The sequence below is a fragment of the Podarcis melisellensis genome (genome assembly GCF_964234715.1).
Source record: "Podarcis melisellensis genome assembly, chromosome: 2".
Classification (NCBI taxonomy): domain Eukaryota; kingdom Metazoa; phylum Chordata; class Lepidosauria; order Squamata; family Lacertidae; genus Podarcis; species Podarcis melisellensis.
The window spans coordinates 14,898,709-14,970,797 of NC_138529.1; the positions used below are offsets into that span (position 1 = coordinate 14,898,709).

At 46.3% G+C, this 72,089-nt stretch overlaps 2 long non-coding RNA genes across 4 annotated transcripts; one reads left to right on the forward strand and one right to left on the reverse strand.

Annotated features, from left to right (window-relative positions):
* Positions 1 to 5,291: 5,291 nt before the first annotated feature.
* On the reverse strand, positions 5,292 to 38,039 carry LOC309363032. Its single transcript, XR_014165175.1, has 3 exons — positions 37,995 to 38,039; positions 36,927 to 36,965; positions 5,292 to 5,587 (listed from the first exon to the last, which is right to left on the reverse strand). It is a non-coding gene; the product is annotated as an uncharacterized lncRNA (long non-coding RNA).
* Positions 38,040 to 38,137: 98 nt separating this feature from the next.
* LOC309363013 lies at positions 38,138 to 47,338 on the forward strand. 3 transcript variants are annotated; one of them, XR_014165150.1, is made up of 4 exons: positions 38,138 to 38,176; positions 43,148 to 44,996; positions 45,653 to 45,783; positions 46,851 to 47,338. It is a non-coding gene; the product is annotated as an uncharacterized lncRNA (long non-coding RNA). The 3 variants fall into 3 exon arrangements; XR_014165151.1 differs by lacking the exon at positions 38,138 to 38,176 and having other exon boundaries at positions 42,887 to 44,996; XR_014165152.1 differs by lacking the exon at positions 38,138 to 38,176 and having other exon boundaries at positions 42,887 to 44,996; positions 46,854 to 47,338.
* The last annotated feature ends 24,751 nt before the right edge of the window (positions 47,339 to 72,089 follow it).

The following is a 72,089-nucleotide window of genomic DNA, read 5'->3' on the forward strand; positions in this document are numbered from 1 at the left end:
CCGCGATGAAGATTTCATTTATAAAAAATTATCCAGCCTTTCTTCCACAGTCAGGAGGGCCAAGTCAGGGTGGTGCTGCCACTGTTGAACTAAAACCATAGCCGCACCTAATTCGCCACATCCATTACAGTGGCACCTCGGGTTACAGATGCTTCAGGTTACATACGCTTCAGGTTACAGACTCCGCTAACCCAGAAATAGTACCTCGGGTTAAGAACTTTGCTTCAGGATGAGAACAGAAATCATGCTCTGGCGGCGTGGCAGCAGCAGGAGGCCCCATTAGCTAAAGTGGTACCTCAGGTTAAGAACAGTTTCAGGTTAAGAACGGACCTCCAGAACGAATTAAGTTCTTAACTTGAGGTACTACTGTACTTATTTGCAGGTGTTATTCACCGGTCTGGCACTCTAGAACAGAGGTTTTCAACCTTTTTGAGTCCACAGCTCCCTTGACTGACTACCATACCCTCCAACATTTCTCCGATGAAAATAGGGACGTCCCATTCCATAATGATAATTTTACTATTTGTACCCCACACATCTTACTGGGTTGCCCCAGGTTCTCTGAGCGACTTCCAACACATATAAAATCATTAAACATTTTTTTTAAACTTCCCTATAGAGGATTTCTTCAGAGGGCTGGGGGTTGGATAAGTCCATACCCTCCAACATTTCTCTGATGAAAATAGAAGCATCCTAAGGAAAAGCAGGATATTCCGGGATCAAATCAGAAACCGGGACAGCTTCTCTAAATCAGGGATGCCCCTGGAAAATAGGGACACTTGGAGGGTCTGAACTACATTCATTCTGTGGTTTCCCTGTGGGGAAACACTCTCTGGCCTCAGAAGACCAGTTATGTCACCCCTTGCCTGCAGAGCCGGCAGCCCCTCACCTCTTTTCGAACACCCCCCCTTGTGGAAGGTTCCCTCAGCCTCCTCTCCCCTCTCCTTGGGAGTCCACCAGGTAGCTGCCACAGTCAACCCCTGGTCTCTGAGCCACACACACCCCACACCAAAGAGAGCTGTCTCCTCATGTCGCCCCACAGGGACCTGGGAAGAGGATGCATACTGCTGAACATTTTGTGAATCTGTAGGTTTGTCCATTTACTGTATTTATTTTTCCTGATTTGAACTATAAAATGGTGAATTTCTTGAGTGAAAATTAGAGTACAGTGGTACCTCAGGTTAAGTACTTAATTCGTTCCAGAGGTCCGTTCTTAACCCGAAACTGTTCTTAACCTGAAGCACCACTTTAGCTAATGGGGCCTCCTGCTGCTGCCGCGCCGAGGGAGCACGATTTCTGTTCTCATCCTGAAGCAAAGTTCTTAACCCGAGGTACTATTTCTGGGTTAACGGAGTCTGTAACCTGAAGCGTATGTAACCTGAAGCGTATGTAACCTGAGGTACCATTGTACCCCTAGACATTTATTTTAGGGGGGGAAAGCACTGGCAATGCCCATCAACTTTGGGCCCCCCTGAACCCCTCAAATATTTTATTTAGGGGAGATGGAGACTCCTCAGCCCCTAGAGGTTGGCTCCTGTGTTCTCTGCCCCTGAGTCCTGACCTATGGGCAAGAAGGCAGGACGAAAAGATAATTCATGGAGTCCATTTATTCAGTGGCCCTAGAGTGGCCAAAAACAAAACAAAACAGGAGTACATCACCGGAAAGGAGTTAAGAGACGGCACCAATTTTCACAAAATTAGCATGTGCAAATGGATATGTAAAGAGGCAGATTTAGAAATGACTGCTGTGATTTAAATAGAAATTCAATACATCTCTCGCCGCTGTGGGGAAGACTGTGACCAGGTGTCCCTGCTCTCCCTTCTTCGGTTTATTTGTACTGAAAGCAGACTTGGACCAAATGTGGCCACTCTACGTGGTCTTCAGATTGGCAATGCTGACTGGAGCTGATGGGAGCTTGACAACGTCTGGAGGGGAACAGGTTCTGCATTCTTGCTTTATGGCACGGTGCTTGGTAAACAGCAGATGCAATGTAGCGAAGGATGGTAAGATGACAAGTGTGCCACTCATTTTCCCCACACCTCTTCCAAGCCAATGGGGCTTAAATCCTCAATGGACAGAGCATGTAGGTCCAAAGTATTTGCGTGTCGAGGTCCCCAAGCCACCAACCTAATAACTCACAACACACACATAATTTTTGTTTTAAGGTTTTTGGCATAATTTTGGTCACAACTTTATTGAAATGCATAAATATGAGTGGTTGTTTAGGCATTGGTTAAGACTATCTGTCCCCCCGCCAGGAGACAGAACTGACTTCCGGGCAGGACTTCTGGGAGGAAAAATGGGGGGGGGGGGCAAGGATGATGTGTTTTTGGATAATATGTCTTGTCTTAATTTTGAATAAAAAAAATTTAAAAAAGAGAAAATAGACAGTGTCCTCCTTTCTTTTGACAAATATGCTGAAGAATTCTAGAGCAAAATCCACTTACGATTGCTTTTGGTCTACTATGGCTTATCAAAGGAGACACAGACCCTCCAAGCGTCCCTACTTAAGCAGGAAGTGGGATGAATACTATAGTTCTTCATTCAGTCTTCAGATATCACCTTACCTCCAGGTCTCTCTCTCTCCCACACAGCCAGTGTGGTGGAGTGGTTAAGAGCGGTAATCTCGTAATCTGGGGAACCGGGTTCGGGTCTCCGCTCCTCCACATGCAGCTGCTGGGTGACCTTGGGCCAGTCACACTTCTCTGAAGTCTCTCAGCCCCACTCACCTCACAGAGTGTTTGTTGTGGGGAAGGAAGGGAAAGGAGAATGTGAGCTGCTTTGAGACTTCTTTGGGTAGTGATAAAGCGGGATATCAAATCCAAACTCTTCTTCTTCCCCCCTGCATGTCTGAAAGGTAGACCTGAGCTTCCTCAGCGGGGAGCTTTTGTCGAATATTTACTGCATGCAATTCATAACTTCTCTCACAAGAGCGTTTGTACATCAGAGGTGCCTGGCAGGCACAAATTTAGCAGGTGAAGCTAGTACAGAGATGAAACGATAGGCAGCATGGTTCATCGGCTGAATCTGTGCTTATTAGGCAGCAGTTATAGGCTCGGAGCCCTGCCAGGAAACAGTTGGCAACCCCAGCCAGAATGCTGCCACATGCTTGTATTCAATGAATTAATCTAGGCTTTCTGAAATCAGCGCATAAGACTGCTGTTGCTTTCTGGGCTGCGCGAGAGAGATCACCCATTAGACCAGGAGCGCGAAGGAAGAAAACCTGAATGCATGACATCATGGAAAGTGGCAACGGGTAACAGCTACCACTTCCAATATGTTCTGCCTTTCCAAAAAGCTCCATTCAATATGGTATCCCACCTCTCATATTTCCATATGCATTCATTTGCCCATCTGTCCCTGAAGAGACCTGTTTCCTAGCGTGAATATAGATATAATCACGAAACAGAAATTTCTTTTTTTTAAAATGCTTAGTTGAAACATTTTGGCTTCTGCCTTTCTCAGTAACACAAAGAAGGCAGAAGCCCAAACATTAAGCTACACGGTTTTACATCTCCCTCTGTTTTGTCATTCACTTATTTTTCATATATAATTACTTAGCATTTGACAGTGCTCTTATAAGCTCTAGGGTCTACTTGTTCTCTCTGTGTGTGTTTGTGTGTGTATATATAGAATGAGTTGCAAGGAAGACATATGGGGAAAACATCACAATTCTTCTTCAGTACATTGCGTCGATCTGCTCAGTCTGTTTTCAATGGGCTCTTAACCAGTGGGGGCGGGGTCACTGGGCTGAGTGTGGGAGAGACATACATCAACTGCCACTTAGGGAAGGTTCACATAACCATTATATGATGCCCCCCGTTATATATGTGGCTGAGAAATAATGATCTAGAGCTGCCACAAGGTGACATTTGGGGGGCATCTAATGGGGGGGAATCAGGAACTTGGCAGCAGGGTTCATCATACGTGGGAATTTAGGAAGCTGCCTTACACTGAATAAGGACATGGGTGGCGCTGTGGTCTAAACCACTGAGCTTCTTGGGCTTGCTGATCAGAAGGTTGGCGGTTCAAATCCCCATAACGGGGTGAGCTGCCGTTGATCTGTGCCAGCTTCTGCCAACCTAGCAGTTCGAAAGCACGCCAGTGCAAGTAGATAAATAGGTACCGCTGCAGCGGGAAGGTAAACGGCATTTCTGTGCGCTCTGGTTTCCATCATGGTATCCCATTATGCCAGAAGCGGTTTAGTCCTGGCCACATGACCCAGAAAGCTGTCTGTGAGCAAACGCCGGCTCCCTCAGCCTGAAAGCGAAATGAGCACCACAACCCCATAGTTGCCTTTGACTGGACTTAGCTGTCCAGGGGTACTTTACCTTTACCTACCTATAGTCTACACCAGAGCTTCCCAAACCTATTTGGCCTACTGTGCCCGTTTCAGAAAAAAATATGACTCAATTGCCCCCCTGGAGATCTGCTAGGCCCCAGACTTAAAAACCCGTGGGGTGGACCAGAGTGAAGCCTGCCATCTCAGTCTGATCTGTCCCAGGGGTGGGACCAGCACTGCAGCCACAGGATGGGTGAAGCTGGAAAGGGTTCACCCAAGGCCGGAACAAAACCCTCACCTCCAGCACGACTGCCCAATCTAGTGGAGGTGCCCAAGCTGGAGGTAAGCGTCATTACACAGCAGATGAAACATGTATGGACAGTTTTTGAAAACTCTCTTCTCTTCTTTGTTTATGCTCCCACCATCCCCTTATTTTTATTCAATGCCCCCCAATTGCATTCAAGGCTACTACCGCCCCCTGGATCATTCCAGAGCAGTATCGCCCACTTTGGGGGGGAACTGGTCTTCAGTGACTGCCCACAGTGGTATAGCGTGGCTTGCCAGCACTTCCTGCAGAAGACTACTGTATACCTATACCTCATCTCTTCTAGCATCTAGTACAGAGTGTCTATGGGACGCGGGTGGCGCTGTGGGTTAAACCACAGAGCCTAGGGCTTGCCGATCAGAAGGTTGCAGAACCTAGCAGTTCGAAAGCACATCAAAGTGCAGGTAGATAAATAGGTACCGCTACGGCGGGAAGGTAAACGGCGTTTCCGTGCGCTGCTCTGGTTCGCCAGAAGCGGCTTAGTCATGCTGGCCACATGACCCGGAAGCTGTACGCCAGCTCCCTCGGCCAATAAAGGGAGATGAGCGCCGCAATCCCAGAGTCGGCCACGACTGGACCTAACAGTCAGGGGTCTCTTTACCTTTACCTTACTGAGTGTCTAGAGGCTAGGTTTGGGGAAGGAGGCTCCTAATGGCTGCCGCGATATGGAGTCAGACATCCCACAAAACTCCAGACTTTTATGGACTAGACAAAAAAGGAAAAAAATATTGCGGCCAGATGGAGCTCACCAGTGGCCAAATGGCTATCTCTGAGTTCAGCCATTTCAATGAGCACAAATTTAACTCGTTGACTGAGCAGAAAACCTAGAGCCATAGGGCTGGGGTGTGTGAGGCTGTTGCTGAGGGAATCCTTCGTCTCCTCCATGCGGTGGCAGCTGTTCCTGGGCCTGTGTTCTCAGCCAGTCCTGCTGCCGCCTCTGCTTGGCACAGCCTTCAAAGCTGTTAAGGGAGGTCAGATCCTGTAGCAGATGAGTAAAATGGGAAAAGATTAGAGCAATGCATTTGCTGTCATTGGCAATCTCGCTGCCAGAGTAGAGAAGGAATATTTGATTCGCGGCCCTCCTGGGGGCCCCACAGCCCCGTGCCGGCTCCAGCGAGCTGAACAGCAAGAGGCTGAAATGTTACTTGCGAGATCAAAAAAACAAAGCGGGAGTAAAGCTGCAGAGCCTGCTTGTTTTCCGTCCCCAAAGGGCTGGGAGCCTCTCGCCTCCCTCTCTCGATAATGCTTTCCCAGAGCCCGTCTCACTTAGCACAAGAACTGAATCCACTGGGCCTCTGAATGATGCTTCAAACAGAGCGGTTAGCCTTCTGGCCAGTTCAGGTTCTTGACAGCAATTGCCATGGCAACAGGCCATCACCGGTCAATACGATATTGGGGGTGACACGTTGGTCTTGGTGTTGGGCAACGACACCTAGGTTAAAAAAAACAACGGATGTCAGAACTGCAAATTTGGTGGGCAGGCAGGTTTTTCAGTGGGACGATCAGCCAAAGTCTATCGATATGCCAACCCATGAAAATCTTCAGAAGATTTGGCACCCCTCTCCAATCGCTGAGTTCCCAAACCCTTTCCCCACCACATCTATAATGACTGCAAAGCCAGTAAAATCAGGGCAGAATTTTTTATTATTTGCGTGGTTTTATTCCATACATTTTTGTAGATAAATGAACATATTTTCCTAAAATTGGAAAGTAAGATGCTCCATGTTTCAGCACTGAACTGTGGCCCGAAATACAGTGGTACCTCAGGTTACATACGCTTCATGTTACATATGCTTCAGGTTACAGACTCCGCTAACCCAGAAATAGTACCTCGGGCTAAGAACTTTGCTTCAGGATGAGAACAGAAATCGTGCTCCTGCGGCATGGCGGCAGCAGGAGGCCCCATTAGCTAAACTGGTGCTTCAGGTTAAGAACAGTTTCAGGTTAAGAACAGACCTCCAGAACAAATTAAGTACTTAACCTGAGGTACCACTGTATTGTAATTCCTAGGTTCATTCTTTGATTAGGTAGAGGAGCAATATGAGCAGTTCCAGATGGAAAACATCACTCATTATCTGTTAGCCTGACCCTCAGATAAAGACCCCAGAGATCACTTTCTGAAACCCTTGTTCACACAAGCAAGCAAGCATAAATGGCTCGGTTTCTTCTGAATGACAATGATAGCGTTGTAACGCATGGAGGGGCCCTCTATACACTGGCTGCAAAAAAAAGGTGGGAAGAAGATCAGGAAAAAGAAGTTAAGTAACATCACTATAAATTTAAAGGTTTAATCTGAAACCAAGCTAGATTTAAGCTTGTTGGTGCCTCTGGTATTTTCTTTCACATAATGGGACTAAACCACTTCTGACGCAACAGAACCCCGTGACGGAAACACTGTTTACTTTCCCACCACAGCAGTACCTATTTATCTACTTCCACTGGTGTGCTTTCGAACTGCTAGGTTGGCAGGAGCTGGGACACAGCGGATTAAGGCTTTCTGGGAGATGATCTATAACGAAATGAAAAAGAAAAAAAATTCCTTCCAGTAGCACCTTAAAGACCAACTAAGTTAGTTCTTGGTATGAGCTTTCGTGTGCATGCACACTTCTTCAGATACACTGAAACAGATTTTTTTTTGTTTTGACTATGGCAGACCAACACGGCTACCTATCTGTAACTGAAATGAAAAAGGTATTTAAATATACCTTTCTGAAGAAACCAGAGGACTTTCTCCTGGGCATGGTCGGCCAATTGGTGCCAAAGAAGGACAGAACTTTCTTTATGTATGCTACAACAGCAGCAAGAATACTTATTGCAAAGCATTGGAAGACACAAGATTTACCCACCCGGGAAGAATGGCAGATGAAGGTGATGGACTATATGGATCTGGCGGAAATGACTGGCAGAATCCGAGACCAGGGAAAAGAGTTGGTGGAGGAAGATTGGAAGAAATTTAAAGACTATTTACAGAAGTATTGTAAGATTAATGAATGTTAGAATGATGTTGGAATGGATTTATGTGATTTTAGCAGAAATGTAACAAAGATTTAAGAAAAATAGACTGTTAATTGGTGAAAGGAGGGAAAGTAAACTTATATTAATATCAAGATAAATTTTCAGGACAAAAATTTGAAAAGAGGGAAAGGATTTGCTGAAATGGATAATTGACTTAGAATACAAAAAAGGGAGGTGTGAGGAGGTCAAGGAAATAAGCTAACGAAAGGAAAGTAATGGGAGGGTTTGCTGTAATTTTTTTTGTTTTTGTTTTTCTTGATTCTTCTTTTTGCTTAATGGATTTCAATTCTTTGTTTTTTCCTTTTGATGTTTCTTTTTCTTTTTTGTATTTTATCTTTTCTTGTTTAAAAGGATTTTTTCTTGATTTTTCTTTTTGTACTTCTAAAACTTTAATAAATATCTTATAAAAAAAAAGGAACTGGACACAGCAACGGGAGCTCACTCTGTTACGGGGATTTGAACCACCGACCTTCTGATTGGCAGGCCCAAGAGGCTCCATGGTTTAGACCACAGCACCACCCACTCCCTTGCATGCAGAAGGTTCCTAGTCCATCTCCAGGTAAGGCTAGGAATGTCATTGGACTGGAAACCTGGAGAGCCAATGGCAGTCAGATCAAGATGGACTAGTAAGATGACCCAGTATAAAGCAGATTCCTAAAGAAGCTTTGCTAAACCTGAGGAGCTCGAGAGCTCTTAAGTGTCAGCTAAGAGCTCAAAAATACGGGCAACAGAAACGTACAGAGGACCAAAGATTGGTGGAGGTCCAGTGGCACAGTGTCTGGTGACGTCACATGTGCAATGTGTGTCACGCAGCTGTGACACCACACACACGTGTCATTGGGAGGAGGCCTTGCCCAGCACTGCCCAGCATCAATGGCTGTGGCTCCTCCTCTCGCGTGCTCAGGAGGAGCCTGCCATTGATGTTGAGCTGCACTCGGGTTGGTGGTTCGGCCTCCTCTGCCCCCTCAATATTCAGAAAGCTGAGCCCCCTGCTAAGGAGTGTTGAGGGGGCTGATGACCCCTCCCCCTCCTAGAGTTGGTGCACCTGGAACATGGGTGTAGCCAGGATTTTTGTCAAGGGGGGCAGGCCTTTTGTTGGGGGGACAGAACCTCAGTTAGCTATGTTTTTTGTTGTTGTTGATGATGATTTTTGGGGGGGTTGCCCCTCCCTGCCCCCCTTCCTTGGCTACGCCCATGGCGTGGAAACATCCCAGGTCAGGAAAGTGGCCAAATTTGAATAGTATTGTCTACTTTGACAGGCTGCAATGATCCAGCACCTGTACAGTATATTCACATAGCCTGTTTCTTCTGACTGGAAATGCAGGATTATACCCGGGATCTTCTGCATGCAAAGCATTTGCTCTGTCGCTGAGTCACGACTCTTCCCCTAAAAATTGGTTTTTAGGAATCTTAAAATGAGAACTATCTGAAGTGCTTGTTAGCAAACTGGACTGGGTGTTTTTCGTCTCTCTTTTTTTTGCTTTGATCTAGTAAGCCTAGCTCAACCTTGGGGGCAATTTAGCTTAATTGGCAATAACATTGCTTAGGAAACAACAGTGAAAGCAGAAGGGAAGGTCATTAGCCTTAACAGCTAGTATCTCTCTGCCAAATTGGAAGAGCTGGCAAGCCTGCTTCTGAAGCCTACTGGAAACCAAACGAGCCAAATGTAGAATACTATACATATGCAAGGCCACCCTCTGGAAACCAAGCCTTATGAGGAACGGTTGAGGGAGTTGGATATGTTAGCCTGGAGAAAAGGAGCCTGGGGACTCAGCTACATTAGTAAAGAAAAAACGTTTTATATGCGTTATAACAGTGTGACACCAGATGGCGCTGCAGAGCAGAAAACTTTTCTAGGCGATTTTACATAGGGGTTTTTTCCCTCCATTTGTTCTAACAATCTAATTTCTGACTTATTTATAGTGTGTGTGTGGGGGGGGTTCCAGTGTGTAGATACACCCTAAGAGGAGATATGATACCTATCTTGAAATATCTAAAGGGCTGGAAGATGGAACAGGCTTCCTTTCTCCTGCTCAGGAGGGTAGGCCTCAAACCAATGGATTTGAGTTACAAGAAAGGAGATTCTGACTCAACATCAGGAAGAGCTTTCTGGCAGCAAGAGCTGTTCAACCATGGAACAGACTCCCATGAGAGGTGGTGGACTTAGAATCATAGAATCATAGAGTTGGAAGAGACCACAAAGGCCATCGAGTCCAACCCCCTGCCAAGCAGGAAACACCGTCAGAGCACTCCTGACATATGGTTGTCAAGCCTCTGCTTAAAGACCTCCAAGAAGGAGACTCCACCACACTCCTTGGCAGCAAATTCCACTGTCGAACAGCTCTTACTGTCAGGAAGTTCTTCCTAATGTTTAGCTGGAATCTTCTTTCTTGTAGTTTGGATCCATTGCTCCGTGTGCGCTTCTCTGGAGCAGCAGAAAGCCACCTTTCTCCCTCCTCTATGTGACATCCTTTTATATATTTGAACATGGCTATCATATCACCCCTTAACCTCCTCTTCTCCAGGCTAAACATGCCCAGCTCCCTTAGCCGTTCCTCATAAGGCATCGTTTCCAGGCCTTTGACCATTTTGGTTGCCCTCCTCTGGACACGTTCCAGTTTGTCAGTGTCCTTCTTGAACTGTGGTGCCCAGAACTGGACACAGTACTCCAGGTGAGGTCTGACCAGAGCAGAATACAGTGGCACTATTACTTCCCTTGATCTAGATGCTATACTCCTATTGAGGTCTGGGCAGACCTTCTTGACAAAAGTGGAAAGGGGGGATATCTGTCAAGCATGGGGATAGGTCTTCTAAAAAGGCAGGCCCAACGTTTTCAGATTCAGCCTTACCTAGAGATGGCAGGGATGTTTTGCCACTGAGCTAGTTTTCCCATTAAAGGTAAAGGGACTCCTGATCATTAGGTCCAGTCGTGGCTAACTCTGGTGTTGCAGTGCTCATCTCGCTTTATTGGCTGAGGGAGCCGGCGTACAGCTTCCGGGTCATGTGGCCAGCATGACTAAGCCGCTTCTGGCGAACCAGAGCAGCGCACAGAAACGCCATTTACCTTCCCGCCGGAGTGGTACCTATTTATCTACTTGCACTTTTGACGTGCTTTTGAACTGCTAGGTTGGCAGGAGCAGGGACTGAGCAACGGGAGCCCACCCTGCCGCGGGGATTCGAACCGCTGACCTTCTGATTGCCAAGTCTTAGGCTCTGTGGTTTAACCCACAGCACCACCCACATCCCTCTTAGCTTTGGCTTAACGCTAGAAACTGAGCACATTCTGTGCTTGCAGTTCAAGGGAGAAGCTCGTGATTGGCAACGGCACCTTCCATCTTCAGAGATTCTTGTTTTCTAGCCGCAGAATCCAACATGCCATTCCCCCGACTACTTGTCTGCATCATTTGTACATTATTCACACTGAACTTGGTTCTCAATCATGCGCGCTAAATCAATGGTATCCCATGTGCAATTCAGATTGTAACAGACACTGACACTATCTGTTTTTTGATCACGTGCTCTAGCCAACTGGAGAACAGATGAGCTGCTGTTGTATCAAACTTATTTTTAGTCTCTCTCTCTCTCTCTCTCTCTCTCTCTCTCTCTCTCTCTCTCTCTCTCTCTCCTTCTCTCTCTCTCTCTCCTTCTCTCTCTCTCTGTTTTTTTTTTAATGATTCACCACCTGGGTGGCTGAGGATTATGTTTTCCTTTACAGCATTAAATATTATCTGTCAGAGAAAACCCTCCTCCTACTCATTAGCCCATCATCCCCAGAATGCTTGATTTGCTCCACCTTACATCACCCATTTATATTTGCTAATTAGTTGTTCCTAGATGCTTCTTCTGACACCCTCCCACCTCCACATGGTAAATTGTGTGGTACGGCAATTCAGTGGGGGCCAGAAATAAATTAGAAATGGAAATTACTATAATCGGGGGCTGGCTTTCTTACGCTCATTGATAAGGCCATAGGCTTCACTGGAGCCAACTGGGTTAAAGGTAAAGGTAAAGGGACCCCTGACCATTACGTCCAGTCGTGACCGACTCTGGGGCTGCGGCGCTCATCTCGCTTTATTGGCTGAGGGAGCCGGCGTACGGCTTCCAGGTCATGTGGCCAGCATGACTAAGCCGCTTCTGGCGAACCAGAGAAGCGCACGGAAACGCTGTTTACCTTCCCACCGGAACGGTACCTATTTATCCACTTGCACTTTGACGTGCTTTCGAACTGCTAGGTTGGCAGGAGCAGGGACCAAGCAACGGGAGCTCACCCCGTCGTGGGGTTTCGAACCTCCGACCTTCCGATCGGCAAGTCCTAGGCTCTGTGGTTTAGCCCACAGCACCACCCGCGTCCCTTTTACCAACCAGGTTGCAGGCCAGATCTTCAGCGGCAAGCCCATTGACCAAATTTTACCTCTGGCTAGGAGGAGCCATAGATTAGTGATAGAGCACATTGCTTGTATCCAAAAGTTCATTCAACATCTCCAGTTAAACAGGTTGCAGCTGACAGGGCTGGGAAGGAACGACAAGACCTTGGTGAGTTGTTGGAATAAACCAGGGTTAGGAACCTTTGGGCTTCTAGATGTTACTGAACTACATCTCCAATCAACCCTGGCCAGCATGGTCAATAGCCATGGCTAATGGGAGTTGTAGCCCAACCACATCAGGTGGGCTAAAGGTTCCCTGTGCCTGGTCTAGGGTTTCGGGTTCAAAATCCCACCTGTTGTGAAGCTCACTGACTGACCCGGGGCCAGCTACTTTCTCTCTGTGTAACCTCTCAATTTCCCCCCTCACAATTGGATATATGAACTTGGGGCTCTGGCCCTTTGAGCCTCATAAGTGGGACGCGGGTGGCGCTGTGGTCTAAACTACTGAGCCTCTTAGACTTGCTGATCAGAAGGTCGGCAGTTCGAATCCCTGCGAAGGGGTGAGCTCCTGTTGCTCTATCCCAGCTTCTTCCAACCTAGCATTTTGACAGCACGCCAGTGCAAGTAGATAAATAGGCACCGCTGCAGTGGGAAGGTAAACGACATTTTCATGCGCTTAGGTTTCCATAGGGATGTGGGTGGCACTGTGGGTTAAACCACAGAGCCCAGGACTCACTGATCAGAAGGTCGGCGGTTCAAATCCCTGTGACAGGGTGAGCTCCCGTTGCTCGGTCCCTGCCAACCTAGCAGTTCAAAAGCACCTCAAAGTGCAAGTAGATAAATAGGTACCACTCCGGCGGGAAGGTAAATGGTGTTTCCATGTGCTGCTCTGGTTCACCAGAAGTGGCTCAGTCATCCTGACCACATGACCCAGAAGTTGTACGCCGACTCCCTCAGCCAACAAAGCAAGATGAGAACCGCAACACCAGAGTTGGCCACGACTGGACCTAATGGTCAGGGGTCCCTTTACCTTTACCTTTTTAGGTTTCCATCATGGTGTCCCGTTGCACCAGAAGCGGTTTAGTCCTGCCGGCACCCTCTGCCTGAAAGTGGTGATGAGCGCCGCGACCCCATAGTCACCTCTGACTGGACTTAACTGTTCAGGGGTCCTTTACCTTTCCACCTCCCCAGTGAAGTTGATTTGCACCTGGCTGCATTTTGGCCCCTAGAGGCTCCCGTAGAGCAAAAGTTGGGACCCTATTGCTTTGCTCTCAACTCCCATCACCCCCAGCCTGCAGGACCAATGGCCAGGCATTATGAGATCTGTAATCCAGGAGCATCTGAAGGGTCCCAGGGTCCCCATTCTCTGTCCTAAGGAAGATCCCGTTGACCCCAATGGAGCTATGACCCTGTGCCCATATGTGTTGTGTTAGGTTTAATCAGGTCACAGCAGCAGCAGCGGCCAGGTCCGGCCACAGGTAAATTGCAGAGTGTTTATTTATTCAGGGGATGCTGTGTCTCCTGCGCTCTTTGTCCGTTTGCATCCATTCCATTATCTTTTCCTTTGCCTCCTGACAAACAGCCTGCGTAAGGGATGAGGTAACTTCAGAGAGATCAAAGGCTCCTTCTCATCTGTGGGAAGTTTTAGCAATTGGGCTTATCAGAGGTACCCTGGGGGTTGGTTCCCAGTTGTCTTGCTGCGCTGATTTATATACCTGTACAGAGAGGGTGTTTAGATTCTGCTGCCATTATGTAGGCATGGCGAGTCTGAGCCTAGTGGGGGTGGGGAATGGAAGAGCTCATCAGAAGGCAAAAGGAAACTTGGGGTGTGGTTTCATTGCACAAAACAATCTTATCCTCAGAGGAAAATTGCAAACCAGACCTACATTCCGAGTAACCCCTTCTTTAACAGGGTAGATTCACGCAACTCTGTGTGCATTGGTCTGATTCAGGGCTAGCTTTTCTGGGTCTTTTGGCAACCTGGACAACATGTTGTTATGACGTCCTGTGACAGAGCCTTGGTTTGGGTGAGACGGTTATGCAGGGGCAGTATTGATTGTTGGCCAAGGTTTCTTCCAGTTGAGAATAGCAGACCTTCCAAGTGTCCCTAATTTCCAGGGGCACTCCCGGATTTGCAGGAGCTGTACCAGTTTCTGATTTGATCCGGGAATGTCCCACTTTTCCTTAGGACGTCCCTGTTTTCATCAGAGAAATGTTGGAGGGTTATCCAACCCCCGAGCCGTTTGAAGGCAGCCCTGTATAGGGAAGGTTTTTTTAATTATGTTTTATTATGCTTTTAGGGGACGTGGGTGGCGCTGTGGGTTAAACCACAGAGCCTAGGACTTGCCGATCAGAAGGTTGGCGGTTCGAATCCCCGCAACGGGGTGAGCTCCCGTTGCTCGGTCCCTGCTCCTGCCAACCTAGCAGTTCAAAAGCACCTCAAAGTGCAAGTAGATAAATAGGTACCTCTCTGGCGGGAAGGTAAATGGTGTTTCCGTGCGCTGCTCTGGTTCGCCAGAAGCGGCTTAGTCATGCTGGCCACATGACCCGGAAGCTGTACACCTGCTCCCTCGGCCAATAAAGCGAGATGAGCGCCGCAACCCGAGAGTTGGCCATGACTGGACCTAATGGTCAGGGGTCCCTTTACCTTTATTATGCTTTTATATATGTTGGAAGCTGCCCAGAGCGGTTGGGGCAGCCCTGTCGGATGGGCGAAGTATAAATAGTAAAATTATTATTATTGGGTACGGTGACCCTATCTTCATCGGAGAAATGTTGGCGGGTATGGAATAGAAATTTGGGTAAGAACTGCAAGCAGTTGAAAGTGAAGGTTAGGACCCTGTGTGAGAGCTGGGGAAGAGGGGATCTCACAGGGTGAGATGCTATGAGAAATGAGGAATTCTGGGAAGGCTCACTTTTTTCTGTATGGGATAAAAATTAAAATATAGCGGTGAGAGAGGATTTTTTATTTTTTTGTCTCCTCTCTTTTCTCTTAGTATCTCTCATTATTCTTTGTAGATTAATTTATCCTTTTTATTGTGCCATGAAACAATTCAGTAAACCTTTTTTTTAAAAAAAGGGAACTTGTTGTTATGACGTCCGATGATAAGGTATGCACAAGAGAGGATTAAGTGAGTGGGAAGAATTGATTGTTGCCCAAGGTTTCTTCCTATTGAGAAGAGCAGAACTGCATGTGTGGACTCGGATCGGGACCACAATGCAGGTGGGAGTGAAACAATGGATTAAAGCTCCATGCTGTGGTCCCTATCCGGTTTACACGCTCCGCCTGCAACACCTGTTTGGGAAAGAAAAAAGAACCGTGCAAGACCAAACAATGGCTCCATAAACACCATACATTGAAAGCCCACTCAAAGCACGTTTAACAACATCGTATAACCTCCTGCAACACAGCCAAGAATCCTAGGACCTGTAGTTTAGCTTAAAGTCCCAGCCGTCTTTTGTTGTGGTATAGTCGTTTAGTCATGTTTGACTCTAGGTGACCCCATGGACCAGAGCACGCCAGGCACTCCTGTCTTCCACTGCCTCCCGCAGTTTGGTCAGACTCATGTTCATAGCTTCGAGAACACTGTCCAACCATCTCTGTCATCCCCTTCTCCTTGTGTCCTCCATCTTTCCCAACATCAGGGTCTTTTCCAGGGAGTCTTCTCTTCTCATGAGGTGGCCAAAGTATTGGAGTCTCAGCGTCAGGATCTGTCCTTCCAGTGAGCACTCAGGGCTGATTTCCTTCAGAATGGAGAGGTTTGATCTTCTTGCAGTCCATGGGACTCTCAAGAGTCTCCTCTTGCACCATAATTCAAAAGCATCAATTCTTCGGCGATCAGCCTTCTTTATGGTCCAGCTCTCACTTCCATACATCACTACTGGGAAAACCATAGCTTTAACTGTACGGACCTTTGTTGGCAAGGTGATGTCTCTGCTTTTTAAGATGCTGTCTAGGTTTGTCATTGCTTTTCTCCCAAGAAGCAGGCGTCTTTTAATTTTGTGGCTGCTGTCACCATCTGCAGTGATCATGGAGCCCAAGAAAGTAAAATCTCTCACTGCCTCCATTTCTTTCCCTTCTATTTGCCAGGAGGTGATGGGACCAGCGGCCATGATCTTCATTTTTTTGATGTTGAGCTTCAAACCATATTTTGCGCTCTCCTCTTTCACCCTCATTAAAAGGTTCTTTAATTCCTCCTCACTTTCTGCCATCAGTGTTGTGTCATCTGCATATCCCAGCAGTCTTAACACACCACAATTCCCAGAATTCCTGCAGAGTGGGACACGCTTTAAATGTGCAGTGTGTGTGCAGCTTTGTGATAAATGCCACTTCTCATTTGGCCCTAAGCCTTCCGTGGCAGAGTGTCGCTGTCGCGCTTCGTAAATAATTTGGTTCGCCACGGCGGCAAAACATGAGTGACTGCAACCGTTATGCTTTGCTGCGACATCAGCAATGTTGGATTTGCACACCCGCTGCCAGATACAGGGAAAACCAGATATACACCAAACCTTGGTGGGCAGAGTAGGTCTCATTTGACTTTTCTGCCTCAGTTGCCAAAGTTCTTTGATAGGCCCTGGGAGGCAGTGGATGCTATGAGTCCGTACATTGGAGTCTCCAACATTATACTGCATTGTGCTCGCAGGAGATGGTGCCATGTGGACAACCGTACACAATCCAACTTCTTGCCATGGGTTTAAAACAACAACAACCCCAAAGCGCTGAAGAGGTCTGGAGGAACCAGGTCTCGTGCATGTAGGTCTCTTGAATGGTTGAATCTCCTCAGCTGGCATATCTTGCATTCAAATCCCCAGCCACATGCCCCTTCTGCGTGTCTGTGTGCCAGCCTGCAGCTTGGCACATGCCTGGCTCTACTTGCACACCCCCAACAGATTCCTAATGCCTGCAGCCATGCGCACTGTCCCGCCGCTGAAGCCTGCACCGCCGTTCCTGGCAAGCTGGGCTCCGAAAGAAGCCTTCCTTCTCTTGACACAAAGCCAGAAGGATTAGAAATTCACATTGCACATTGATTAGAAGCTGCATAAATTACTAATTATGACTTGGAGCTTTCGATGTTGCAAATGTTTCTGAAACAGATCGGGCTCAGCTGGGAAAGGTATGAGCCTGATACACAGTTATATCAGTGCTAATGAACAAGGACAGCCTGTGGTGTGTGCATGCGCGCGCACACACACACACCAGTGTGAAGTCTCTACGAAATGCAGCATGGATAGGTGCTGCTGCCAATTGACCACATTAGCTTAGGCTCTTCCATATCTCCCTAGTGCAACCGCTGATCTCTGAGTATGGATGTGCAGTGGTACCTCGGGTTAAGAACTTAATTCGTTCTGGAGGTCCGTTCTTAACCTGAAAATGTTCTTAACCTGAAGCACCACTTTAGCTAATGGGGCCTCCTGCTGCCGCCACGTCACCGCCGCACGATTTCTGTTCTCGTCCTGAAGCAAAGTTCCTAACCCAAGGTACTATTTCTGGGTTAGTGGAGTCTGTAACCTGAAGCGTCTGTAACCTGTATGTTTACGGCAGCTGAGTGTGATTATTGCAGATGTTTACATGTGGAATTTTCAGGGCCTCAGAAAGGAGGATATCACCACGAATTGACAAGGGTTACTGCAAAAGGCAAAGGTTTTAAATAAGGTTGCCAACTGGCAGAGAATAAAACTGCCTGGTTTGTTCCTGTGCCTTAGAAACATGGAATCATAGAATCAAAGATTTGGAAGGGGTCCACTGAGGCTCATCTGTTTCATCTATTTCTGCAATGCAAGAATCTCAGCTAAAGCATATATGACAGGCGCCCATTCAACCACTGCTTTAAAATCTCCAAGGAGTCCACCACCTCCCGAGGGAAGCTGTTCCACGGTCTCCATGCTATGGTCCCTATCCCTCAACTGTTTAATCTGCAGAAATCAGCAGGTGTTGCATGTACAGTGGTACCTCTGGTTGCGAACGGGATCCGTTCCGGAGGCCCGTTCACAACATGAAAAGAGTGCAACCTGAAGCGCCGTATCTGCACAGGTGTGCGGTGCGATTTGGTGCTTCTGCGCATGTGCGAAGCGCGATTTGGCACGTCTGCACATGCGCGAGCGGTGAAACCCGGAAGTAACCCTTTCTGGTACTTCTGGGTCGCAACGGGACGTAACCTGAAAGAATATAACATGAAGCTGCCGTAAACATACAGGTTACAGATGCTTCAGGTTGCAGACTCCACTAACCCAGAAATAGTACCTTGGGTTAGGAACTTTGCTTCAGGAGGTTAAGGGGTGATATGATAGCCATGTTCAAATATATAAAAGGATGTCACATAGAGGAGGGAGAAAGGTTGTTTTCTGCTGCTCCAGAGAAGCGGACACTGAGCAATGGATCCAAACTACAAGAAAGAAGATTCCACCTAAACATTAGGAAGAACTTCCTGACAGTAAGAGCTGTTTGACAGTGGAATTTGCTGCCAAGGAGTGTGGTGGAGTCTCCTTCTTTGGAGGTCTTTAAGCAGAGGCTTGACAACCATATGTCAGGAGTGCTCTGATGGTGTTTCCTCCTTGGCAGGGGGTTGGACTTGATGGCCCTTGTGGTCTCTTCCAACTCTATGATTCTATGATTCTAAGCAAACATAACATGAGGTATGACTGTACTAGAATGGAGTTTACCTCAGTGGCATCACAATGGGGGGGGCAGGTCGCCATGGGTGCCATGTCTTGGGGGGTGACAAGAAGGCACTCCGCTGGGGCTTCCGGCAGCGCAAGCAGCCATTGCGCCGCCGCAAGCGCATGTGGAGGATCCTCCGTTCGCGACTGCAACCGCAAGCTGAGGATCCCGGCGACGGCGGCAAACCACTATGTACAGCGCATGTGCGGCGTCGCACACATGTGCTGTATGTTGCAGTTTGCCACCAGTGCCACTCAAGCACCATACGGATGACGGTGGGATCCCTCCGTTGCCGCTACAGCCGCAAACAGAGGATCCTCCGTTTGTGGCTGCAGCTGCGAGCAGAGGGTCCCAGCACTGTCCGTATTGCACTGGAGCGCCAGCGGTGGCAAAACACTATGTACAGCACATGTGCGGCGTCACTACGTACGGCACATGCGCCCTACGTAGCAACGCCCCGCTCCGGGTGTCACAACGCCTTCGTTCGCCCCTGATTTACCTGCCAATATCTGCATAACAAGCTACCATGAAATGCGCAGAAGCAGGGACTAATTAAAAGCTGGTAATCCTAACGGTGGGTTGGGCAGTTCTAATATGAAATTGGCATGAGCAGGCACCCAGTGCACTTGGCTGCCCAATTACCCAGAGAGAAAAAGAGTAAGCAGAAAGCCATTGCAATTTCATTAATAACCAAAAATGCATATGCATTATATCTATGTGCATACACGCACTAATTCACATGCCAGTTTTGTTACGCTTTGTGCATTTATTCATGTGCAGTTACACATATACACACATCATGATAGCCGCCCCCCGAACCAAGAAATTGTCTTTGATTTCCCCCCTCATTGACTTGGATATATATATATATATATATATATATATATATATATATATATATCCCCAACACATTCTGCAGGCCTCATCTGCAGATTAAGCGGTTGGGAGTCCAGAGTGAGCGTAGTGCCTGCATACACACACATCAACTCTACCTCTTTGCCTTGCAAACCGAGAAAATTAATCTCCCGGCCTTCTCTGATATTTGGGCTGAATTACAAGCTGGGAATGGAGATAAAGTGCAAGCGAGAGGAAGCTACAGGTACGGCAGAAAGCCCAGCTGGCTGGCTACAGGCCTTTGTCCGCACAGATAAAAGCTTTCTGGCCTCATGCATAATTCACTAGGCAACATCTCCCTGGCTCAAAGTTTGGCCCTGCAATCTGCCTCCCTGGTTGTGCTTAAGCCACTCGGCCTCCTGAGAAACACGGCTGCAGGGGCAAGCAGGGCAAAGCATGCATGCAGGAAAGAATGTGCAGCCATGTGCAAATGTGAGCATGGGTTTGTGTTGTATGCAGTCACCATAATGTAGTGGCAAGGTAAAAGGTAAAGGACCCCTGGACGGTTAAGTCCAGTCAAAGGCAACTATGGACCATGAGCAACCTTCCTCCAAAGAAAACCCCCAACAACTAGGGACTCCTACAAGTTACTAAAAATGCTAAAAAGCAGGGGTCTCTACGACATTTGGGGTTAGCAAAACCCAGGAGACACCAGCCATACATTCCAATCCGGACGCCATGGTACAGTGTCCCGACTGGACAGCATTCTGCTCACACAGACTCTGATCCCCTCAGTGGAAACAACGAACATAGGTGTGGCGTTTGCCTCCTAGGTGGGTCATAAGGAAAGGGTTAAATGAGTGTGAAGTGATTGGCCAGTTGAAACTGATAGGAGGAGTTAGAGTGAGAGTGGGTGTTGTGTGGAAGTCAGTTGAGAGTTGGGAGTTGGAGAAGGAGGAAGGAGGAATAGTCTGTGGGTTGGTCGAGTTGTGAGTGAGAGGAATTGTTAGGTGGAGTCAGATAGATAGTTGGAATAATCAGTTTGAAGTTGTTAGGGACGCATAGGACAGTTAAGGAACTAAGATTAAGAAATTGACAAGAAAAATTAACTGAAACCATAAGCTTGTTCATGCCTATAAACTAAACTGGATTATTTCTTAATGTTAACAACTGACTGGACTCCATGTGTACCTGTAAGAAACGGGTTGGTGGCAGCGAAGAAAGCAATCACAGTGGTGGCACAGGGTCAATAGACCGTCAAACGTCCATGGAAACAGGAAGAAATGCCAACGAGGGAAGAATGGAGAATGAAACTGATGGAATATGCAGAAATGGACAAATTAACGGGAAAAATTCGAAACCAACGCAATCAGAGATTCACCGAGGACTGGAATAAATTTACAGAGTATATCAAAACTGTGTGTGATCAGGAAATAACACTTGTTGGATTTCAGGAAGTTCTGTGAAAAGAATAGATAGGAGTGTCGCTTAAAAGAGAAGACAAAATAAGGATTGTTAAAGTGCAACTTAAATTTAGGAAATGTGAGAAGTTGTGATAAATATGAAAATTGTCAGATAGGCTGATGGAAGTCTAAAAGATGAATAAGTTAAATTGGATGTTTAATTATAAATGGAATGGTAATTGGAAATTTGAATAAAAATTAATTTTTTTAAAAAAATAGGCCGTCAAACGTCCAGGGACCCTGTGTGATCACCACAATAGGTAACATTAAAATCACAGATCACGCCCCAGTAGAAGTCACTGTTAAAATAGGAGAAGGAACACAGACCACCCCATCATGGTCCTTCAGTACCATCCTAACTACAAGCAAACAAATTAGAGAGAGTCTCACAAAAACTCTCCAAAACTACTTCAAGGGAAATGATGTAGACAATATAACAACCCCCCTCCTATGGGACGCAATGAAAGTGGTCACCAGAGGAGCTTGCATAAAAGAGAAAGCATTCCTTAAAAAACAAACCTCCTCAAAAATTAGCAAAATAGAACAAGACATCACAGCCCTCTCATCATGCTACAAACAAACTGGATCTAAAAAGGCGACTATGGGGTTGCGGCGCTCATCTTGCTTTCAGACCGAGGGAGCCGCCATTTGTCCACAGACAGCTATTCTGGGTCATGTGGCCAGCATGACTAAGCTGCTTCTGGCGAACCAGAGCAGCACACGGAAAAGCCGTTTACCTTCCCACCAGAGCGGTGCCTATTTATCTACTTGCACTAGAGTGCTTTCGAACTGCTAGATTTGCAGGAGCTGGGACAGAGCACTCCATTGTAGGGATTCGAACCACCAACCTTCTGATCGGCAAGCCCAAGAGGCTCCGTGGTTTAGACCACAGCGCTACCCGCATACTTCAGCTGTCCATCTCTCCGTATGGTGGCCTGCCAAGGTAGTTTCTCATTTTACCTTTCAGAGATGGTCCTGAATGGGGTTTTGTGCCCCAGAAGGACCAGATGTTCAGCCTGGGAGTCATTTTGGACTCACAGCTGTCTAGGGAGGCGCAGGTCAATTCTCTGCCCAGAACAGCTGTCTACCAGCTCCATCTGGTATGCAGACTGAGACTCTACCTGCCCACAGATAACTCTGCTCTAGTTATCTCCCACTTGGACTACTGCAATGCTCTCTATGTGGGACAACCTTTGAAGGTGACCCAGAAACTGCAACTAATCCAGAATGTGGCAGCTAGACTGGTGACTGGGAGTGGCTGCCAAGACAACATAACACCGCTCCTGAAAGACCTACATTGGCTCCCAGTATGTTTCATACTGTTCAAAGTATGTTCAAAGGCGCTCACCTTCAAAGCCCTAAATGCCCTCGGCCCAGTATACCTGAAGGAGCGTCTCCACCCCCATCATTCAGCCCAGACACTGAGGTCCAGTGCTAAGGGCCTTCTGGCAACCTCACTGCGAGAATTGAAGTTACAGAGAACGAGGCAGAGGGCCTTCTCGAAAGTTGCACCTGTCCTATGGAATGCCCTCCCATCAGATGTCAAGGAAATAAACAACTATCTGACTTTTAGAAGACATCTGAAGGCAACCCTGTTTAGGGAATTTTTTTTATGTTTGGTGTTTTTAATATTCTGTTGGGAGCTGCCCAGAGTGGCCTGGGAAACCCAGCCAGATGGGTGGGGTATAAATAAAAAATTATTATTATTATTATTAAATTATTATTGTAGCACGCAGCAGCCTGGAAACTGTTTCTCCACAGTGCAATGCTACCGGAAGCATGTGCAAACTAAGCAATCACATGGGTGATGCCAACCGCATGGGTTTTTTGCGTGGATCCTATGTGTCATGTTTCTGGTCTTTTACAGATCATTACATGTTGCTTTGTTAGACTGCAAGCTCTGACCTGCGATAGCCACGCTGCCATTGTTTTTCTTTTTGCTGCTCATTATCCCAGGATGATGGAGAGGAGACTTAAGAACTCCTGGTTGGGTCAGGGGTTACTGAGTTGCTTTCAGCTCAGAGGACTCCGTCTAAATGTGGAAAAACAGTTCCGAGTCAAGGGGTTATTCTCTAGCTAAAGGATTGTTTAAACAAGTCTGCATGGGTGCGTGTGCACGCATACTTGGTGTGCATTATTTGGCCGTGTCTGTGCTTTACTTTGCAGCTCTGAGCATCTTTGCTTCATGCATCTTTGTATCTTTTTTGTTGGTCTGCAAATAAGGACGCATGTACTTAAAGACGCATTAAGATGAAAGAAGATCCCTGGTGAGGTCATTCGGTGACTGCAACAACCTGCTTTGGGGATGGGTGGTAGTAACATCAGAGCTAGCTGATCTCCCAAGTTATTTACAGGCCTTATGATGCAGGAATACAGTGCTTCTGCTCTTGCAGATGAAAACTGTGCTGCGTCCACATGTCAGAAATTCCAAAGAACAATTCTTCAATAAGGAGACAGGTTTAGACCAGAGTAAAGCTGTATCATAAAGAGAGAGCTGGACCATAAAGAAGGCTGATGGCCAAAGAATTGGTGCTTTTGAATTATGGTGCTGGAACTCTTGAGAGTCCCATTGACTGCAAGAAGATCAAACCTATCCATTCTGAAGGAAATCAGCCCTGAGTGCTCACTGGAAGGACAAATCCTGAAGCTGAGGCTCCAATACTTTGGCCACCTCATGAGAAGAGAAGACTCCCTGGAAAAGACCCTGATGCTGGGAAAGATGGAGGGCACAAGGAGAAGGGGACGACAGAGGACGAGATGGTTGGACAGTGTTCTTGAAGCTACCAGCATGAGTTTGACCAAACTGCGGGAGGCAGTGGAAGACAGGAGTGCCTGGCGTGCTCTGGTTCATGGGGTCATGAAGAGTCGGACACGACTAAGCAACAACAAAGCTGTATCGTTCCAATGCTTCCTAGAGACATTTACTGTGCCGATGCAAAGATGTGGTTACCAGTGTTCGAAACATCCATTGTTCTAGGCGCATTTTGCAACAGGAAATTTCGTTAGCGCCAGCAGTTTCTAAGCTCTGTGTGCAGTACTGTGCCTAATATTTCAGATTAAAACTGCAGAGTGGAAGGAAAGGAGGAGCTTTTTCTGCCTCCCCACTTCCAGCTACTCTCTGAAGACTGGAGAAGAGACCCTTTTAAGAATATTAGGGGGGTGGGCAGGGGAAGGACTAGACCATGTGAAAAATGAATCTAGTATTTTAGCTGCAGTTCATTCATTTTCAGCTTTGTATTCTTGTTATAAAAAAGCATTCCTAGACATTCCATTGTTGCGCCTATAACCTAGGTTTAAGGTGCCATTCAGCTCCTGGCTTTCATATCTCAGTTTCTAACAGTGGTGGTTACACACTGACACACTGTGATTTTCCCATAGGAAATGAGTGAAGACAAGGGAATCAAAAGACAGCAGGATGAAGCACCAAAGTGGCTTGCGTAATTGTCCTGGGATTTCAAAGGATGTGAGGGAGAAAGGAAGAGTAAAAAGAGGGGAATGTAACAATGTGGGCACGAAGAGGAAGGTAGGCTGGGGTTGCCTTCCAAAAACGACTTCAAACTCGATTAAAACAATCACCCCATGGATGATTCCCCCTTCTAGCTTAACCAAGGAGCCCAAATAAGGAAAAGAAACAGATAATTGCAGGAGATCGAAATGTTCACCACTTTCCTAGGGAAAAAAGAGAAGTCTATTAGAATGAAAGGTTTGGCTGATTCAACTTCACTGGGGTGTTTTAAATCTTATCCTTTGCAGGTCAAATCACTTTAGCTGAGGTTTGGTTTTATATCAACCGCAGTGGGCACATCTCACAACCTTGCAGCACAGAAGGTGTGATTGCAGTGCTGACACCACCAGCTAAATTGGACGTTTTGCAAGAAGGGATTAATCAGAAAACGCACTGGAGAGGATGGGAAAGGTTGTAAAACTTCTCCACAAACTAATCAGAATGAATGCTCAATAAGTAGCTGGTGTCATCTAACCACCACGCAAACTTTGTGCCCCGAAATAAATAAATCAGGATGCATGCCCCAGAGTCAGACAGTTGCATTCAATGATCTTTCTTGCAGACTGAGCTTCAAAGCTAAAATAATATTTTGGTGGTTGTTAAAGTACCATAAAGGCTGCAGCCCTCTGCACACTTTCATAGGAGTAAGCTCCATGAAATTCCAATAGGACTTACTAAACAGTCAACCTGCACAGGGTTGCCCTGCAAATCCTATAATATTTTCAATATGGAGCAATTTTTTGAGGGGACAGATGAAAAGCCAGATATCAGCTTGTTCAGAGACTTAGTGAGGTTGTGATGAACCGTATATCCTGATAGCGATCAACGGTGCCACATGGAGCATCTTGAAAAAGACAGTTCTCAGGAAGTCCACAACTGATACATTTTTTAGGCAGCAGTCTTTATAAGGAAAGGGTCTGGCCCAGATATGGGGTACAGCTGGGACTGAAATACCAATGAAGTTCACATCCAGGATCCAATAAGCAGAGTCGAGCTAAATTCCAAAAAGGCAGCTCAGCAAACAGCATTTGGGTTCTTATACAGTCATGAGATGTAGCAAAGGGCCAGGTTCTGGAATGGCTGGCAAAGTCCACCCCCCTGAAAGAATCCTAGGGTAGGTAGTTTGCTTAGAGTGCCGGGAACTGTAGCTTTGTGGGGGGTGAGCTACAAGTCCCAGGATGTCAGGGACTGGACTGAAGAGGAGGGGGAGGAGGGCTGGAGATTGCTGTAATTTTATTGGCCGGGAAGGGCTGGGTATAAATAAAATTTATTTTTATTATTATTAAGGGAGGGGCCTTGGCAGTAGAACCCAGAAACTTCTGATAGAGCTGGACAGCCTAAGGCGTGTTAGCAGGTTCTTTTTGTCTGGTGACAGCCTGTCATATTTCTTATACTAAAGGGAATCTACCAATGGGGGGGGGGGGAACCTCCCGTCCATCACAGAGAGCATCTTGCTGGGCTGACTACAACCACCGTACTTCTCACTACCTTTGTGCTGCTGTCTGCACGAAAACACAGTCCACCTCTGAATATTGCTGGTGGGGAAGGAGAAAATTTGAGACATGTAACTCAGGGCAGCTGCTGAGGGTTGGACAGCAGCCACCAGCAGATTTGTGCACAACAGGTTCTGAGCTGATTCATTTTAGAACAGCTGGAGCCGCTCTATTTGAGCAGGGAGAAGCTGGCATTTCAGCAGCAGTAGACTTAAGAGAGCTGCAATCATTCTTAAAGGGGTAAAGGTAAAGGGACCCCTGACCATTAGGTCCAGTCGTGGCTGACTCTGGGATTGCGGCACTCATCTCACTTTACTGGCCGAGAGAGCCGGCGTATAGCTTCCGGGTCACGTGGCCAGCATGACTAAGCCGCTTCTGGCGAACCAGAGCAGCACACAGAAATGCCATTTACCTTCCCGCTGGAGTGGTACCTATTTATCTACATGCACTTTGACGTGCTTAAGAACTGCTAGGTTGGCAGGAGCAGGAACAGAGCAACGGGAGCTCACCCCATCGTGGGGATTTGAACTGTCAACCTTCTGATCGGCAAGTCCTAGGCTCTGTGGTTTAACCCACAGTGCCACCCGCGTCCCTGGTGCAATCATTCTTAGAGGCACCCAAAATTTTACTATCACAGGGGTCAGTCTGGGGCTAACTCTGGGTTTATATCTTTTCGTTTGATTTAATTTTTTTCCTTTATTTGCAAATAACCACCTAGGTGCATCTAAGAGGTCCCTGAGAAGGTGTATCAATGAGCTTCCCCAGGCATAGAAGTGGCAAGTAGCCATGTGGTAGATCAACGTGCTAATGAAAGAGTATTGTTGTCATGGAGTTGCCCTCCGTTTCCCACCCTTGGTAAAGTGGGAATTATAATAATTGGCTTCGTAGAACAGTTCCGAGGATGAATGAGATATGAATGGTAAAATTCCAATCCCACCCCCTCCTTGCCAGAAGAACCGCTCTATAAATAATGCAACGCCATCTCATTTATCCAAATTAGCTGGGGAGTGTGAAGGAGGAAGCATCCAAAATGTTCTGGTAATCAGGAGATTGGATATTTACATATAGCCACACTGATCTGGAGCTGCCTAGGAGAAACGTGGTGATTTCAGATAGAATTAGGAGATCATTCCAGAGCTCCACTCTGTATGCATGCCTGATAGGGCCTGCTCAAGGATTTGTGCTGCCCTATGCATATGGAAATGTTGTGATTTGTGTCTTTGCAACTTATTGCATGCAGAGCAGCAGAGCAGCCAAACATTAAATGGTCCATAATTGACTAGGAGACAAGAAGAAGCCCGTGACTTCTTAAGAACAGAGGAGCCACCTTGTACTGATTCAGTCCACTGATCCATCTTAGTTCAACATTGTCGGCACCAGCGCCGAGGGCCTTCTGGTGGTTCCCTTTGCGAGAAGCAAAGCTATAGGGAACCAGGCAGAGGGCCTTCTCGGTAGTGGCGCCTGCCCTGTGGAACACCCTCCCACCAGATGTCAAAGCGATAAACAACTACCTGACATTCAGCAGACATCTGAAGGCAGCCCTGTTCAGGGAAGTTTTGAATGTGTGACATCTTAGTGTATTTTTGGTCTTTGTTGGAAGCCGCCCAGAGTGGCTGGGGAAACCCAGCCAGATGGGTGGGGTACAAACAAATTATTATTATTATTATTATTATTATTATTATTATTATTATTATTATTATTAAATCAGAAGCCGAGACAGTTTTCATAATTCTGGGGTTGTCCTTGGAAAATCGAGGCACTCAGAGGGTAACATGTGGCTTTGTCTGTCTGTGTATACACACATGCATACATAGTAATAGTGTTAAATGGGATGCTGTTCCTGGGAATTTGTGCAGGAAAACTTAATATGGGCACGCACAGGAGGTTTTCGAAGACAAGGGTGAAAACAATGCCCATTCAGCCGGGGGAAAAGGCCCGCAACATACGACTCTTCATCATAACCACCTAAAGCATTGAATGTGCTTGATCCGTGGTTGATTCTCGCAGTCAAAGCCCAAGTGGTCTATAAATAATTTCCAGATTTCGTTTTCCCTACGAGACAAATGAATGAAGATGGCTCTGGGGGGATGTAAAACTCTGCCGCTCCCATGAAGCGTGACGCCTGCAGATCTGCCGAGGTTAGAGGGCTTAATGTAAGAGCCTGGATCGGGAGGGCTGGATTCTCTCTCGCTTCTCCCGAAGCTCCGAGATGACACATTGGTACCCACAAGTCAGGGGGGGCTGCAACACGACAGCAAGAAGATGTTGCTCTCCGCGTGCGCAGGGAGGGAGGCAGAGAAGGCCCTGCCACAGCTTTGAAAACGAGTCCCATTTGCAAGTCAAAAAGGCCGTGTAAATCACAGAGCAGGGACTCTGGAGGCCAGAGAGGATGTGCAGATAACAAGAACTCACAGCGAGGAACAGCTAGAGGCTCTTCTGGGCTAGATCACTAGGTACAGAGACCATGCTGGCATCTGTCAGAACAGCAGGAGCACTGTGCCAAAAATTCGCCCAGTAGGGTCGCAGTTTGCATACCCTCCAATGAAAATAAAGGGTAAAGGGACCCCTGACCGTTAGGTCCAGTCGCAGACGACTCTGGGGTTGCAGCGCTCATCTCGCATTACTGGCCGAGGAAACTGGTGTACAGCTTCTGGGTCATGAGGCCAGCATGACTAAGCTGCTTCTGGCAAACTAGAGCAGTGCACGGAAACGCCGTTTACCTTCCCGCTGGAGTGGTACCTATTTATCTACTTGTACTTTGACGTGCTTTCGAACTGCTAGGTTGGCAGGAGCAGGGACCGAGCAACGGGAGCTCACTCCGTCGCGGGGATTCGAACCGCCGACCTTCTGATCGGCAAGTCCTAGGCTCTGTGGTTTAGACCACAGCACCACCCACGTCCCCAACAGTGCCACCTGTGTCCAAAAATAGGGACATCCTATTCAACAACAATTTTATTACTTATACCCCGCCCATCTGACTGGGTTGCCCCAGCCACTATGGGTGGCTTCTAACATATATAAAAACACAATAAAACATTCAGAAAACTTCCTTATGCAGGGCTGCCTTCAGATGTTTTCTAAAGGTTGCATAGTTACTTATTTCCTTGGATCAGGGGGTCACATAACTCCATACCCTCCAACATTTCTCTGATGAAAGTAGGGACATCCTAAGGAAAAGCAGAACTTTCCAGGATCTAATCAGAAACCAGGATGGTTTCTGTAAATCCAGGACTCACCCTGGAAAATAGGGACACTTGGAGGATCTGAGTTTGGGGGCAGGAGGAAACACAGAGAATTATGTTTCAGTCTCTTCTGATCTCTTATATCAGTACAGTGGTACCTCTAGTTGCGGACACGATCTGTTCCGGGGTGCCATTCGCACCCTGAAAAATCTGCAACTAAGAAACCAGAGGCCTTTCTCCTGGGTATGGTCGGCCAATTGGTGCCAAAGAAGGACAGAACATTCTTTATGTATGCTACAACAGCAGCAAGAATACTCATCTCAAAGTATTGGAAGACACAAGATCTACCCACCTTGGAAGAATGGCAGATGAAGGTGATAGACTATATGGGACTGGCAGAAATGACTGGCAGAATCCGAGACCAGGGAAGAGAGACGGCGGAAGAAGATTGGAAGAAATTTAAGGAGTATCTTAGGAAACATTGCAAAATTAATGAATGTTAGAATGACGTTGGTTTAGAAATTAAGTGGTTTGCAGCTGTAATGATTAAGTAAAAAGAAAAGAAAGGCTAAAAATTAAATGAAAAATAAGGGAGAGGATCTGCTGAATTAATAACTAGAAATTGGAATACAGAAAGGGGAGGTATGAGGAGGTCGGGGAAGTAAGTTACAAGAAAATAAGGGATTGAAATTATACTTGTTTTTGTTTGTGTTTGTTTGTATTGTTGTTTTGTTTTTATATAATTTCTGAAACTTTAATAAATATCTTATATAAAAAAAATCTGCAACTAGAGCAGTGCTTCTGCGCAAGCGCAGAGTGTGATAGAGCGCTTCTGCGCTTGCATGCGAGGTGAAACCCGGAAGTAATACACTTACTTCCGGGTTCCGGGTTCGCAAGCCAAAAAGACGCAACATGAACCTAACGCAACACGAGGTATGACTGTACTGGCACTTACTGTTTCTGCACATGATCACCTTTAACCAGGTCTATTGCAACCCTCACAAAAAGAACTGTCCACTAGCAAGATTATAGAATCATAGACTTTTAGAGTTGGAAGGGATCCTGAGGATCATCTAGTCCAACCCCCTGCAATGCAGGAATATGCAGCTGTCCCACACAGGAATTGAACCTGCAACCTTGGCATTATCAGCACCACACATTCACCAGCTGAGCTATCCAGGCTGACATATCCTTTCTGCATGCAAGGACAACATGTGAGTTGTGTTGCTCCCATGAGGAAGGAATATGGGATAGCCTTACTGATGTCAGCTTCTCTCCCCTGGCCCCCTTTTTTAAAAACAACAACAACAACTCATGTTTGCTTCTTTCCATAAGTTCCTATGCTTCTGCAAATCTCGCCACTTATCTAAACCATCACGAAACAGGATTTGAATGCATTTGAAAATACAAATTAACGTGTAGGCAGCGAGACTGCAAAGGGTATGTCGACATGCTGCCATCTTCCAAGGCACAAAACTAGCATTTTCCTTATGTAGGGTGTGTTCATGTTCCAAAGATATCGGAACAGGGGTAATATTATTTGTAAGGAAAGACAAGCATGGGAAGGACCATAGATGAATGACAAGGAAAGTTCCTGGATCATCAGTTGCTCCCAGTCACGGGCAGTGTTTGAAACTCCCGTTGTTCCAGGCACATTTTGCGACAGGGAATTTCATGAGCGCAAACAGTTTCTGAGCTCTGGGCGCAGTACTGTGCCTAAGACAGTGGCATGGCGTGGGGGGTGCAGGGGGGGCCGGCCGCACCGGGCGCAACATCTGGGGGTTAGGGTTAGGGTGCGCAAATCCACGGGTTAGGGGGCGCAAATCCACAGGTTAGGGGGTGCAAATTACTTGCCTTGCTCCGGGTGCTGACAACCCACGCTATGCCACTGACCTAAGATTTCAGATTAAAACTGCAGAGTGGATGGAAAGGAGGAGCTTTTTCTGCCTCCCCTCTTCCAGCTACTCTCTGAAGACTGGAGAAGAGACCCTCTTAAGAATATTAGGTGGGTGGGCAGGGGAAAGACTAGACCATGTGAAAAATGAACATAATATTTTAGCTGCAGTTCATTTTCAGCTTTGTATTCTTGTTATTAAAAAAGCGCGCCGAGACATTCCGCTGTTGTGCCCATAACCTAGGTTGAAGGTGCCATTCAGCTCCTAGCTTTCATATCTGAGTTTCTAACACTGGTCTTGAGTTCAGGTCTAGATTGCACTCTGTGGGTTCCTGATAGCTGGGGAACTTGGCTAGATGGTGGAATTGACGGTACCATCACTGTTCTACTTTGCCTTTGTACACACTCTTATTTTTTTGCATCCAGTGCATCTGGTATAAGGAAAGCATGTACACACAACATTAGACACAATTCATATCTGTCCTGTATCTATCCTGCTATTTCTTATGAAATACAGTGGTACAGTGGTTCTCAAACTTAATTCATTCCGGAAGTCCGTGCCAAAACCAAAGTGTTCCAAAACCAAGGCGCGCTTTCCCATAGAAAGTAATGCAAAAGGTATTAATCCATTCCAGACTTTTAAAAACAACCCCTAAAACAGCAATGTAACATGATTTTTGCTATCTAACGAGACCATTGATCCATAAAATGAAAGCGATAAACAATGTACTGCAGTCGCACAATCAATCAGTAGATGAACTGGGTTCCACACAGTCAGGAAAAAAAGCCACAGAAATGCAAAATAAATAGCAAACACAGACAGACCTCAGTGTAACACTCAAAATGGAAGTGTGGCATTCAAAATGGAAGTGTAACACTCAAAACGGAGCACGTTCAGCTTCAAGAAAAAGTTCACAAACTGGAACACTCACTACTGGGTTTGCAGTGTTTGGGTTCCAAGTTGTTTCAGTACCAAAGCGTTTGAGAACCAAGGTACCACTATATTGCATTTTGATGTGGTTTCCCCCAAGCAAGCTACCTTGGGCTCCCCCATATAAGTATTTGGCTTGGATCTGTAGAAATAAATAATTCCCATCTAGGGGGTGGGGAAAACTTAAGGGAGTGTGGTAGCGTATTATTTGAGAACCTCTTCAGCTACTGGCCTACCTTAGAAGTCATGGGAAAGAGTAAAACAGACACCTTCACTACACACACGCGTGAGACACTGTCCAGTTCCCTAATTTCCAAACTACACCACTGGGTGGAATCTGTATTGGTCTCAGTTACCTTCCCTTGGGAACTCATGTGCTCTAACTAGATTAGAAGTAGACATATCTGCCAGTAGTTGCCAAATGAAAAAGAGGTGACATTAGGCTCCTCCCCTTGACCTAGAACTCCTCAACCCCTGCAGTTAAAGAAAATCAAACTAGGTCAGATATTCTAATATTAGCATTCGTCCCATTCCTAAAGGTATGCTGAAAGCAAAACCATTAACATACTTCAAATTGCCATATTCATTAAAAAAAGAAGTGATGTCTTTTTTCGTCCCGTCTTTCTGTATTCTGATAACGTCTGCAAAGCTCCTCTTGCTTCTGTTAATTAATTTAATTTAACTTATGATAATTGTGTTATGCTAATTAACCTGCAGAGAAGTTCAGCTCTTGCAGGAATCGAAGACTCGATCTAGCTTGATTCTCGCAAGCTATCCTGTTGCCAAAGGCTGGATCTTGCCACTTCATCATTTATGTGGTGTGGGGGTGGGGACTTTGTTGTTGTTGTTGTTTAGTCATTTAGTCGTGTCTGACTCTTCATGACCCCATGGACCAGAGCACGCCAGGCACTCCTGTCTTCCACTGCCTCCCGCAGTTTGGTCAGATTCATGTTTGTAGCTTTGAGAACACTGTCCAACCATCTCGCCCTCTGTTGTCCCCTTCTCCTTGTGCCCTCCATCTTTCCCAACATCAGGGTCTTTTCCAGGGAGTCCTCTCTTCTCATGAGGTGGCCAAAGTATTGGAGCCTAAGCTTCCGGATCTGCCCTTCCAGTGAGCACTCAGGGCTGATTTCCTTAAGAACGGATACGTTTGATCTTCTTGCAGTCCATGGGACTCTCAAGAGTCTCCTCCAGCACCATAATTCAAAAGCATCAATTCTTCAGTGATCAGCCTTCTTTATGGTCCAGCTCTCACTTCCATACATCACTACTGGGAAAACCGTAGCTTCAACTATACGGACCTTTGTTGGCAAGGTGATGTCTGCTTTTGAAGATGCTGTCTAGGTTTGTCATTGCTTTTCTCCCAAGAAGCAGGTGTCTTTTAATTTCATGGCTGCTGTCACCATCTGCAGTGATCATGGAGCCCAAGAAAGTAAAATCTCTCACTGACTCCATTTCTTCCCCTTCTATTTGCCAGGAGGTGATGGGACCAGTGGCCATGATCTTCGTTTTTTTTGATGTTGAGCTTCAGAGCATACTTTGCGCTCTCCTCTTTCACCTTCATTAAGAGGTTCTTTAATTCCTCCTCACTTTCTGCCATCAAAGTTGGGGGACTTTCATAGTGTATAGTGTATAGTTTCATAGTGAGCGCCGCAACCTCACCTAATGGTCCTAATGGTCAGGGGTCCCTTTAACTTTACCTTTATGTAAAGTTCAGTGTTCCAAAGTTCATGACTGTGTCATTCACTCGCAGATTCTGAGAGTGGGTTCTTTCTGTCTCGTCTCCCCCCCCCCCCCTCAGCATAAGAACTTCGACATCCCCAGTCTCCTCCTCCTTTCCTTACATTTGACTCCCTTGCGAAAACTAGGTGACGGAAGCTGCATGTCTGTTTCCCTATCAGCCTGCCTGGGAGCGGTGCTTGGGCTCGCAGTAACCTCTGTGAGCCTTTGCCTCCCTTCGCCCCTCCTTTCCCCCTCCCTTTCTCCAGAGGCTTCGCTCTCACCAGTCCCCAACGAGGTGTTACTGCTCAGCAAAGTTGGAAGCTCCCTGTACGCTTCTGCCTCCCTCCCCCCTTTCGATGGCAGTACAGTGGTACCTCGCAAGACGAATGCCTCGCAAGACGAAAAACGCACAAGACGAAAGAGTTTTCCGTTTTTTGTTTTTTGTTTTTTTTTTTAAATATTTTTATTAGTTTTTACACATATTAATAACAATACAAAACAAACACAAACATCAAAAACAAACAACAAAAATCGACTTCCCCATGCCTTCCCTTCGCCACATCCTTGTTTTACCATTTTTCGAGCAACTCATCAATCAGTCTTTAGTTAAACCCCTTTTGAATTTCCTTAAAGTTTAAAATTTACAGCTGTAGTTCTTTATTTCCTACCCCTTAACATCTTATCAGTCCACAATTTTACAGTAATTTTTTAGATATGTTTTAAATTTCCTCCAGTCCTCTTCCACTGTCTCTTTCCTCTGGTCACGGATTCTGCCGGTCATCTCTGCCAGTCCCATATATTCCATCACCTTCGATTGCCATTCTTCCAGAGTAGGTAATTCTTTCATCTTCCAATACTTTGCCAACAGGATTCTTGCTGCCGTGGTTGCATACATGAAGAATGTCTTATCCTTCTTTGATACCAATTGGCCGACCATGCCCAAGAGAAAAGCCTCCGGTTTCTTTACAAATGTCCACTTAAGGACTTTCTTAATTTCATTATAGATCATTTCCCAGTAGGCCTTAATCTTTGGGCAGGTCCACCAAAGATGGTAGAAGGTACCTTCAGCCTCATTACATTTCCAACATTTATTATTGGGCAGATGGTAAATCTTTGCAAGTTTGACTGGGGTCATGTACCACCTATAGATCATTTTCATTATATTCTCTTTCAGGGCATTACATGCCGTAAATTTAACACCGGTGGTCCATAACTGTTCCCAGTCGTCAAACATAATGTCATGACCAATGTCCTGTGCCCATTTAATCATAGCTGATTTCACTGTTTCATCCTGTGTATTCCATTTCAGCAGCAAATTATACATTTTAGATAAGTTTTTAGTATTGGATTCTAGCAATTCTGTTTCTAACTTTGACCTCTCCTTCTGAAAACCAAGTTTCCTGTCCTGCTTAAACATCTCATTTATCTGACGGTAGTGTAACCAGTCTCGAACTTTATGCTTTAGCTTCTCAAAACTTTGTAGCTTCAGTCTTTCACCATCATATTCTAAAATTTCACAGTACTTAGGCCAATTAGAGTCCATATTAATTTTTTTCACTGCTTTCGCTTCCATTGGTGACAACCACCTAGGAGTTTTACTTTCCAATAAATCCTTATATCTATTCCAAACATTATACAATGCTTTCCTGACAATATGGTTCTTAAAACTTTTATACACCTTTACCTTGTCATACCACAAATATGCATGCCAACCAAAGAGTTTTCCGTTTTTTGAGTCGTTCCGCAAGACAAATTTCCCTATGGGCTTGCTTCGCAAGACGAAACGTCTTGCGAGTTCTTGCGAGTTTGTTTCCATTTTCTTAAAGCCGCTAAGCTGTTAATAGCCGCTAAGCCGCTAATAGCCGTGCTTCGCAAGACGAAAAAATCGCAAGACGAAGAGACTCGCGGAATGGATTAATTTCATCTTGCGAGGCACCACTGTACCCTGACACATATCCACCAAGTGTCCTGATTTTCCAGGGACAGTCCTGGAATTGTGAAAGCCAACCTGGTTTCCGATTTGGTCCCGGAATGTCCCTATTTCCCCCGCCAGTGCTGCTGCCACCGAACTCAGCAGGGAGCATCCTGTTGACTCTCCATGGCTGCTGTTGCCAACCTGCTTCCTTGAGCAGTTTGTGTTGGCTGATGGAGAACAGACCAGGAGGAGGTAAGACGGCTGCTGGCAAGACCGAGGCCCAGCCCCGCTCGATGGGCTGCCTGTGAGGGGCAGGCAGAGGGCAGGGCCACCCTGGGTGGGAAGAAAGGAGGAAGCAGAGTGGAGTGCAAGGAGACTCTGTTTTAAAAAAAGAAAAGAAAAAGAAAATGTGCATCTGCATCTAATCTTGCCCCTTTCTAAAATTGATTTACAGTGGTACCTTGGGTTAAGAACTTAATTCATTCTGGAGGTCCGTTCTTAACCTGAAACTGTTCTCAACCTGAAGCACCACTTTTGCTAATGGGACCTCGCGCCACCACTGCCGTGGGATTTCTGTTCTCATCCTGAAGCAAAGCTCTTAACCCAAGGTACTATTTCTGGGTTAGCAGAATCCGAAACCAGGGAGAGGAGATGGTGGAAGAAGATTGGAAAATTTAAAGTTTATATATAGAAATACTGTAAAATTAATGAGTGATAGAAAAATGAGTGATAGAAAAATGGTGAAATGATATTTTATGGCCTTAGCAGAAATGTTATAAGGAGTTAAGCATACATAAGTATTTTAGTTTTAATGGAAAATAAGGTTAAAAAATATGTTAAGATATTTATAATATGATAGAAATTAGAGAAAGATGGAAAGGATTTGCTGAAACAATTAACAGAAGTGGAATACAAAAAGGGAGGTGAGAGGAGGTCAAGGAAACAAGGGAATGAAAGATAGAGTATGGAAAAGGTGTGATGTATGTTTTTAAATTGTTTTTGTTTTGTTTTGTTTAGGGTTAGGGTTTGGGATTGGGTTTTGTTTAGCTTAGTTTAATGTGTTTAGTTTAATGTGTTTAGGTTGTGTTTTGTATTGTTTATATATTGTATTGTATTGATTTTTTCTCTTTTGTTTTTTCTCTCTTGTCTTCTTTTCTTTTCTTTTCCTTCTTTGTAATCTTTAAAAGTAATAAATATTATTTTTTAAAAAAAATATTTCTGGGTTAGCAGAGTCTGTAACCTGAAGTGTCTGTAACCCGAGGTACCACTGCATCGGCGTGTGCTTTTCTTTTTGTAAATCTACCAGAGAATAAAATAAAACAAGTTGGGATTAAGGACATACCCTCTGCCAGGATGCTGTCACTGGGTCCAGGCTGGTTGCCTAGGAAAGTATAAAGACAAGGAAAAGTTTCTTACTGTCCTTTTTTTAATTTCAATCTTTATAGAGAGAGGCTAGAGAAGCCAGCCTCTTGGATAACGGCATTGTCCTAAGTGAATCTCCACCCTCCGCATCTCCCACTTCCTAATTCATCATCATCATCACCTCCTCTACGGGTGCTGCTATGTGCCCTCTGTCTTTGAGCTCTTTGCTCTCCTACTTTTAAGGCTTGCCGGGTTCTGGGAGATGGAGGGTCTGAGATGCTTTTGAATGACAATATGTCAGCTGGGTGTTGTTCTGGCTTTCCCAACATTTCCTCTCATCTGCCTCTGAGCTGTGACCTTCCTCAAACCCCTGTTGTAAGCCTATACTGTCTTCCTCTTCCTCCCCCCTGGCAGGGTCAAGATGGGGAGGCGGTCTCCGCCATTCCTCTTCTGCCCAGTCCCTGACAATTGTTGTTGTTGTTTAGCCGTTTAGTCGTGCCCGACTCTTCGTGGCCCCATGGACCAGAGCACGCCAGGCACTCTTGTCTTCCACTGCCTCCCGCAGTTTGGTCAAACACGTGATGGTAGTTTCGAGAACACTGTCCAACCATCTCGTCCTCTGTTGTCCCCTTCTCCTTGTGCCCTCCATCTTTCCCAACATCAGGGTCTTTTCCAGAGAGTCTTCTCTTCTCATGAGGTGGTCAAAGTATTGGAGCCTCAGCTTCACAATCTGTCCTTCCAGTGAGCACTCAGGGCTGATTTCCTTAAGAATGGAGAGATTTGATCTACTTGCAGTCCACGGGACTCTCAAGCGTCTCCTCCAGCACCATAATTCAAAAGCATCAATTCTTCGGCGATCAGCCTTCTTTATGGTCCAGCTCTCACTTCCATACCTCACTACTAGGATACTATACCTGACGATTAGTTTTCTTTAATAGTGGATTTTCGGATTATACACAGCTCTACTTCAGGCTTTGATTACGAAAGCAAAAAAAGAAACATCCTATAGTCTAGATAGAAACAACTGGGTAGTCAGGATGATGGTTACCTGGCTGCAGAAGTTTACTGGCCATTGCTGTTGGCATGGAGATAGTCTAAGTTGAATGCAAACTGCCATTCTGATGTCATGTGTGATGTCACAAAGGGGACATACTTTAAGTCTTGGTAAAGTGAAAAACAGTTAACAGTCAGACTGCATCTCAGCACTGTCAGGATGGATCTCCATAAGGGGTGACGAATAGTTTTATTTGGGCATATATTAGCTTTTACTGTTGGGAAGAAGTTTTAGATTGGTTTGCCAGTTTTTAAACCATCAAGTTGAGGCCAATACATATACATTCATCAAATGATCGACTTCATGTGTGACTTTGGGACTGATTCATACAACCACATTTCCTTTCTCAACTCTATAGCAGCTTTTTCACTGTATTTGAAAAAATAACCAAGAAGTAGAAGATAAGGAGCCAGGAATATGTGCCCTCTGTCTTTGAGCTCTTTGCTCTCCTACTTTTAAGGCTTGCTGGGTTCTGAGAGATGGTGGGTCTGAAATGCTTTCTAATGCAGGCATGGGTCCTCCATCACCTCAGGAGCCAGAGCAGACTCAGCTGGTACCTGCACCTGAGGATCCGGCACAGGTGAGGGCCCTTCAGGCTCAAGCCCCAGCCCCGGCTCAGCTGGTTCTGGAGGCAGGGACTCCTGTGCAGGCTGGGATTCCTCAGGTTCAGCCTCCGAGTCCGAATCCCAGGCCATCACAGGAACTAATTGAAATGGGTAATTTCACAACACCCCTTTTAGCTCCACCAAAGGCTGATGGCCAGATGCTGCTGCAGCTCCTCTACTCAGGAGTCGGGGTTTGAGTACCCAGGTCAAACAAGGAAGCTGCTGTGGGGTTTCTCACAGAACCTGGAAGTGATGGGAAAGGAGCGAGGGAATCTCCTTCTCTTTGTCCTGTACTATGTCTCTGTGAATTTCTTGACTGGGTATTCACTTGTAATCAAATAAGCAAACCAAAGTGGTAATCGGAGCAGCCGGTCTAGTGGCAAAACTGTGAGGAAGAAAATCAGCTGTGTTATGGAGAGGTGCCCCGAAGCACATTTTTCACCGGCCCGGACCATTTCCCCTGCCTCTAGGCCAGCCGAGTAATAAATCTGGTCATTCCCAGCTGCATGTGGGCACCTGTTTAATTATCTGTGCCTTGCGGTGAGTTTAATAGCCACTGCTCAGGAGTAATTGGGGTGATTATTATATGGCCTGGAGGAAGCATCTTGGCTCGTTATCTCCGGGGAGTTAGCTACAGGATGCAAAAAAGATAATCAGAGGCTTATTTGCACTGCTTTGTGTAATAGTTTTAATGAGATTTGTAGTGTCTGAGAGATCAGACCTCACTTCTTCACCCCAGATTGAGGCATCTTTGGGCATGGGAATCTAGCTATCATCCCCCGTTGGGAATTAGAGTGGGAAATTGCACTCTTTATAGCAATCTTGTTGTGTGTTACTCTACGGCCTGCTGTCCTTTCCTTCCACTTTCTTTCCCTGTAGAAGCTCGGGTCCCCTTAGTTTGTTTTTATCCCTGCTTCCACCTGTGCCTTCAAGACTTCTGCCATGCCAACTGGCTGTATGGGCACCAACATCATGATCTCTTTTTTTCCCTTTTACAATCAACATTTTAAATCATCATATTTACACTCCGTGTCCTCACGCCTCGACTTCCTTCCTTCCCTGTTTCGGTTTTCTTGTGATATATCCCCTCCTGTAGATTTTTATTCCCCTTCTATGCACATCACAGGAATTATGTTAACCCTGCCATAGTTTTTAAGCTTCTACAGTTTGTTCTTATATATGCCAATAATTTACCCCATTCTTCATCAAACTTTGGCCCCTTTTGGTCTCTTATTCTGTATGTCATTTTAGCTAATTCTGTATATTCAAAAAAATTGGCCTGCCATTCCATTACCATGGGAGTCTCCTGTAGTTTCCATTTTTGAGCCACGAGTATTCTCGCTGCTGCAGTAGCATATTGAAATAATTTATGATCTTCCTTTTTTACTTCTTTCCCTATTATCCCTAATAAAAAGATTTCAGGTTTTTTAGGAAACGTATACTTGAGAAGTTTTTTAATTCATTATATATTGAATCCTGGGGACGCGGGTGGCGCTGTGGGTAATACCTCAGTGCCTAGGACTTGCTGATCGTATGGTCGGCGGTTCGAATCCCCACGGCGGGGTGAACTCCCGTTGCTCGGTCCCAGCTCCTGCCCACCTAGCAGTTCGAAAGCACATCACAGCGCAAGTAGAGCAATAGGTACCGCTTTATAGCGGGAAGGTAAACTGCATTTCCGTGCACTGCGCTGGTGCTGGCTCACCAGAGCAGCTTCGTCACGCTGGCCACGTGACCTGGAAGTGTCTTCGGACAGCGCTGGCTCCCGGCCTCTTAAGCGAGATGAGCACGCAACCCCAGAGTCGGTCATGACTGGCCAGTACGGGCAGGGGTACCTTTACCTATATTGAATCCCCAATTTTTTTCATCTTTTCGCACTTCCACCACATGTGATAGAGATCCCCTTCTTTGGATTTACATTTCCAGCAGGCTTTATTATTCAATTTATACATTTTGGCCAATTTGACCGGGGTAATATACCACCGGTATACCATTTTTTCTAGATTTTCTCCTATGGTGGAGCATGATCTCTTTTTTTTAATCAGATCATTGAGTTTAAAATATATATCTCATCTCATATGTTGTTGGACACCAAACTCCCATCAGCCTCAGCTAGCATAGTCAGTAGTCAGGGATGATGGGCGTTGCAGTTCGGGAGCATCTGGAAGGCCACAGGTTCCCTGCCTCTGCCATGAGACAGTCCCATACCCTGCGACATTCCTCAGATGAAAATAGGGATGCTTCTCACGGCCCATCCAACTGACCCTCCTTGACCCCCCATTCCCCACCCTGTAATAAATGGAACTCTGACCTTATTCCCTTATGGGGGTACACAAGAGCCCTTGTAGAGTCCTTTGCAGGTTCTCCATCAGTCAGAGAAAATACAGTGGTACCTCGCAAGACGAATGCCTCGCAAGACGGAAAACTCGCAAGAAGAAAGAGTTTTCCGTTTTTCGAGGTGCTTCGCCAGACGAATTTCCCTATGGGCTTCCTTCGCAAGACGAAAGCCCATAGGGAAATCTCAGGGGACAGCGGGGAAGCGCAGCGCGTCTTCCCCACTGTCCTCGGATCTCCTCCGAAGGCTGGCGGTGGGGCGGAGAGACCTCCTCCCCCCGCCAGGCTTCGGAAGGCTCCTCCGAAGGCTGGCGGTGGGGCGGAGAGACCTCCTCCCCCCGCCAGGCTTCGGAAGGCTCCTCCGAAGGCTGGCGGTGGGGCGGAGAGACCTCCTCCCCCCGCCAGGGTTCGGAAGGCTCCTCCGAAGGCTGGCGGTGGGGCAGAGACCTCCTCCCGCCACCAGGCTTTGGAAGGCTCCTCCAAAGGCTGGCGGTGGGGCAGAGAGACCTCCTCTCCCGCGCCAGCCTTCGGATGGCTGTCCTGAAGGCTTGCAGTGGGGAGAAAAGCCCTTCTCTGCACCGTCAGCCCGGCAAGCGGTTTCCATAGGAACGCATTAATTGATTTTCAATGCATTCCTATGGGAAACCGTGCTTCGCAAGACAAAAAACTCGCAAGAAGAAAAAACTCGCGGAACGAATTAATTTCGTCTTGCGAGGCACCACTGTAACAGAGGCCAACCAGAGAATACTGAGAAGTAAAGCAGCTAGTAAGCCTGATCTTTATTGTTGCAACTGGGTGCCCCCTACACACACACGCAGGAGAAGGAGGAGGACCTTGAACAAAGGTGTGCCCACCATAATATAGACATTTTAAAATGCCTGCCCTGGAGTTCAAGACCACCCCCAGAAACATCATATATACATCACAGAAGAGGCGTAGCTCAAGACCACCCCCAGACACATCATACCTACATCACAGAAAGGGCGGCCTACAACAGAAATCTGAGTGCGTTGCTTATCTCCTGTTGTTGTTTATCTCCTGTCTGGCAGGTTACCCGTTTAATGGTCACTTGATTAGATTGCCTGGGGAGCCTGGCCAGTCTTTTGTAATGATAAATACTTAGTTCCTGAGCCAGGTCACAGGCTCACACCCTATTCATATCTTAAATGTGCCCTTAGGACAGGATTTGTGAGGAAAGAGACAATGGGGGGGGGTTTCCGACTTTGACTTTGGAGAGAAATATTTGAGGTCAATTTGTTCAGGACTTTTTTTCTGTGGGGTTTCAGACATGTGGTTTATATATTTATGTACATGTTTGCTTGGTACATTTATGAACACTTATTGCATATCTAAGACCTTAAAGGGGCGCGGGTGGTGCTGTGGGTTAAACCACAGAGCCTAGGACTTGCCAATCAGAAGGTCAGCGGTTCGAATCCCCGTGACAGGATGAGTTCCCGTTGCTCGGTCCCTGCTCCTGCTAACCTAGCAGTTCGAAAGCACGTCAAAGTGCAAGTAGATAAATAGGTACCACTCTGGCGGGAAGGTAAACGGCATTTCCGTGCGCTGCTCTGGTTTGCCAGAAGCGGCTTAGTCATGCTGGCCCCATGACCCGGAAGCTGTACGCCGGCTTCCTCGGCCAATAAAGCGAGATGAGCGCCGCAACCCCAAAGTCAGTCACGACTGGACCTAATGGTCAGGGGTCCCTTTACCTTAAGACCTTAAAATTCTTATAACAACCCCACCCCTGCAGAACAGTTCCTATCAGGAGAAGAGTGAGTGCCAATGCCACTTTGCCAACAGGAAACAGCACACATGCCCTCCACCCTCCTGAGCAAACCCCTCAATCCTGATTTTATTTCATTTTATTCCCCCTTTCTTCCTGCCCTCTGCCTGCCACCTCAGAGCCAGTGCATCAACAAGGCTGGGCCTTGGCAGTAGAATCCTCTTCTCACCTGCTCTCCAACAGCTGCTATGAGCTGCCAAAGCAGGGAGGTCGTAGTACGACTCATGCAACACGTCGGCTACTAATATACACACAATAATTACCAAAATGATTATACATTCTTTATCAATCTTCTGAGAAAAATACAAAACCTTATGCAAAGCCACAGAGACTTGCAAACTACCCAACCTAAGATGAACTTACAATGCCTGATTTCAATGGATTTTTCAAGTGCTTAACTCAGTCTTTTGTTTTCTTTATCTTTTTAGGTAAGTTCATGAAGATACCAACAAAAGGTAATTTTGGTGTTGTTCACAATACCGAGAGATGCTAGTGAGACAGGGTATCAGCGTTTTGCACCTGTTTCACCCTGGCAGTCCAAGAAATCCAGTGACTGCTGTTCGCCCCCGATGAGGCCCTTTTACTGGGCTTGCAGGTAGCACACTCCCAAGGTAGTGTTCCGGGCTTCTTCAGTGGTCTAATCTCAAAGTCTTGATACATATATTGATATTCAGTTTCATAGAGAATACTATTTATTGGCTTAAGAGACTGATTTGCTTAGCAGGGAGGTTGGCAGCAGCGGCCATGGAGAAGCCATGGAGAGGCAACGAGATGCTCCATTGCCGCCACCACTTGTGTTATGTACTGAAGTTCTCACCCTGGGCCAGCAGGGGGATACTGTAGATAGTTTTCACTCAGGTCCACATATGCAAATAAGGGATTGAAAGTGACGTTCAGTGACTGGATATTTACAGAAAGTGGTTACTGTTGCGTTGTAGTGGAGCTCTATATAAGCAGGCTGGCTGAAGCCTTCAGTTCAGTTCTGTTCTGGCCTGTGAATAAACAAGAGCTGTTTGAAGAATCGCTGTGTCGTCTGATATGTTCACCTACAATTTAACAACTTGGAACACAAGCGCCAGTTCACCCTCCTCCCCGAGCTCGGCAGGAACAGCACTGGCAGGGGAAATGGGGATATCCTGGGATCAAATCAGAAGCCAGGATGGCTTTCATAATTCTGGGACTGTCCCTGGAAAATTGGGATGCTTGGAGGGTATGCGATTCTTCTTCTTCGAGGTGTCGCACAATAAGAGTCTTTGTGCCTCTATGACACACCAGACAATAGATTTGGGACATAATATAGATTTTAATTTCTGGGGAAAACTTTGGAAAAGCAATCTGAAGTTTACAGCATGTTATTCCTCAAAGGAGAACAACCTGATAATGATTTGCAGATGCTATCTAACTCTGAGTAGACTTGCTAAGATGGATAAGACTGAATCAGATAAGTGCTGGATATGCAATGAAACTGATGGTACGTTCTATCATGTGTGGTAGACCTGTAAAAGGGTAAAAGAGTATTGGGAAATAACTCATAATGAATTGAAAAAGAATGTTTAAAAACACACACACAAAACCAGAGTCCTTTTTGTTGGGGATAATTCAAACAGAAATTTTCAGATGTCAGAAAAGGTTATTTATATATGCCACTAATGCGGCTCAAGTTTTGTTAGCCCCAAAATGGAAAATGAGTCCCATCTAAAGAAGAATGGCAACTTAAACTGCTGGAATAGACGCAGCTTATGGACCTAACATATAGAATAAGAGAACAAGAAGAACATACGTTTAAAGAAGATTGGGAAATGTTTATTGACTATTCGGGGGGGAATTGTGTCCATTCAAAAACATTGGCAGCATTAAGGTAAATTCAACAGTGTAAATAAGTTTTTGATGGATGTAAACATGGAATACTGAATGGTTTAGTTTATAGAAAACATGCAGGGATTTATATTATGCAAAATGAACCATGGAAAGGGAAGAAGGGAAGTCACTGATATTTTTAGGTTGTTTAAATGAATATTCCAAAACGGAAAACAGAAAATTTAATAAGAATTATAGAAAACAACAACAATAAGAGTCTTTGTTTTCCACAAGAGCCTACTGTTACTACCTTTGTAGATCAAAAAGGGCTCAGTGCTGGGTGACTCTTCCAGCTGAGCTATTTCCCTTCCAGACAGAGGACGGTACCCCGTTCTTCTGAGCCGCAAGTGAGAAGCGCTTTATTGGATGTCTGGAAGCTTAACCCAAGGGGCTATTAGAAAGGCTTGTGCTTAGGCAGAGGTGAAGAAAATCCTGTGTTAATGAGCCCCAATGCTGCTTAGCCAGGAGCCACCCGACCGACGACCGCAGCGACAGGCCAAGCGCAGCCAAGCAAGCATCCCAGCCTGCGCTAATCCCCACAGATCTAGGAAGGTTTTCCTCTTTTTTTAAGAGCCAGTTTTGACTTGATTCCGTGCCGATGTTTATAATCATTCGAGTGCTCCACGGGAAGAGGCAAATCCCTTTTGCTGGTTTCATGCTTGGCCAGTAACATGCCAGGACCGCAGCAACAGTGTGAGTGGATGGGTGGTGAAGTTGCGCAGTTATTTTCTCTGTACTGAGCCTGCTCCCCTCAAAAAGAGGAGGGGGAACCCCTTTATTGCGGTTCAGTCAACATCTGGAACAATCCTGTGTCAGATCCAGCCACTGTTGTAGTCCTGCCCCCCCCCTCCCCGAAGCAGGGCTAGGTAATGCAGGAACTTTTAAGTGTAAATTGGTACATATCCATCCTCGGCTAAGGAACAGATGCGTTCCCCCCCCCTTTACCAGCCAACCTGTAGGTGGGTGGTGGCAGATGCAGAATTAATTCAATGGACCAGTTCCATGCATGCATGCAAGCCATAATTGCCTATTATTCATCATCTCAAATCTCATTTGTTTTCCCTGGACTTTACCAGGTAACCAGGTAACCACCTCTTTAAAATGGAGAAGGAGGAGGAGGAGGAGGAGGAGGAGGAGGAGGAGGAGGAGGAGGAAAGCGCCCTTCTTGCTGCCCCCTGGTTAGAGTTAGGCTCGCACAAACCCCCAGGTCAGTGCCCTGGGCAGTGAGGGTAGATTTGTTTCAGCAGGAGAACAGCCTGTTTTGACACCTCAATAATAATAATAATAATAATAATAATAATTTATTATTTATACCCCACCAATCTGGCTGAGTTTCCCCAGCCACTCTGGGCAGCTCCCAATCAAGTATTAAAAACAATACAGCATTAAATATTAAAAACTTCCCTAAACAGGGCTGCCTTCAGATGTCCTTTAAAGATAGGATAGCTGCTTATTTCCTTCACATCTGAAGGGAGGGTGTTCTACAGGATGGGCGCCACTACCGAGAAGGCCCTCTGTCTGGTTCCCTGTAACCTCACTTCTCGCAATGAGGGAACCGCCAGAAGGCTCTCGGAGCTGGACCTCAATGTCTGGGCTGAAAGATGGGGGTGGAGACGCTCCTTCAGGTATACAGGACCGAGGCCGTTTAGGGCTTTAAAGGTCAGCACCAACATTTTGAATTGTGCTCGGAAACGTACTGGGAGCCAATGCAGATCTCTCAGGACCGGTATTATGTGGTCCCGGCAGCCACTTCCAGTTACCAGTCTAGCTGCCGCATTCTGGATTAGTTGTAGTTTCCGGGTCATTTTCAAAGGTAGCCCCACATAGAGCGCGTTGCAGTAGTCCAAGCAAGAGATAACTAGAGCATGCACCACTCTGGCGAGACAGTCTGCGGGGAGGTAGGGTCTTAGCCTGCGTACCAGGTGGAGGCCTAGCTGTCAACGTTTCCCTTCTTAAAAGGGAAATTCCCTTATTCAGAATAGGATTCCTCGCAAGAAAAGGGAAAGGTGACAGCTATGCCTTCAGGTTGTCCTTGTTTGGGAGTCATCCACATTAGCTCAGCTGGCAGAGCATGAGTCTCTTAATCTCAGGTTTGTGGGTTCAAGCCCCACATTGGGCAAAAGATTCCTGCATTGCAGCAGGTTGGACTAGATGACCCACGGGGTCCTTTCCAACACTACAATTTGATGGTTCTGTGATCTCAGGCAATAGCAATTGGATCACTTTGAACAACACTTTCTTTCCCCCCTTTTCTTTCTTTCTTGCAAATTAAAGCAGTTGTCTGGAAAAGTCCCGAATGAAAACAAAACACAGAGGCCTGGCACATATGGTTAATCAAAGCCAATTAAAAATGGGAGTCGGCCGGAGGATCTAATAAGACGTGTTTTGCCAATGTGTTCCAACGAAGCATGTAGCCACTTTCCCTGTCGTTGCATCACAGCCAGTCAGGGACTAATCTCATTGCGTGTCAACTATTAAAGATAATTAAGTATTATTGTATTGCTTGCCATTATACTAAATACCATTGCATGCAATCTAGCTTCAAACATCTAGGCATTGTGACAGCTGTCTACTGCTGCTTGGAGTAGTGAGCTGGGTGAAGACCCTCCAAGAATCCCTATTTTCCAGGGACAGTCCCAATCTTGCAGAAGCCATCCTGGTTTCTGATTTGATCCCACAATGCCCTGCTTTTCCTTAAAGGTAAAGGGACCCCTGACCATGAGGTCCAGTCATGGCAGACTCTGGGGTTGCGGCGCTCATCTCGCTTTATTGGCCGAGGGAGCCGACGTACAGTTTCCGGGTCATGTGGCCTAGCCGCTTCTGGCGAACCAGAGCAAAGCATGGAAATGCCATTTACCTTCCCGCTGGAGCGGTACCTATTTACCTACTTGCACTTGGACATGCTTTCGAACTGCTAGGTGGGCAGGAGCAGGGACCGAGCAACGGGAGCTCATCCCATTGTGGGGATTCGAACCGCTGACCTTCTGATCGGCAAGTCCTAGGCTCTGTGGTTTAACCCACAGCGCCACCCGCGTCCCTCTGCTTTTCCTTAGGACGTCTCTATTTTCATTGGAAAAATGTTGGAGGGTATGCAGGTGGGGAGGGGAGAATTAAAGAGAGGTGCCATGCAAGGCCCTGGGAGCTATCGAAAGATGGAAGGTCCTGATTCTGACCATGCACTCTTCCCCAACACATGTGCACATTCAAAGCCCTAAACGGCCTCGGCCCAGTATACCTGAAGGAGCATCTCCACCCCTATCGTTCAGCCCGGACCCTGAGCTCCAGCTCTGAGGGCCTTCTGCTGGTTCCCTCGCTGCAAGAAGTGAGGTTACAGGGAACCAGGCAGAGGGCCTTCTCGGTAGTGGCGCCCACCCTGTGGAACACCCTCCCATCAGATGTCAAGGAATTAAACAACTATCTGACTTTTAGAAGACATCTGAAGGCAGCCCTGTTTAGGGAAGTTTTTAATGTTTGATGTTTTATCGTGTTTTTAATATTCTGTGGGAGCCACCCAGAGTGGCTGGGCAACCCAGCCAGATGGGCGGGGTAATAATAGTAGTAGTAGTAGTAGTAGTAGTAGTAGTAGTAGTAGACTGGCCATACAGAGTGAATGACAGGCTCTGGAATGTGAGCTTCTAGCCCCACACTCAAATGGATTCATGGATTTGGCCCTGAGGAATCTTAGGCCAATATCATCCCCTTATCTTGCCAAGCTCTCCTGTATCTTTGAAAAGCAATGATTCTATTTCCCAGCTCATATAATACCTTGCAGTACATGGGGGCAAGCGAACCATGATTTCTACATAGGGCTCTAGGGAGAGCGTCTAAGAATCCCTGGCAGTACAGTCAGTGTTTAAGCTTTTCTTCTAATAGTTTTGTTGTTGTTAAATCTTTGAAATGCCACAGGTATTGGACCAAATGGAGAGGGGGGGAGGAAGCCGAAGAGAAAAAGTGCAAGAGGATGCTTTTCTGATAGTCCTCAAGAAACCTCAAGAAAGGTGAAGTCCTGCAGGAATTCACAAGCCGGTTTGGGGGAACAGCAGGAGGAAGAGGTGGGGTTTGTGTCTGCATAAGTGGAAAAGGACACACAGAGCGAAGAAGAAACAGAGAGGAAGAATGAGACTGAGCTGTGCGCACTCTTTTTCTCAGGGTTTTGTCTGCACTGCTGAGCATCAGTCTTGATTTAATGTGCATGTAGTGTGTCGTTTGCTGGTGGCGTCTGCAGAAGGCGCGAGTGGGAATCATCCTAGCCCCCAAGTGGCCTTTGCTGAATCGTAAAACCATCCCAGATGGAATTATTACTCCATTTACCACAAAGCAACAAATATTGCAGGGCTTGAAATCTCACATTAACCCCACCAACCTGCCCAAGGATAGCTGGGTGTTGGCAAGGACTTATTTCGTCCTTGTACTCCCATTGTCACCCTGGCTGCTTTCGGCTATTGCCAGATGCTTGTACTCAGATGAGGCCATTTTTGTTTCTTTCTTTATTTTGTTCTCTCTGTGTGTGTGCATGCATGTGTGCCCTATTCCTCTGCTTTGGTGCTTCCAGGATGTTACTATTTGCAGATGAGATACAACCGCATACCTGCAAATTCAGCTGGAGCAATTATAGTGGACTGAGAGGTCTTGTGCAACAAACCTGCTACCCCAAAAGACCCGTGTGGCGTTTGCCCTCCTATGTGTGTGACATCATACTGGGTTCATAGGGAAAGGGTTAACCAATTGTAAAATGACTAACCAATGGGAACCCAGGGGGGAAAGTTAACTGTGTATAAGGTTTAAGTACAGAGGTGTTGTTGTTTTTTAGAGAGTTAGAGTTGTTGAGAAGTCAGTCTGGAGTTAGAAGAGACAGATAAGAAAAGTCTGTGGGTTGGGCTAGTCTGGTGGGAGAGAGTGAGAGAATTTGTTAAGAGGAGTCAGTTGAGATAATCAGTCACAACGTATTAGGAAGGTATAGGCCGGTAAAGAAACTAAAGTTAAGATACTGACAGGAATACAGTGGTACCTCTGGATACGAACGGGATCCGTTCCAGAGCCCCGTTCACATCCTGAAGTAAACGCAAGATGTGTCTACGTGCGCACTAGTCGCATTTCGCCACTTCCGCGCATGCGTATGATGTCATTTTGAGTGTCTGCACATGCGCAAGTGGCAAAACCTAGAAGTAACGCGCTCCATTACTTCCGGGTCACTGCGGAGTGCAAACCGAAAATACTTAACTTGAAGCTACTTCAACCCGAGGTATGACTGTATTACCTGAGAAACCATAAACTTGTTAATGTTTGTAAAATAAACTTGTTTTTAACACTTAGTCCAGTCAGTTGTTAAAAGTGAACCAAAAAAACACACAAGTTTACAGTGTTTTACCAGAGAGTAACTGGTTCATTGGTGCTGGAGGAGACTCTTGAGAGTCCCATGGACTGCAAGAAGATCAAACCTATCCATTCTGAAGGAAATCAGCCCTGAGTGTTCACTGGAAGGACAGATCCTGGAGCTGAGGCTCCAGTACTTTGGCCACCTCATGAGAAGAGAAGACTCCCTGGAAAAGACCCTGATGTTGGGAAAGATTGGGGGCACAAGGAGAAGGGGACGACAGAACTTTGCTTCAGGATGAGAACAGAAATCATGCTCTGGCGGCGCAGCAGCAGCAGGATGCCCAATTAGCTAAAGTGGTGCTTCAGGTTAAGAACAGTTTCAGGTTAAGAACGGACCTCTGGGACAAATTAAGTACTTAACCTGAGATACCACTGTAATGTATTAAGAGAAAAGTTGATGAAAATGATGTCTAGATGGTATTCAACACCAGTGAAGTTAGCAAAAATGTATCATACTCACGATAATAAATGCTGGAAATGTAAAGAAAAAGAAGGAACCTTTTACCACATGTGGTGGACGTGCCCCAAGGTAAAAGACTTCTGGGAAAGGATTTATAATGAATTGAAAAAAGTGTTGAAAAACACATTTATTAAAAAACCAGAAGCCTTTTTACTTGGTATAGTGGGGGGTGAAATCCCCAAACAGGATGTTACTTTTTTTTCTGTATGCCACAACAGCTGCGAGAATATTGTTAGCAAAGAATTGGAAGAAACAAGATTTACCAACTATCAAAGGACGGCAGATGAAAATGATGGAATATATGGAACTTGACGAACTGACCGGGAGACTCAAAGACCAGAGAGAAGAGACGGTGGAAGAAGACTGGAAGAAGTTTAAGGAATATTTGAAAAAAAATATGTTAATATTTAAATCTTAGAATAGCTTTGGAAGTGGATATAGGCGGTAGGGTTAGAAGTAGAAGATAGTGGATTTAAAAGTGATAAAATGCGAATTTTTTAATGGTTAGAGTAAGTGTGAAAAGAAAGATAGTTAGAAATTATGATATATGTAAACTGCTAAAGATGAAGTAAAATGAAAATCAGATAGGTGGGACTTGGGGAAGCCCACTTAACGATGTTTAGAAAAAATAAGGAATTTGTTTGTACTGTTTGTCTTTTCTGTTTGTGTTTTTTATTTGTGTTATAAAATGAATAAAAAAATTAGGGGGGGAATGGCAGGCTGGGCACTGCATGGTGGTTTAATATTTGTTCTTCTGCATTTTCCTTCAGGTGTGCTAGAGACAGGATGCAACCCCAGCCACACCCATTCACACTGCAACCCTATGCACATTTACTTAGAGAAATGTCCCATTCCAAGGGACGCAGGTGGCACTGTGGTCTAAACCACTGTGCCCATTGGGCTTGCCAGTCAAAAGGTCGGCGGTTCAAATCCCCGCGACGGTGTGAGCTCCTGTTGCTCTGTCCCAGCTCCTGCCAACCTAGCAGTTCAAAAGCACACCAGTGCAAGTAGATAAATAGGTACCGCTCCGGCAGGAAGGTAAACAGTATTTTTATGCGCTCTGGCTTCCGTTACGGTGTCCCGTTGCGCCAGTAGTGGTTTCGTCATACTGGCCACATGAATTGGAAAGCTGTTTGTAGGCAAACGCCGGCTCCCTCGGCCTGAAAGTGAGATTAGCGCCGCAACCCCATAGTCACCTTTTTCTGGACTTGACCATCCAGGGATCCTTAACCTTTTTTACCTTTAGCTATGTCCCTTTAAGTTCTATGGGGCTTTCTCCCCAGTAAATGTGCATAGGATCACAGCCTCAAAGGTTGGATTTTTCTGCTTGACAAAAATGACAACTCTAGCAACTTGCATCAAAAACATTTCAGAAAGCATCCCTGAAAGGCAAAAATAGGGACAGCAATTTATCAGACACAGGGACTGGATCTAGAAAATAGGTATATTGTCCTTGATAAACAAGGACACTTGGAGTTCATGGAGCCCATGAGCGTAAATCTCCGAATGTTCTTCTAAAGAAAAGGAAATTCTGAGTACACTTCACCTAGACGTCCTAATGGGGCAGTCCAGTTACATCAGCATAGCTAAATATTTGCAGTCACAGAAAATAAATAAGCGTTGCCTAGGCAAGGGAAGTTTTAGATGTATGCTTTAGGTGCTGGAACTGCAGTACTGCATTCTGTATGCTCTTGTTTTTTAAAAAAGAAACCTGCTTTGTTAATTCCATCATCTAACATGTCATGATCTAGGTAGAATCTGAACCAATGGATATCACTTTGCATCATTTCCTTGGGCTGCTCAGCCAAGCTACTGGTCAGGTACATATTAATCCATGGGTAGGCAAACTAAGGCCCAGGGGCTGGATCCGGCCCAATCGCCTTCTAAATCTGGCCCACAGACGGTCCAGGAATCAGCATGTTTTTACATGAGTAGAATGTGGGCTTTTATTTAAAATCTCTGGGTTATTTGTGGGGTATAGGAATTTGTTCATTTCCCCCCCCCAAAAAATATAGTCTGGCCCCCCACAAGGTCTGAGGGACAGTGCATCGGCCCCCTGCTGAAAACATTTGTTGACCCCTGTATCAATCCATGGGTAGGCAAACTAAGGCCCGGGGGCCGGATCTTGCCCAATCACCTTCTAAATCCGGCCCACGGACGGTCCGGGAATCAGCGTGATTTTATATGAGTAGAATGTGTCCTTTTATTTAAAATGCATCTCTGGGTTATTTGTAGGGCCTGCCCAGTGTTTTCACATGAGTAGAATGTGTGCTTTCATTTAAAATGCATCTCTGGGTTATTTGTGGGGCATAGGAATTCATTCATTTTTATATATATATATATATATATATATATATATATATATATATATGTAATGGGAATTGGGGTTGCTCGTGCGTAAGTTGCCGCTACTCTTGGCAAGGTTGCCAAGTTAAACCTTTCCCTGGCTGCACAGCCCTTACTCCGCGGCTGTGTCAGTCATTGGCAGAATCCGTCAGTGGGCGTTTCTTGAACTTCTTCCAGCATAAAAGTTCTTTGACGCCCAGTCTCCGCCTAGCCTCCCTGCGTGGAAGTCTTCTGCACAGGGTGGGCGTGGCCAGCGGAGAACCCGTGCTCTCCCCGCTGGTCTCTGTGGAAGAGTCCTGGAGCCATCTCTCCGAAGCCCTCCCCTGCTCCCCTTTCTTCCTGGTGTCACGCTGATTTCCTTCCCCAGTGGATGAGTTCCCTCTCTCCCTGCTGGGCCCTTCTCCGGCATCGCTGGGGAGCCTTACCTCCACTCCTGGCTCCGATGGCAGTTCCCTGACTATATATATATAGTCCAGCCCCCCACAAGGTCTGAGGGACAGTGGACTGGCCCCTAGTGTGCCGCTATAATTCAGTAGATGGCTGCTACTGCTTTGTTTGGGTGTTTCCATGGTAAATTGAGTCACAGTGGTAATCTTGGGGTAAAACCATTTGATTTGGCTTACATAGCGACCGCCTGAAAGACCCCAGGAACATCATAGCACTGAATTATTCCATTCCGAAAGGAAACAAAAGACATCATTCGATGTTCTTTTAGCAACTGCCCCAATTGTAGCAATGGGCAATTGTACTGCGGTTCAGTGCTCCAGAGAGTAGGACCTGAACCAATGGCATCAAGTTACAAGATGATCAAGGGTCTGGAAACCAAGCCTTATGAGGAATGGTTGAAGGAGCTGGGTATGTTTGGCCTGGAAAAGAGGAGACTGAAAGGAGGCCACCATCAAATATCTCAAGGGCTGTCACATGGAAGGTGGAAAAAGCTTGTTTTCTCCTGCTCTGGAGGGTAGGAATCAAACCAATGGCTTCAAGTTTCAAGAAAAGAGATTCTGACTAAACATCAGGAAGGACTTTCTGAGAGTAAGAGCTGTTTGACAGTGGAATGGACTCCCTTGAGAGGTGGTGAACTCTCCTGCCTTGGAGGGTTTTAAGCAGAGGTTGGACAGCCATCTGTCATGGATGCTTTAGCTGAGATTCCTGCATTGCAGAGGGTTGGACTAGATATCACTTAGGATGCCTTCCAATTGCAATTCTATGATTCTACAAGTATGACCGGAAAGTTCGGTGAATGATCACAGAAATCGGGCAGTGGAAAATATTCGAACATACAATCGGCATCGGAAACCCATGAAATGCTCACAATTGTGTGCGGAGATGCAACTCGAAAGACAGTGTATGAGTGGTTTAAGCATTTCCATGAAGGGCGGCAAGCCATCGAAGATGAGCCTCAGTCTGGCAGACCGTCAACGAGGAGAACAGCGGCAAATGTTGACAGAGTTCGTGAGTTATTGATGCAGGATCGCCGTTTGTCCGTCCAAATGATGGCGGAAGAATATTCCATGTGAAATGGTTACTGAGGTTGCAGAGTTGTCCCACCCTCCATATTCTCCCGATCTGGCCCCACGGGATTTATTTCTTTTTCCAAAACTGAAATCTGCACTGAAAGGGCACAGATTTCCCAACATTTCACACGTCCAAGCTGCTGTGACGAGGGAACCGAAAGCAGTATGAAAAGAGGACTTCTCCAGAAGTTTCCAACGGTTCTACAAACGTTGTCAACTGTGCATTTGCCGATCAGAAGGTCGGCGGTTCGAATTCCAGCAACGGGGTAAGCTCCTGTTGGTCGGTCCCTGCTCCTGCCACCCTAGCAGTTTGAAAGCACGTCAAAGTGCAAGTAGATAAATAGGTACCGCTCTGGCGGGAAGGTAAATGTCGTTTCTGTGCGCTGCTCTAGTTTGCCAGAAGCGGCTTAGTCATGCTGGCCACATGACCCGGAAGCTGTACGCCGGCTCCCTCAGCCAATAAAGCGAGATGAGTGCCACAACCCCAGAGTCGTCCGCAACTGGACCTAATGGTCAGGGGTCCCTTTACCTTTACCTAAGGTATGTATGTTTCAATATTTCTCGCTGTCCAATTTCTGTGACCATTCACCAAACTTTCCGGTCACACCTTGCATGAGACAGAGTGCTTGCTTTTTATGTTAAACATGTTCAACAGCAATTCTTAAGAAACTGCTTTCAGTCTCAAAAGTAGACACTCATTGCAGATTGATTACCCAAAGTGTGTCCATTGGGAGACAGAATGTACCCACTCCTCCCAGAGTCCTTTGCGAGAGACGGAACTGTTCTGCATGACATTACAGGCTGCCCTGGCAGTAATGGCGGCAACACCATTGTACTGCAAATACCGGAAAGCAGGGAGTCAAATGGAGTCAGACAGACTCTCTCCTATTGATCCCCTTGATCAATAGCAACGTGAAGCCCAGCAGTAGCTGTGGCAGGTCTTTCACTCCAAGACACCCTGCCCAAATTGAACGCAGGAAGCACAGTATTGATAAAAGAAACCTCATTCCAGCGAACCAGGCACCCCTCACCCAAGCGAGACGCACATACAGACTTTTCTTCTTCCACGACGAGGCAACTGGATTGTTTAACAAATTGGCTCCCTGGCAGCAGCAGAGACAAAACAAGGATTGTGCGAGAGGGTTCTGCTGAGACTTGCTCTTTATCCCTTGAAGCTTGGCGGCTAAAATCCTCCTACACTGTGTATTAAGGGCGAGTGGGCAAGTGGAGTTGGCAGCAGAGGTGTTTGCGGAGAAATTAAAGTCATGGTTAATGTTTATCTCCTAGACCGGCAAAGGAGGAAAGGGGTTTGGGGAGGGGGACTAATCAAAACGCGACACTGGCTCCGGGTGATCGAATCGCAACCCATTTACAACAAGCCTTGTGAGTCCAAACCCCATTAGCTCAGCTGATGGGGAACAGACCGCAAGACACACACTGTTTGGGGATAGGAGAATAATGTCCGGCCTTCAGGCACTCTGGAATCACAGAAAAGAAGTATACATTCCGACTTAGAGCAACCCCAGGGCCCTCTAGGCATTGTTAATCTGTGAATGGCATCATTTTCACGATGTAAACAGAAGCAAGCAGGCTTTGGTTTCTAAAAGGAAGAGGGCTACTTCTCCGGGTTATGCTCGTCACACTGTTTAAAAAATGTGCTTGAACTGGCCAATTTTATTTTGCAAGGAAATCATCTGCATCAGAATTATGTTCAGGATTAAGGGCCCACAGATGCTTTTCCCTTCAAAATAAAATTTGCCGGTTTGAATCTGCTTTTTAAAACAGCATGAAAAATGTAAGCATGTTGTTTGGAGCAGAGAGAAAGAAAGAGATTCAACCTGTAGCCTGAGCGTTGCTCCCAGAACAGAGAGGAAGGAGTCAAATGACACCGAGGTTTGGTTCAGAGAAAGAGTTTATTCTGCTCTCCGGATAGCAGAAGGCACTGCGTGAATCGGTTCACAGCAAGCACAAAAGAAAGAGAAATTGCAAACAGTATATATATCTCTCCCCCCTTCCCCAGGAATCCAGACACGTAAGCTTATACACGTAAGTTGACATCACAGATGTTCCTGCTCCTATACTCTTAACCATAAAAGGGTGTTCCTGTTCCTGTGCTCTTGAGCATAAAAGGGTGTTCCTGTATTCCTTATCTTGGGGTAAGAAGGCCACCAACACTAAGGGTACTCCTGGCGCCGTTCCCGGGGGGCTGACAAGGTCTGTGCGTCATTGTGGTCAGGATGTAAGATAAGACCCACATGTGTCATCCCTGCTCCACTTTGGAACTGGCAAGGCCATTCATTAGACGTCACGGACTGATAAAGGAGAGAGCTTTGTTTATACAGCTATGTTCTTGTTATACATTTGCTCAAGAGCTCAAGTTAATGGTCTTTAGCTAATGCACCCTTGGAGAAGGAAAAATTGGATTTTGGGGCCCGTTTCAGACTGACTGCACAGTCCCATTTTAGAATGGGAAACCCATTCCTTCAAACCTTCCCATATGTTTGGAGGTCTTGGCTATGGTGGCAATACCTCTAAGTGCGTGCAGAGTGCCCGTCTCTCGCTTTTCAATAAATGCAGCCCAAAATGTAGGATTGGGAAGACAGAGCTCCCATATCAGTAACACTTCACAGTGCAAAGCAGCCAGTTTGCCTTCAAGGGAACAACCAACAGGAAACTGCAGCCAATCCAAGTTCTCGGACAACTATACCAACTTTGCGTATGTGTACAATCGCCAGTTTCTAACATGTATACCTAGAAACCAGTGTTCCACAAACAACAGAGCATGTCAAGCCCTTTAAATTGATCCACAGAAGTGAGTTTGAAGCCTGGCACCTGTCATGAAATGTAACGGAAACACATGTCACTATGATAAATTGTCTAAAAGGCTTCTGCCCAAGTGAACGCAGTTTCGGCCCTTGGGAAGAAAAGAAAAAGTGGGTTAAACTGTGGACACCATTCCCACAGGAAGCAGGGATGGCCATCAATTTGGAAGACTTTAAAAGACAATTGGACAAATCTATGGAGGATAAGACTATCAATGACGGCTAGCCAGGATGTCTATGCTCTGTCTCAACTCTCAAATACCAGTGGCTGGGAATTGCAGGCACTGGTGGAGGAACGGGGGGGGGGGGCAGAGAGAGCGCATCATCCCCGGCACCATCGACGAGGGGGGTACCATCATGTCTCCCCCCCAGACATGCGCTGCACCCCCCATCGCTCTGGGCATCATGCCCCCGCAGACAGCGCACCATGCCCCCAGGATGTGCATTAGCCACGCCCCCACCTTCTCTCTGCCCCCAGTGCCGGAGCATGCAGCTTCGCCACTGACTGCAGGTGAGGAGAGTGTTCTTGCATCCGTGTCCTGCTCCAATTGGGAATTTGGTTGGCCACTGTGAGAACAGAGCATTGGACTAGATAGGCCTTTACCCCAACCCCACAAGCTCTCCTTGTGTTCTTATATTATGTTCTAATATTGAAGCCACCTAATAGGCTTATGCCTAATAGTCATGCTGGCCACATGACCCGGAAGATGTACGCCGGCTCCCTCAGCCAGTAAAGCGAGATGAGCGCCACAACCCCAGAGTCGGCCACGACTGGACCTAATGGTCAGGGTTCCCTTTACCTTTAGCTAATAGGCTTAAGGAAGCTAGTTTTTAATAAGCACGATCAAAATAAGCATAACTGAATCATCATCAGATACTCCTCCTAAGAAAATCTAACAGTGGAAGAACCATGTAGAGAAGCACTTCCAACGGTTGCTGGAAGGATTCAGTCATAAACCGGTGGCAAATTCAGGTTGCACAATTGTGGTTGACCGGGAGGTATTCCACAACAAACGCACATTCCCCAATTAGGCTTTTTACACTAAGAAAAGTGGCAGGGAGATGCACAGGAGTTTGTGGGGTGACACTTGCTTTGATGCAACAGTCATCTAGCCTCCGTGCAAGCACCACCAGGATGAATGCTCAATAAACAGCTTGCCTGTAGAAATAGCTCAGTCAGTAGAGCATGAGACTCTTCATCTCATGGTTGTGGGTTCAAGACCCACGTTGAGCAAAAGATTCCTGCATTTCAGGGGGGTTGGGCTAGATGACTGTCATGGTTTTTAACTGTCATTCTATTTAGAACCTAAAAAGGCCATACTGTATCCTTCTTTTAACAAGGAATATCACAGCAAGTTCAACGGGTGGCTGGTTAAGGTGTTGGTATTATGGATCAGAACTCAAGTTCTTTTTGTCATTAGCACACTTTTAATAGCAAGTGCCTTCTTTTGTGTGCCTGCTAAACCCCTGGCAGGCCATTCCTGCTAAACCCTGATAAGAACATTTCCCCTGAAGAATGTTCCCTACAGCAGGCAGAATGTGCTCTGATGGGAAGGCTGGTTTTTTTCCAAGGCAACATCATCTAGTCATGACCTGGCCAGAGAAAGGAGATGCCTTTTTATCTGAGGAGAGAAACCCTTCTGTTAGCATGAAGGAACGCCATTCGCTCTCCTGACACAAAAAAGCAACTGACTCGGGGAAGGTCTCAGTCCCCTGAAGCTCATTTTTCAGCTTTGAAAAAACACAACTCCCAGCATCCCTGGCCATTGGCCTTACTGGCTAGGGCTTATGGGAGTTGGAGTCTAACAATAACTGGAGGGCCACAGCTCCCCCACCCAACTATAAATACAAGGTGTAATAATAATAATAATAAATAATAAAGTTTTATTTATATCTTGCCCTCCCCAGCCGAAGCCGGGCTCAGAGCGGCTAACAACGGTAAAATAATACAACATTCTAAAATCATTTCATTATAAAATCAATTCAAATCAGATTAATGGCAACTATTGGGCTCTGTGAGGATTGCCAGAGGAGGGGGTCAGGCTGTGCCCTGGCCAAAGGCCTGGTGGAACAGCTCTGTCTTGCAGGCCCTGCGGAAAGATGTCAAGTAACCAGAAAGTTCAGTGAACGGTCACAGGAATCGGACAGCGAGAAATATTCGAACATACAATCGGCATTGGAAACCCACAAAATTCTCACAATTGTGTTCAGAGATGTAACTCAAAATACAGTGTATGAGTGGTTTAAGCATTTCCGTGAAGGGCGGCAAGCCATAGAAGACAACCCTTGGTCTGGTAAACCATCAAAGAGCAGAACGGCAGCAAATGTCAACAGAGTTGAGCTATTGATGCAGGATCGCCGTTTGTCCGTCCAAATGATGGCAGAAGAATTGCATATTCCATCTGAAATCGTTACTGGGGTTACTGAGTTGTCCTACCCTCCATATTCTCCCGACCTGGCCCCACGGGATTTCTTTCTTTTTCCAAAACCGAAATCTGCACTGAAAGGGCACAGATTTCCCAACATTTCACACGTCCAAGCTGCTGTGACGAGGGAACCAAAAGCAGTATGAAAAGAGGACTTCTCCAGAAGTTTCCAACAGTTCTACAAACGTTGTCAACGGTACACTGTATCAGAGGGGGCCTACTCTGAAGGCCTGTAAGGTATGTATGTTCGAATATTTCTCGCTGTCCGATTTCTGTGACCATTCACCAAACTTTCCAGTCACACCTGTATACTGTATACTTAGAAGTAAGTCTCATTGAGCTCAGTGACAGGTGAGTGTTGTAGAACTGCACTGTTAATGGTTTGCATGGTTTAGATGAGGTCACCTCTCCCAATCCAGGCTGCACAAGGATTTCATACTGAGGGCCTGTAGGGTTAGTCTTACCCATGGGTTTGCTTTAAGTGGAACCCACAGAAAAGCAGCTGCATTTTTATTCTTAAGTTGGCTAGTCGTCACAACATAAAGACACAATAGTAAAGGTAAAGGGACCCCTGACCATTAGGTCCAGTCGTGACCGACTCTGGGGTTGCGGCGCTCATCTCGCTTTATTGGCCGAGGGAGCCGGCGTACAGCTTTCGGGTCATGTGGCCAGCATGACTAAGCCGCTTCTGGCGAACCAGAGCAGCGCATGGAAACGCCGTTTACCTTCCCGCTGGAGCGGTACCTATTTATCTACTTGCACTTTGACGTGCTTTCGAACTGTTAGGTGGGCAGGAGCTGGGACCGAACAACGGAAGCTCACCCCATCACGGGGATTTGAACCGCTGACCTTCTGATCTGGTTTAACCCACAGGGCCACCCGCGTCCCTAAAAAGACACAATAGGAAAACACAAAATACGGAAGAAGAAGAAGAAGAAGAAGAAGAAGAAGAAGAAGAAGAAGAAGAAGAAGAAGAAGAAGAAGAAGAAGAAGAACAACCAGATAACCTCCCCCCCTCAACACCTTTTAAAAGGACATTGGATGTCAATCAGCCAAAGGCCTTGTTAAAAAGGAACATTTTTGCCTGGCACCTAACAGACAGTTAAGTCCAGTCAAAGGCGACTACAGGGTGCAGCGCTCATCTCACTTTCAGGCCAAGTGTGCTGGGCCCAGGGGTAATCCGAATAACGTGGTCCAGGTCCGGTCCCAAATCCAAGGGTTCTGCGAGGAGTCCAACAGGGCCAAAGCAGGACACGAGGCAGGAATCCAGGCAATGTCAGGCACAGAATCACAGGGAGGTTCTGGCAAACAGCAACATTGCTCCCGCAACCTGGGGGGGGTCCAGCAGCCTTTTATCTCTGTTGGGGTAATGGCCGGTCCTGATCCCCCGGTGACTCACCTCCTTGTCTCGCCCATAGGCGAGCACTCCTCCTGCGAGTATTCAGGTCTCTCCTTCTCTCAGACCTGAGTCTCTGCAGCTCGGGAGATGTTGGTGGGTTACTAGACCCAGGGGCCGCCTCAGCCTCTCCTGACCCAGCTGGTAGTGGAGCAGCTGTAAGTGATGGCCCAGCTGAAGGCAACGAGGTAATCCCCGCATCTGGAGCCAGGCCAGGCTCAGGCCCCTGACTCGGCCCAACTGGTGCTTGTTGCAGGGGAACCTGTGCAGACTGGGACTCTTTAGAATCAGGCTCCAGACTAGGTTCAGATGCCGCCTGGGGCAAAGGATCCGGTGTGGACTGAGACTCCTCTGGCTCCGAGTCCGAGACTGAGTCCCAGGCCATTACACCAAGGGAACCAGCGTTTGTCTGCAGACAGCTTTTCTGGGTCATGTGGCCAGGAGGACTAAACCGCTACTGGCACAACGGAACACCGTGATGGAAGCCAGAGCACACAGAAATGCTGTTTACCTTCCTGCCGCAGCGATACCTATTTATCTACTTGCGCTGGTATGCTTTGAAACTGCTAGGTTGGCAAGAGCTGGGACAAAGCCATGGGAGTTCACCCTATCACGCAGATTCAAACTGCTGACCTTATGATCAGCAAGCCCAAGAAGGTGTATAATGAAGGCGCCAGGCAAACCTCCCTGGGGAAAGCATTCGTGCACAGATGGGGAGCCACTGCAGAAAAGGCCTGTTCTCATGTTGCCACCCTCTTATAGAGGAGACACATGAAGAAGGGCCTCAGAAGATGATCTTAGGGTCTGTGTAGGGTCATATGGAGAGAGGCAGTCCTTGAGGTATTGTGTAGGCTACATGGGCTGTTATGTCTTAGCCCCCCACCCCCTGCAAGCTGGCCTGCTGCTCTCAGGTTCAGAAAAGGACGCTGTCCCACTGCCGGTGCTGAAGTAAGACTCCACTGCCAGTCCAGTCTGTGACTTTATCTGGGACTGGGGTTGCTATCTTGTCAACAGATTGAGGTTGAATCCTGACAAGACAGAAGTACTGTTTTGGGTGGACAGGGGGTGGGCAGGTGTGGGGGATTCCCTGGTCCTGAATGGGGTAACTGTGGCCCTGAAGGACTAGGTGCGCAGCCTGGGAGTCATTTTGGACTTACAGCTGTCCATGGAGGCGCAAGTCAATTCTGTGTCCAGGGCAGTTGTCTACCAGCTCCACCTGGTATGCAGGCTGAGACCCTACCTGCCCGTGGACTGTCTCACCAGAGTGGTGCATGCTCTAGTTATCTCCCGCTTGGACTACTACAATGCGCTCTACGTGGGGCTACCTTTGAAGGTGACCCGGAAACTGCAATTAATCCAGAATGTGGCAGCTAGACTGGTGGCCGCCGGGGCCACATAACACCGGTCCTGAGAGATCTGCATTGGCTCCCAGTACATTTCAGAGGACAATTCAAAGTGTTGGTGCTGACCTTTAAAGCCCTAAATGGCCTCGGTCCTGTATACCCGAAGGAGCGTCTCCACCCCCATCGGTCCAGCTCTGAGGGCTTTCTGGCGGTTCTCTCATTGCAAGAAGTGAGGTTACAGGGAACCAGGCAGAGGGCCTTCTCGGTAGTGGCACCCACCCTGTGGAACACCCTCCCTCCAGAAGTGAAGGAAATAAGCAGCTATCCTATCTTTAAAAGACATCTGAAGGCAGCCCTGTTCAGGGAAGTTTTTAATATTTAATGCTGTACTGTTTTTAACATTTGATTGGGAGCCGCCCAGAGTGGCTGGGGAAACTCAGCCAGATGGGTGGGGTATAAATAATAAAGTAGTAGTAGTAGTAGTAGTAGTATTGTCCCTTGCCTCAGCAAAATGCATTGGGCCAGTTCCCTGCAGATTGCTAGGGGTTTTCCTCCTGATCTGAAAGACGAGGACAAATGGCTGAGATCAATGCAGCCACTGAGCCACACAGCTATTAAACGTACAAGAATCTCTGCTCTCTTTGGGTCAAGCATTGACAATTCCAATCAGCCTCTTCTCCTAGGAAAAGAGACTATCTGTCCAAGCCAATTCAGCCTCTTTCTCTCAACCCACTGTCATTCACACACACACACGCACTGGATATATTCACAATTGCATTAAAAAAAAACCCAAAGAGGCATGCAACAACAAATATATATAGCTGAAAGCACATTACATACCTATGATTCCAGCAACTGCTGCTGCTCCCACCTCCTTGAGTCGGAGTGACTTTGAGTGACACCTGCAAGGTTTCTGCGGTACCTGGGGAAGCTTCTGTTGCTGCTGCTTTCTTTTCCCATTGACTCAGTTCAGCCAAGAATGCATAATAAGACATGAAGTTTATCCCAGGGGCCCCCTGAGCCCCACTTTGCAGCCTGCTAATTAACTCCTTAATTGTATTTACTTTCGCTGATATGGCAGTTTGGAGACAGGGCACCTTCTGTTCCTCCTGGGTCAGATTTACCCATCCTGTCTCCTTGCTACGGGGGCTTGGGGATGGGATTATGACTCAGCATGGTCACCCTTAGTGCCAAAGTGGGAATTGGTTGCTACAGAAGACAGTAGCATGCTGCCTACGGAGCTGGTTAGGCTGTTGTTGGTCTCGGCAGGCTTGCAGCATTCCCCACTTGGGACTGGCTTTCAGAGTATGTGCGCATTGTGCAGCTACCATATTTTTCGCTCCATAGGGCGCACCGGACCATAGGGCGCACCTAGGTTTGGGGGGGGATAAAAAAATTATTCCCCCCCCCCAGTGACGGGGCTGGGGAAGTTCGAGCTTCCCCCAGCCCCCAGAACATGTGCAGGAGCGGCGGCAAGATTGCGCGCAACCTCCCCGCCGCTCCCAGAGCTTGTGGGGCTGGGGACGGGGGAAGCCCGAGCTTCCCCCGACCCCGGCCCCCAGAACAGGCTGCTATCCGCAAGCCTTTGGAGCCCAAAGGCTTGCGGATAGCTGCCTGAAGCCCGGGGAGCGCAGCGCCAACTCCCCGGGCTTCAGGCTGCAGGCAGCTATCTGCAAGCCTTCGGAGCCCGGCAGGAACTCCCGCCGTGCTCTGAAGTCTTGCGGATAGCTTCCTGAAACCTGGAGAGTGCGAGGGGTTGGTGCGCACCGACCCCTCTCACTCTCCAGGCTTCAGCGAAAGCCTGCATTCACTCCATAGGATGCACACACATTTCCCCTTCATTTTTGGAGGGGAAAAAGTGTGTCCTATAGAGCGAAAAATACAGTATTTCACGTCCGCTTTCTGCAGCTTTGGTCTACTTTCCTTTGAAAGCCTTTTGGCCAAGTGGTCTTTGGCTTGAACCAATGGCTTGGCATTCCTTGTTTGCTCCATTTGTCAGGCGGCATACACACAATCCCGTTCATAACACAAAAATGTAGGTTTCTCAGTCTGGAAACGTTCATTCTCATCCTCAACATGCTGCTGCCAGTTTAGATCAGGCATAGGCACACTCGGCCCTCCAGATGTTTTGAGACTACAATTCCCATCATCCCTGACCACTGGTCCTGTTAACTAGGGATGATGGGAGTTGTAGTCCCAAAACATCTGGAGGGCCGAGTTTGCCTATGCCTAGTCTAGATTGATTCTAGGACCAGCTGCCCACAAGGGTGGGTACGGTTACTTGATTTGCATTTGAAAAACCTCCCCTTGATTATGTTATCATACTTTTCCCTCCCTGCACGAGTTCCAGGCAAATGAAGATGGAAGTGACAATTACATTCTTGGTATATGCAGGGTTTGCAGGGTTGCCATATTTCAAACACAAAGGTTGTTGAGCTTTTTTTGGCGAAAATGACGTTTTCGGATCTATTTTAAAGGAAAATCGCCAAAAATGACACTGCCGACATGGGTTGTCGTACGTCCGGACATTTCTGTGATTTCTGCCCGGACACTGCTTACGACTGCAGTATTCCAGTATTACGGCTATGTCCAGACATATGGCAACCTTAGGTATATGCTCACCCACAGCATCATTGGCTCTCACTGGCTGTGTGGTCTAAACAGATTGGAGCTCCTTCGGATGAAGTCAAGTGTCATGTCAAACAAGGGCATCCCTCAGCATTCCTAGGGGATTCCTGTTTTCATGTACCACTTCACTCCACCCACTAACCCCCAGGAATCATTTTTCATTCACCCCTTGGTCCTTCCAGGCCTTATTGTCCCAGAGCCCTGAAAGGTTGGAGTTGGGCCTAGTTCAGGAACACTGGGCACATCACAGAGATAGACTAGTCAATGGCAGTGGTTGAGAGCTGGTTGATACCTGGTTCAGGTATCCAATTAGAATATCATTTGCCTCTCCCCGATCCCCTTCGGAACAGGTGCTGGGAGGGGTGTTGAACTGGTATTCATACGAAGAACGATATCATAAATGTACATACCAGGTGACAATGCAACACCACAGCACTAGATATTGCATGACACTGTGATTTACATCTTTCCTGATCCTTCTTGAAATTAAGCATGGAAGTGGAACAGGTGTTTGAATATAGAGTGCAGGCTTAACGTACATCCTAAGAACACATGCCGCCTATCATTCTGGTTTTTCATATATTGGATCACACGGCATTTCCCATCTTTTCACTCCCCTTTGAAATGGCTGTCAACTTGGGTATGCCAAGTTGAAATGCAGAGCTGAGCTCCGAAGAAGTATATCAAATGCCATTTCGATGCACAAAGAATAAAGTGGTTGCATATCCTTGCCATTTCATTCTACGCTTGATGAAGACTTGGTACTTTCCCACACACAGTCTAGATTTACTGTGCATATTTTTGCCCCTGAAAAGTGCATCTTGGGAAGCTGGCTTCGTTCTGCTCATTGCAGATTGAGTCCGCATCACCCTGCAGTGAGTCCATTTGAAAACCAGATGTAGGTGGTCCTATCAACAGAAAGGGTCTTCACACCTGCCCCATGGGGTTGTTGTATACTAAGATATAAATCGCCACGTCCTTCTTCATTCACCTGGGGCATGTTGTAGGAGGAAAAGGTCTGTCAGTGCCTTTCAGCCTAATCTACTTCACAGGGTTCTTGTGGGGATTCAGGCTGAGAAATATTTCTCACGCCTGGGGATAGAGGGTCTCTCCTGTTTGCAAGAGTTTGGCATGTACGTAGCTCCTTTATTTCCTATAGAATGATTAAATGTGCACTGAGGTCCAGCACCGAGGGCCTTCTGGCAGTTCCCTCACTGAGAGAAGTGAAGTTTCAGGGAACCAGGCAGAGGGCCTTCTCGGTAGTGGCACCCTGCCTGTGGAACTCCCTCCCTTCAGATGTCAAGGAAATAAGCAACTATCTGATTTTTAGAAGACATCTGAAGGCAGCCCTGTTTAAGGAAATTTTGAGTGTTTGAAATTTTATTCTGTTTAAGTGTTCTGTTGGGAGAAGCCCAGAGTGGCTGGGGAAACCCAGCCAGAAGGGTGTGGTATAAATATATTATTGTTGTTGTTGTTGTTGTTGTTGTTGTTGTTGTTGTTATTATTATTATTATTATTATTATTATTATTATTATTATTATTACGGCTCCTGTTCACCACCTTGAGCTCCTTGGATGAAAAGGTAGGATGTAAATGCAGCAGTTAAATAATATCAGTCCATCCTAACTGATTAGTCTAAATTGTTTTATTTCCATTTGAACCCACTGATTCGGGTCCTACGGTCTGGAGGAACAGGGTAGCATTGCACAAAGTCATTGCAGGAGCGGAATGACGTTCCCTTGCAGAGCTGAAGTTCCCACCCCTATCGGGAGGGAAGGGGGGAAATTTCCACAGCGCACATGGAAGATGTTCTCTTTGTGTAGGGCCTTTGGTGGATTCAAAGCACAGAGAACAAATTTGCTCCATCATCCTTGTGACACAGCCCTTCATATGTTTGAAGACAGCTATCTTATCGGCACTTCTGCAACTTTCCACCTTTCCTTCAAATCTTGGGTTGACTCCATTTGTAAACACCCATAAACTTCTGTTGTCCTCTTGGACATTAAAGCATTGCTCTGCAGTTGGCCTCAGACAGGTGGTAGCAGTCTGGGCTTACTAGGATATTTTACACTGTGAATCAGGGGTAATGTATATGAATATCCAAATTAGCACTCACATCACCCCAGGAGCATGGCAGTTCAACTGATTAGATGTTTGATGAACTAATTTCGGTGATGACCTCGGAAATTTTCCTTCCCAGCAATTACAGCATTAAATGCCGAGGATGAAATACAGTTTCGGTTTACCAAGGGGAAGCCTGACAAAATGTTCAGGGTGAGACAGCCAAAAGACAGCGTGCGATACCACAGCGAGTCTGTCAGGACAATGACTAGCATAATATGTCATATGAGAGGGACAATATACAGAGGGAAACCCAGGATTATAGGAGCAAAGGGAGCTGTCAAACCAATTGGCCCATTTAGCCAAGTAAAAAAAGATAAAGGTAAAGGACTCCTGGACGGTTAGCTCCAGTCAAAGGCGACTATGGGGTTGCGGCGCTCATCTTGATTTCAGGCTGAAGGAAGCTGGCATTTGTCCACAGACAGCTTTCCAGGTCATGTGACCAGTATGACTAAACCACTTCTGGCACAATGGAAGACTGTGACAGAAACCAGAGCGCAAGGAAACACCATTTACCTTCCTGCTGCAGTGGTACCTATTTATCTGCTAGCACTGGTGTGCTTTCGAACTGCTAGGTTGGCAGGATCTGGGACAGAGCAATGGGAGCTCACCCCGTACTGTGGATTCGAACCACCAACCTTCTGATCAGCAAGCCCAAGAGGCTCAGTGGTTTATACCATGGCGCCACCCACATCCCTAGTCCAGTAATGTCTACACTGACTGGCAATGGCTCTTGAGGTTTCCAGGCAGGAAGTCTTTTCCCACCCTCCCTGTAGATGTCAGGAATTGAACCTGGGATCTTCTGTATGCAAAGTAGGTCATCTACCACTAAACTACAATCACATCGCCATTTTGTACTGTAAAGATTCTTAAGTAACTATACAACTTGGAATTGTTCATGGCTTACAGTGGGGCATAATAAGACTACCAGGATACTGAAATGGAAACTGTTATGTACTGAAGTTCTCACCCTGGGCCAGCAGGGGGATACTGTAGATAGTTATGCAAATAAGGGCTTGAAAGTGACGTTCAGTGATTGGATAGTTACAGAAAATGGTTACTGTTGTGTTGTACTGGAGCTCTATATAAGGAGGCTGGCTGAACCCTTCAGTTCAGTTCTGTTCTGGCCTGTGAATAAACAAGAGCTGTCTTAAGAATCGCTGTGTTGTCTGATATGTTCACCCACAACTTAACAGAAACTATTCAAGGAGACTTTGCAATACTGTCAAAATAGAATAGCTTTGTCTATCTTTTCACTCTGTTCTTGTGTATCTCCTGTGCTACTGCATTTATTGTAAATATATTTTTAAAAATTAAACATAAAAGGCTGCTTTCAGCTAACTAGCCCAGTCAGCAGAAGCATAGCACAAGGACTTCTTTGGTCAGTGGGGTTTTCCCCACCCCAAGCACAGTTTCCTCCACCCCTCCCCTTCTAAACTCCCCCAAATTGCCTGTGGGGGTTCAGGAGAACCCCCCCCCCCAGAACAGCACATGGGGTAGGGGGTGTCATTCCATCAGACAAGCTTGAAGTGCTTGCATGTATGGAACAATTGGGAGAGCACATTGAATTTCATGCAAAATATGGTTTAAAAAAACAAAATTATTATTATTATTATTATTATTATTATTATTATTATTAATAAATTTTAAAAATCAACTTTTATCTATATCCTGCCCTCCCTGGTCAAAGTCGGGCTCAGGGCAGCCAACATCAGATACATAACATTGGTATAAAATCAAACAATAATTAAATTACCTCCTAAAAACATGTCAAAATCAAATTAAAGTCTAATTAGATGGCTTTCCGCAAGGTTAAGGTTGGGAACAGTAAGTGCTCCACTGAATTGAAAATTCACGACATAAGAAAATGGCCAAGTAAACAGCTATTTTCGTGGAGGAGAGTCAAGATATTAACTGATATGCATGAAATTTCATATATAACTATATAATCCCTAGTGTAGTAAGATAAGACCTTTGGAGCAGGCATTTTTAAAAAAAGTTTTTTTATGAGCCGCCCTAGTAGGGCAGTAATTATTCCTTGATAATTTGTCACCCCCCTCCATGATGGAAATAAGACAGAAAAGAAAGGGAAGAGAATAGAAGGATGAAGAGAAAGAACTGGGAAAAGAAACAAATATTTTTTGAGACTCAAGACTGGTCAGAGCTGAACTGAAAAAGGACTTCTCAAATTCTCCGCACTATTTATGGACAATAAATTTGGGGTTTGTGCATCTGCAGACTCCCTCCAAACATTTGCCAGGGGAGGACTGAAATTCTCCAAATGAACGTGTACATTTTCCCTCCAAAAAAAAAGTGCCAGAAAATTCTTTCCTGGAACATTTCAGCTCACTTAATGTTGACTGAAGGGTTATTGTTCACGATGATGGATGAATTCAGCTCTCTAGATGTTGAACGCAACTCTCCTGTTCACGTTGATTGATGAAGGAAGCAATGGGCTAAGAAAAGACGGGAAGAGCAAATGTGAGGGATTTATTTTCTGGGGATCGGCCATAGTTTAAAGGCACAAGGCCCATATGGTGTAAGGAGTTGAATAAAGCAATGAAAGGGTGCTTTGCTATTGAAAACATAAAAGAAAGAGAGACATAGGCCTATAGCTGTCAACTTACAGATTTGAAAAAAAGGGACCAGCAGCCTCGAAAATAAGGGATCAGCAGCCAAAATAAGGGATTTTCAGAGCACAGGTATGTTCGACGTCTGAGCCCCTCTGAGCCAAAGGCAGAAAGCCCAGCCAGCAGCCAAACGAAGCCTCAAGCGGTGGTTCCCACAGCGCAGCAACCCGGCAAAGGGGATGCAGCAAGGAAAACCACTGTCACCTCTCCGCTAGGAAGCGGTAAGCAAAGGCGAGTCCCCAGGCAACACCGCCGATTTGATCGGCACAAGGCATGCAAGCTCCACCCCCTAGTCGTTCTTTGACTCCTTATTGGGTGAGCAACGCAGCCAAGCAACACACTCGGAGCCTCCCTCCCTCCTCCCTGGCCGGCAGGGAGGGAGGGAGAGGAGCTGCTTCCTTTGAAACCCAGGAAATTTAAGGGACATCATCAATAAGGGACAGCAGCGGGACACGGCGCTGGGATAAGGGACTTTCCCGCCAAATAAGGGACGGTTGACAGCTATGCATAGGCCACATTCACAAAATGCTGTCATGGCTTCCCTCAAAGAATGCTGGGGGCTGTTGTTTGTTAAAGGTGTTGAGAACTGTTAGCCACCTCTCTTCCGTATTCTCTCTCTCTTTTTTAAAAATATAATCTTTATTAGTTTTCCAGACTTCATACTTCAAATGCATATTATATTACATTATACATTTATAGTTTGCTCCTAGGAGCTGAATTCCCTCCTTCCTTCTTCTGACTTCTTTATGTCACTTCTAATTTTTCCGCAGTGTCTTTATCCATTCTATATATTGTTGTTCTGCTTACCCATTTGTCCATAGATTGTCTGTAAATAAATAAGCCCTTCTATATACACAATTCTTGTTGTCTATCTATATATAATTTGCAACCACCATTGGTTACTTTGATTACATTGTACTTCTTCTTGTTGTTGTTGTTGTTGTTGTTGTTGTTGTTATTATTCCAATAAAAGTATTTATATTACACATTATGAGGTTTATTTCGATTCTACTGGTTTCTCTATTTCACACAAATCTTTCCTATGTACAACATGAATTTCTTCCATTCTTTTTGACAGGTTTCATCGCCCTGTTGTCGAATTTCCCCCGTTAATTTGGCGATTTCCGCGTACTCCATTACCTTCTGGAGCCAATCTTCCACTGTTGGCAATTGCTGTTGTTTCCAGACCTGTGCTAACAATAGCCTCGCCGCTGTTGTTGCATATAGGAACAATTTCTGATCACTCTCTTCTGAATTCTCAGAGTGGTTTAACAACACAGAGAACTCTGGGAATTGCAGCTCCGTAAAGTTGTCTCCGGACAACTCTTGGTGCCCTTAACAGCTCCCAGAATTCTTTGGGGGAAGCTGCGGCTCTCTGAAATATTTGTTTCTCGTAGATCAGTTTGTTCTTTTAATTATATTGTGAAAACCTCAATAACACCCCCCCCCCAAAAAAAGTGTGGCACGTACTGTAACAACTTCATGGCAAGTACTGACACTTTATTTTTCCTTATTAAAAAAAGAGCACTGGGTAAACGATAGTGCCCAGAATTCCTAGAAAGAAATAATGTGCTTTGAATGTGCTCTAAAGATGTGATTTGTACACAGCCCCTGAGTTCAGTTTCTTCGATTCACTCTGCTATATTAAGAATGTTATCTGGACTGTCAGTCTTCATTTCTTAGTGCAGAAAGTATTGATCTGATGTTTAGAGACCTTTACTTAATTCAAGAGGCTTCTGGAAGCTTCTCTGTGTGAAAAAAGATTCCTGATGTTTGGGTTATTCCTTCAGAGAAGCTGAATACAGCTGGTTTAAACTGGTTCTCTTATCTCTTTCTGTTATGTACTGAGTTGAATAGGATCCAAAATGCAGCAGTCTGATTGGTCCTAGAACAATAGGATCCAAAATGCATGAGTCTGATTGGTCCTAGAACAATAGGATTCAGAATGCAGCAGTCTGATTGGTCCTAGAACAATGCAGCAGTATGATTGGTCTGCAGGAGCCACCCAATCCAGCTCCAGATGGAAGTGAATCCACAACATGATTGGCCTACAGGAGAATTCCGGAATTAGCCAATCACGTGGGGCCCATTGTGTAAATAATGTATATAAAGCAGATATTGTGGGGGAACTTCCATTCCTCCTCACCACTATGAGCTGAATAAAAAGCATGAAATCTACTCTCGACTCCGAGTATATTTCACTCTGCTATGTTAAGAATGATATCTGGACTGTCAGTTTTCATTTCCTAGTGCAGAAAGTATTGATCTGATGTTTAGAGACCTTTCCTGTTCTACTTAATTCAAGAGGCTTCTGGAAGCTTCTCTGTGTGAAAAAAGATTCCTGATGTTTGGGTTATTCCCTCAGAGAAGCTGAATACAGCTGGTTTAAACTGGTTCTCTTATCTCTTTCTGTCAAGGTAATGCTGACTATAATAATAATGGACCAGA